Raw genomic sequence first — 72,089 nt, 5'->3', positions numbered from 1 at the left:
AAGATCTTGCCTTGCTGGTCCCATGTAAGGCTCGTACCTATATTTTTCAGTCCTTCATTCTGCTTTTGATTGGCTAGATTTGAACATATCCTCCACCTTTGGTTGGGATACAGTATCTTCTTCTATTTGAAGTTTTGTGTTGTACATATTATAAACATCATTCCAAGTAGTCGCTGGGAACTCTCACAAACTCTCCTTCAATCTTCTCATGGCTTCTGAGCTTCTCTCATTCAGGTTGCTCGCAAATGCTATAGCTGCCAAATTATCAGGTACGCGAGGTAACAATATCCTTTCTCGCTAGAAGTGATCCACGAATTTTCTAAGCAATTATGTACTTCTTGTTTTACCTTGAAGATATCTTCCATTTTTTTTTCTACTTTTTGAGATCCCGATTATTCTTTAATAAATGAATCTGCTATCTCAGCAAAGAGTCAATTGAATGTTTAGGTAAAAGAGAATACCACGTTAGTCCACCATTTGTAAGGGTTTCACCAATACTGATTCAATTTCCTACTAGGTCAAGTCATTTCCTTTGACTCTTGTGGTAACTACGGTAACATGATCTCATGGTCGGAAATCTCGTCGTACCTAGGAATATCGTGCATCTTAAACTTTTTTGATATCGTTAATGGTGTTGCATTTGATTTTTATGGTTGTTGTGAATATTTGTCTATATTCACTCCTTTGATTATGGGTGGTACTCCCGATATTTGCTTATTTTGTTCCTTGAGTTATTTCTCCATGGTTAGAACAAGATTTGTAAATTAGAATTAATTGGTGTAGATGAACCACCTGCTCCAGAACTATTTGAAATTTCTCCGCTTCCAAAGTTTTCAATCCCTAAATTGGGATTTTCCACAATTCTATTAACTAGTGGCGGAGCCTGGATAACACTTGGTAATCCCCCTGTCAAAGCACGTAAAGTGTCACCGATTTGTAGTACATTATTTCAAGTCATCTTGTAAACTTGATTGTTCTTCATTTTTTTGCCTAGCATTATGGTTAGCAGATCTGATTGGTGAGTTTTCTCGTGAACATTGTGGAGAATGTGTGGGTGAGTTGCGCAGCGCAGACCCTCCTAGTCCATCCCCTTGTTGAGTAATTTAATCAGTTTTAGACATAATTGTTGCTAAAGACAGTATTTAAATATAAAGTGAAAAGATTATTGGATTGCCCGGCAACGTACCAATTTGTTTAACCAAAAAATAGTTTTTGTAGTTAAAGCAGATAAAAAAATAATTTGGGTTTCTAATAAAAAATTTTACTTCACTTTTCCTAATACAAAAGAATAACGATAATGGAAAATAAGACTGAGAGAATAAGGAAATATACTTTCACAACCCAAAATCCACTAGTCGTGCATGTCACGACCCTAGTGAGCGTAGTAGACTGTAAATTATGGATCGGGCTGCACGCCTCAGCGGTTACTATGATTTCTATTATTATGAGACACTAATGAGCCGAGTGCTGAGAGTGAGTACTGAGTGACGAGGGTTGAGTTACGAGTGACCGAGAGGCGGCCCGAGGGGCCGTATTTAGAGTAATTCCTTGCCCGAGAGGCCCGTTTATGACGATTTCACTAATTTCACTCTTCTTTTAAACAAGCCTCTATTGGAAATATTGCTAAGTATATGATTTCAAGTGTTTTAAACTGAAAATGTTGATTTATGACGAAATTGGTTTTTAAACTATAACATTGATCCGATATTCTGTTGAGTATTCAGTTATATGTTTTATTTGAACTGCTCGTCACTGCTTTCAGTCCTTATTTACTTTAGTTAATTACTAAGTTGGCGTACTCACGTTACTCCCTGCATCTTGTGTGCAGATCCAGGTGCCCGAGTGGCAGAGTGAGGGTCCTCAGCTGATTCAGAAGTTGCCGGAGATTTCAAGGTAGCTGCATGGCGTCTGCGGCCCTGTTATCTCCTTCTTATCTTGTTCTTTTTCCGCATTTTGCTAAACTTTCGTTGTATTAGATAGTCAGTTAGGTAGTAGAGGCTCTAGACTCATGACACCAGATATTTGGGGCTGTGTTGTCTTATGTTTTTTTATTGGATTTCGCATTATTTTAGCTGTTTTAAACACTTCTTATGAAAATCGGTATTTAACCCTATGTTGGAAAAATAGTTTTATGAAAGAAATTCGATGTGATTGAAGTTTGGGTTGGCTTGCCTAGTAATGTGATAGGCGCCATCAAAATCGGGTATTTGGGGTCGTGACAAGTTGGTATCAAAGCCTAGGTTACATAGGTCTTGCGAGTCATGAACCGGTTTAGTAGAGTCTCGCGGATCGGTACGGAGACGTCTGTATTTATCCTTGAGGGGATGCAGAACCTTTAGGAAATTCTTCATACTCTTGAAATTCTTGTTGTGCAAACTTGTTGATCCGAATACTAAACTTCTGTTATTCCATTCTCTCACAGATGGTGAGGACACGTGCTACCGGGCAGGGTGGACGACCACCAATTCCACCAGTTGGGGCCACCAAAGGCCGAGGACATGGTCGAGGCCGTGGTAAGGGCAGAGCAGCTAGGGCAGCACCTGCAGATCCACCAGCTGCCTCAGTTTAGGATCGGGTCCCGGTTGTAGATGCTACAGCAGCACCAGCTCAGGCACCAGCTGTGCCCATTATGATTCCACCTTCAGGAGGCTTTAGCTCAGATCTTATCAGTGTGTACCGGTTTGGCTCAGGCGGTTTCAATTACTACGGTCGTAGCTACTTCTCAGGCTGGGGGAGGTACCCAGACTCCCGTTGCTCGCATACCTGAGCAGGCTGTGCAGGGACTCCAGACACTGGGGGCACCTCCAGCCCAGCCGTTTGCACCAGCTCAGGAGTTTGTAGTTCCAATTATGCCGGACGACGAGCAGTGTCGACTTGAGAGGTTTGGTAGACTCCAGCCTCGGACCTTTAACGGTGTAGTGGGCGAGGATGCCCAGAGTTTCTTGGATAAGTTCCATAGGATGCATCATACAGTGGGGATCCTAGAGACCAGTGGTGTAGCTTTTACCACCTTTCAATTTTTCGAGGCTGCCTTCACTTGGTGGGAGGCATATGAGAGGCATAGGCCTGTTGGTGTAGATCCCCTTACTTGGCAGCAGTTCTCTGTTCTCTTTCTAGAGAAGTATGTGCCACAGTCTCGCCAAGAGGAGTTGCGCAGGTAGTTTGAGCAATTGCGTTAGGGAGAGATAACTATGACGCAGTATGAGATGCGGTTCTCCAAGTTAGCCCGTCATGTAGTTTGGTTGGTTCCTACAGATCGAGAGAGGATTATGAGGTTTGTTGATGGTCTCACATACCAGCTTCGGATTCTCATGACTAGGGAGAGGGTAACAGGTGCTACTTTCGAGGAGGTTGTTGACATCGCATGTGAGATTGAGTCGGTTCGCCTCCAGGAGCGAGAGGAGAGGGAGGCCAAGAGGCCTTGGGAATCTGGTAGCTTTAATGGTGCTCCTTCGAGGGGTCAGTTCTAGTATGGTAGAGGACATCCCTTCAAACAGGCTCATTCAGCTCGCCCAGGGTATCGTGGGGCATCATCGGGTCATGGTTCCCTCAGTTCTCATCAGGGCCACTCATCACTCAGTGCCCTCCCAGCCCAGAGTTTGTCCTGTGCTCCATCAGGTCCTTCTACTGGTCACTCCAGTGCCTGGGGTTCCCTTCAGTCCCCATCTCCAGCACCGGGGAGTTGTTATGCGTGTTGAGAGTTTAGGCATATGAGGAGGCAGTGTCCTCGTCTTCATGATGGTCAGTCTCAGCAGAGGGATCAACCCTCGACTTCTTCTCCAGTTGCTTCACTACCTGCCCAGCCAGCTAGGGGTGGAGTCAATCACCCAGGGGTTGCCGTAGAGGGGGAGGTCGGTCGGGTGGTGGTCAGGCCCATTTCTATGCTCTTTCGGGTAGATCAGATGCTACTACCTTAGATGCCGTGATTTCAGATATTGTTTCAGTCTGCCACAGATATGCCTCTGTATTATTTGACCCCTGTTCCACCTTTTCTTATGTGTCATCATACTTTGCCTGTTATCTGGATACGCCCCGGGAGTCTTTTGTTTCACCTGTTCATGTATCTACTCCAGTTGGCGATACTGTTGTCGTAGACCGTGTGTACCAGTCATGCGTGGTGACTATTGGGGGTTTGGAGACCCGAGTGGATCTTTTATTATTGTGTATGGTGGATTTCGATATCATTTTAGGCATGGACTGGTTATCTCCGATTCGTGCTATTCTGGACTGTCATGCCAAGACAGTCACATTGGCTATACCGGGTGTGCCAAAGATCAAGTGGCGAGGTGTGAGTGATCATGTTCCCAGTAGAGTGATCTCATTCTTGAAACCCCAGCGTATGGTTGGGAAGGGATATCTTTCGTATCTTGCCTCAGCAGCGTGTTCCCGGTATTTTTTTTTGGGCTGACCAATGCCCCGGCAGCGTTTATGCATTTGATGAACAGTGTGTTCTGGCCTTATCTTGACTCGTTTGTCATAGTCTTCATTGATGATATTCTGGTGTATTCGTGTAGTCAGGAGGAACACGCAGAGCATTTGAGAGTTGTGTTGCAGAGATTGAGTGAGGAGAAGCTTTATGCAAAATTCTCCAAGTGTGAGTTTTGGCTCAATTCAGTGGCTTTCTTGGGACACGTGGTGTCCAGTGAGGGTATTCAGGTTGATCCGAAGAAGATAGAGGTGGTACAGATTTGGCCCAGACCGTCCTCAGCCACAGAGATTCGCAGCTTTCTTGGTTTGGCAGGTTATTATCGCCGTTTTGTTCAGGGATTCTCATCTATCGCATCGCCCTTGACCAAGTTGACTTAGAAGGGTGCTTCATTTGTATGGTCGGACGAGTGTGAGGAGAGCTTTCAGGAGCTCAAGACAGCTTTGACCACAACTCCAGTGTTAGTTTTACCATCAGTTTCAGGTTCATATACCGTATATTGTGATGCATCGAGAGTTGGTATTGGTTGTGTTTTGATGTAGGAGGGTAGAGTTATTGGTTATGCTTCTCGTCAGTTGAAGCCCCATGAGAAGAACTACACGGTTCATGACTTGGAGTTGGCTACCATAGTGTGTACGTTGAAGATTTGGAGACATTACTTGTATGGTGTCTCTTGTGAGGTGTTTACTGATCATCATAGCCTCCAGCACTTGTTCAAACAGAAGGATCTTAATTTGAGGCAGCAGAGGTGGTTGGAGTTGCTTAAGGATTATGATATCACTATATTGTACCATCCGGTAAAGGCCAATGTGGTGGCCTATGCTTTGAGCCGAAAGACGATGAGTATGGGGAGTTTGGCATATATTCCAGTTGGGGAGAGACCTCTTGTAGTTGAGGTGTAGGCCTTGGCCAATCGGTTCGTGAGATTAGATGTTTCGGAGCCTAGTCGAGTATTAGCTTGTGTGGTTTCTCGATCTTCCTTATACGATTGCATCAGAGAGCACTAGTATGATGGTCCGCATTTGCTTGTCCTTTAGGACAGAGTTCAGCATGATGATGCCAGAGATGTGACCATTGGTGATGATGGCGTGTTGAGGATGCGGGGCCGGATTTGTGTGCCCAATGTGGATAGGCTTCGGGAGTTGATTTTGGAGGGGGCCCATAGTTCGCGGTATTCCATTCATTCGGGTGTCGCGAAGATGTATCAGGATTTGAGGTAGCACTATTGGTGGAGAAGAATGAAGAAAGATATTGTGGGATTTGTAGCTCGGTGTCCCAATTGTCAGCAGGTGAACTATGAGCATCAGAGACCGGGTGGCTTGCTTCAGCAGATGGTTATTCCTGAGTGGAAGTGGGAGAGGATCACTATAGACTCTGTAGTTGAACTTCCACAGACTTTGAAGAAGTTAGATGCTATTTGGGTGATCGTGGATCAGCTGACCAAGTCTGCGCACTTCATTCTGGTGTGTACTACCTATTCTTCAGAGCGGTTGGCAGGGATCTATATCCGAGAGATTGTCCGTTTGCATGGTGTCCAAGTTTCCATCATTTCAGATAGGGGCACTCAGTTTACCTCATAGTTTTGGAGGTCTGTGCAGCGAGAGTTGGGTACAAAGGTTGAGTTGAGCACAGCTTTTCACCCTCAGACGGATAGGCAGTTTGAGCGTACTATTCAGATATTGGAGGACATGTTGCGTGCTTGTGTCATTGATTTCGGAGGGTTATGGGATCAGTTTCTACTGCTTGCAGAGTTTGCTTACAACAACAGCTACCAGTCGAGTATTCGGATGGCTCTATATGAGGCTTTGTATGGGAGGCGGTGTAAATCTCCAGTTGGTTGGTTTGAGCCCGGTGAGGCTAGGCTATTGGGGATAGATTTTGTACAGGATGCTTTGGAGAAAGTGAAGGTGATTCAGGAGAGGCTTCGTACAGCGCAGTCGAGGCAAAAGAGCTATGCTGATAGGAAGGTTCGAGATGTGTCCTACATGGTTGGAGAGAAGGTTCTATTGAAGGTTTCACCCATGAAGGGTGTTATGAGGTTTGGGAAGAAAGGGAAATTGAGTCCTCGATTCATTAGACCTTTTGAGGTGCTTCGGAGGATTAGGGAGGTGGCTTATGAGCTTGCTTTGCCACCCAGCTTGTCGAGTGTGCATCCGGTATTTCATGTTTCCATGCTCCGGAAATACATTGGGGATCCGTCTCATGTTTTGGATTTCAGCACGGTTCAGTTGGATGATGATTTGACTTATGATGTGGAGCCAGTAGCTATTTTGGGTCGTCAGGTTCGAAAGTTGAGGTCAAAGGATATAGCTTCAGTGAAAGTGCAATGGAGAGGTCGGCCCGTGGAGGAGGCTAATTGGGAGACCGAGCGGGAGATGCAGAGCAGAGATCCTCACCTATTTGAGGCTTCAGGTATGTTTCTTGACTCATTCGAGGACGAACGTTTATTTAAGTTGGGGAGGATGTGACGACCCGGCCAGTCGTCTCATGAGTTACCGCTCCGTTTCCCCTATTTCTGCTTCTTTATGCTTTGTTTATCCGTTTTACGTGGTATCGGGTTGGTCGAATCGAATTCAGAAAGGATTTGGTAAGGTTTGAGACACTTAGTCTCTTTAAGGAAGCTTAAGTTGGAAAAGTCAACCGGATGTTGACTTATGTGTTAGAGGGCTCGGAAGTGAATTCTAAGGGTTCGGTTAGCTTCGGGAGGTGATTTGTGACTTAGGAGTGTGATCGGAATGGGTTTTGGAGGTTCGGAGTAGGTTTAGACTTGAATTGGCGAAGTTGAGATTTTGGCGATTTCTAGTTGGTAGGCGAGATTTTGATATATGGGTCAGAATGGAATTCCGAGAGTTGCATTAGTTCCGTTGGGTCATTTGGGATGTGTGTGCAAATTTTCAGGTCATTCAGACGTGGTTTGGTTGGGTTTTGATCAAAAGCGGAAATTGGAAGATTTTAGAAAGTTTGACTTGAATCCGATGTGTTTTGGGTGAATTGATGTTGTTTGAAGTGATTTGATGATCGGAAAAAGTTTGGATCAGGTATTAGGATATGTTTGTGCTTTTGGTTGAGGTCTCGAGGCCCTCGGGGTGATTTCGGATGGTTAACAGAGAAGTTGGATTTTTGTTGCAGCTGCTGAATTTGCTGCTTCTGATATTTTCGCACATGTGGATTGGGGACCGCAGGTGCGGCGCCACACGTGCGGGAGAGGAACCACAGAAGCGGATTTTGAGGATTTTCCAGGAACCACAGATGCGGTGTGGGACTGCACCTACGGAGTCGCAGGTGCAGAAGGCTGAGCGCAGAAGTGGCAGTGGGCTTTTAAGTGAAGGACCGCAGAAGCGGTGGTTTTGGCCGCATATGCAGTACCGCAGAGGCAGATAAAGGATCACAACTGCGAAAATCCCTGGCCAGAAGGTATATATTGTCTTCTTCGCGAAATTTTGCCAAGTTCATTATTTTTGAAGACGGGAAAGAGGCTAAGGCATAGGATTTCAAGAGGAATCAAAGGATATCAGTTGGGTAAGTTCCCTAAGCTTAATTACTTGGGTTTAAGATCATTTTTCCATTGTTTAATCATGGTTTTAGTGGAGATTAAGGAAGAAAAATTGGGGATTAGGGCTTGAGATTAAGAGACCTTTAAATGGGGATTTGAGGGGTCATTTGGACTCCGATTTCAGTGTTCTTGATATGTTCGTGGGAGAATAAGGATTCCGTTGATGTAAAAATTATCGAATTCCTAGACGTGGGACCGGGGGTCGGGTTTTGGTAATTTCAGGGTTCTTGGTATTATTTGATTGTTTTCACTTGGGCTTCGTTCCCTTGGAATATTTTGACGTCCTCGTTCTGATTTTGGTTAGATTCGACGCGAGTGGAGGCCGATTCTAGGGGCAAAGACGTCGCAGAGTAGTATTTTCACCGATTTAAGGTAAGTAACCATTGTAAATCTGGAAATGAAGGTACAAACCCCGGTATTTGACTTGTTTTGATAAATGCGGTGACGCACATGCTAGGTGACGAGCGTGTGGGCGTGCACCGGTAGGGATTGAGCCTTGGTCCGTCCCGTAGCAACTATTAAGCCGCGTATTTGATTTGAAAATATTATATTATTCCGTATTTTGGATATTTATACTGTATTATGAGTTGTATGCCATGTTTGGGGCCTTGTGCCGACCTGTAGAAACCCTTAGGGGTGTTTTGACTATTTTTCCGCGCTTTACTTGCTAAAAACATATCCTCAGTCATGTTTTACCTGTTTAAATGTTTAAAACTGGTTTTATCTTTCCACTTCTAATTGTGAGGACTATTTGGGCTGAGTTCCCTAATTTCTATTGTCGTGCCCGAGAGGCTGTGAGGTTAATGACTAAGAGAGGTTGAGAACCTAATAGTGAGGATATGATATGTATACATTATGGATCGGGCTGCACGCCGCAGCGATACTTATATGGATCGGGCTGCATGCCGTAGCGATATATATATTGGATTAGGCTGCGCACCACAACGATATGACGTTTGGGCTGTAGGAGCCCCTCTGGAGTTTGCACACCCCCAGTGAGCGTAGCCGATTGTAAATTATGGATCGGGCTGCACGCCGCAGCGGTTACTATGATTTTTATTATTATGAGACACTAATGAGCCGAGTGCTGAGAATGAGTACTAAGTGACGAGGGTTGAGTCACGAGTGACTGAGAGGCAGCCCGAGGAGCCTTATTCTAAGTAATTCCTTGCCCGAGAGGCCCGTTTATGACGATTTTACTAATTTCACTCTTCTTTTAAACAAGCCTCTATTGGAAATATTGCTAAGTATATGATTTCAAGTGTTTTAAACTGAAAATGTTGATTTATGACAAAATTGGTTTTTAAACTGTAACATTGATCCGATATTCTGTTGAGTATTCAATTATATGTTTTATTCGAATTGCTCGTCACTGCTTTCAGTCCTTATTTACTTTAGTTACTTATAGAGTTGGCGTACTCACGTTACTCCCTGCACCTTCTATGCAGATCCCGGTGCCCGAGTGGCAGAGTGAGGGTCCTCGGCTGATTCAAAGGTTGCCAGAGATTTCAAGGTAGCTCATGGCGTCTGCAGCCTTGTTATCTCCTTCTTATCTTGTTCTTTTTCCACATTTTGTTAGACATTCGTTGTATCAGACAGTCAGTTAGGTAGTAGAGGCTCAAGACTCGTGACACCAGATATTTGGGGTTGTGTTGTCTTATGTTTTTTTATTGGATTACGCATTATCTTAGCTATTTTAAACACTTCTTATGAAAACCGATATTTAATCCTATGTTGGAAAAATGGTTTTATGAAAGAAATTCGATGTGATTGATGGTTTGGATTGGCTTGCCTAGTAATGTGATAGGCTCCATCACGACCGGGTATTTGGGGTCGTGACATGGCATCTAACCTAACCCGCTAGGTAAGCCAAACAATAATTACACAATTCCAATGAAGATAAATAAGAACTCACTAAGTGAAATAACTGAACTTTTTTACATTAGCCCAATGATTGGTAGTACAAATCACGAGCTACTAAAACTAGATTTATAAAGCTGGTATGAAATAATACATATGTTTGGAATATACACAAATAGGATTTAAAACGAAAAACTACCAAGGAGAGGTGAAAGCTATGCCGGCAGGCAGGTACATCTTCAATGCCAGCTCCCACCATATACAGCAGCATCAGTTCCAAGATCTGCACGCAAGGTGCAGAACTGTAGTATGAGTATAACTGACCCCATGTACTCAATAAGTAACAAACCTAACCTCGGGTTGAAAGTAGTGACGAGCTCGGAAGATGATCAGAGTTCAACACCAATAGACAATAACAATTCATAACAATACAGCGAAGACATTAAAGTATATAATTTAAGAGATATTATGCTCAGCTCGTTCACAGTTACGGAAAAGTAGATATGTTTTTCAAGTACAACAGTCCAAGTCCAAATCTTACCCCTAAAATTCAATATATATGAGTTTATCAAAAGAACTGTGTTTTTCAAATAGCAGAAAAGACTTTTCATTTACCAACTAGCATGAGGAAAGTACATCTCTATGCCTACATGTCAATATACATATCATGTCATCAAATGCCATATATCGCTTGGCATAAGAAAAATACATCTCCATGCCTACATGTCAAATATACAAATCAAGTCATCAGATGTCATATTACCGTCTAGCATGAGGAAACAACATATTTATGCCTACATGTCAAAAATACACATCAACTCAATATCATTACAGTGAAACCATCAAGAACAACCACACTTAGCACGCTCGCGGTTCCTGGCACAAAGCCCTCACTATCACACATAACACTTAGCACTATACGGGTACCTGGCATAAATGCCCGTCACCAAAGCACGTATATATAACATTGTGCATGCGCCCACTACTGCCATACCAGACTCTGGAGAGGCGGATCCTACCCAAGTGCTAATCATCATCACGTAGCCCAATCGTTGGACCTAGGGCACGCGTAGCCTCAAAATCAGTAACATTTTGCCAAATGTGGGCCTTGGCTTATGCTCTACCTCAATATCAATATAATCGTGGCGCCTTGCAACCCGATCCAACATAGCTCTATGACTCACATCAGTCATCAATCCGCTCAAGTCTCCATATGCCAACATCTCATAGAAAACATAATCTAATTATATAACACGGAATACCACAATATGCCCCAAATACAGCTCAAACTCGTGTCACGTACAAGGACACCAATAAAATGTGAGACGGCATATCAAAATTGCACCTAGACATAGAGATAACATGCCGATGTGACTATTATGACTTAACAATATGACTATGGCTAAGATAAATAGATCAAAATGGCAAAGATAACCCTATCATAACTCAAACAATTAAGCAGATAACTTAGACATGATTTCTAGCATGAAAAATAACCCACGTAGTCGTACGAATGGAGAAAACATGATATCAATAAAGCATGATAGCAAAACAAGGCATATAATAGTTTAAAGACTACCTGGATCACGAATACCTCGGCGCGCGCACACACATCCTTCACCTAGCACGTGCGCCACCCATAACACATCTCAAATATCTTAGGTATCAGGGATAAATACCCTCAATTCCAATTTTAGAAATGTTACTTACCTCGAACAAGCCAAATCAAATATCGAGCAAGCCAAACAATAGTGCGAATCAACCTCCGAACTGCTCGAAACTAGGGAAAAGCAACTCAAAAACATCAAATAATGCCATAGGAAACAAACCAAGCCATAAAGGTCGGATCTTTAATCCAAACTATAAGTCAACCAAAAGGTCAGCCCGATAGCACCCCAAAACCCGACAAAACTTACAAATTCTGAGAACCCATTCAAATAAAAGTCCAATCATACCAATTTCACTCAAATATGACTCTGAGTCGTTGTTCAAAGTCCAATTATTCATTTTAGGAAAGTTTTGGCAAAAACTCCCAATTTCTCTTTTAGAATCATCAATCAAATGCCAAAATCGAAGATAAAATCACGTAATATAATCAATACCGAGTCAAAAATACTTACCCAAAATCCATGTGGTGAAAATCCCCTCCAAAATCGCCCAAATCCGAGCTCTATAACACAAAATGTGATAAAATGAGCTCAAAGTACGAAATAGAGTACTTATATGCACTACCCAGTGGGACCCTATGCGATCGTGGTTCCATCCTCGCAATCGCGATGCACAAAATCAAACTGCCACAATTTACACTATGCATTCACGAAACTTCCGTTGCGAATGCGATTATCAAACCTGCCAGACCTTCGCGAACATAGACAAACCTACGCGAACGTGAAAAAGAACCTATCATAACTGCCCAGCCTAGCTTAATGTTACGTGGACGCGTAGTCCCAGAGGCGAACACGAAGAAGACCAGATCCTAACACTACATGTCGTGGCTTCGTCTTCGCAATCACGAAGAAGAAATGAAGCATCAAAAACCAATGGAAACCATCAATAACTAACATGGCCCAAAAAGGTCTGAAACCCGTTCGAAACTCACCCGAACCTATCGAGACCCTGTACGGACATGACAACAAGTCCCAAAACACAATACGAACCTACTCAAGGCCTCAATTACACATAATAACATCAAAACCTCGAATCGCACCTCAATTCAAAATTAATGAAATTTTGAACTTTCAACTTCCAAAACTCGAGCCGAACCATATCAAATCAACTCGGAATGACCTCAAATTTTGCACACAATTTCCAAATGACATAAAAACCCTATTACAACCACCAAAACAATAATCCAAACTAGATATCATCAAAGTCAACTCCCAATCAAACTTATGAACATTCCAAACCTTCAAATTGCCAACTTTCACCAAATAGTACCAAAACCTTCTAGAAATATCCAAATGCAAATTCGGGCATACGCCTAAGTCCAAAATCACCATACGGTCCTAATGGGACAATAAAAACTCCGATCCGAGATCAAATGCACAAAAGTCAAACTTGATCAACTCTTTCAACTTAAAGCTTCCTATTTAAGAATCATTCTCCCAAATCAATTCTGAACAACTCGAAGACCAAAACCGACCATACATATAAGCCATAATACATCATATGAATCTACTCAAGACCTCAAACAACCAAACGGAATGCCAATGCTCAAAATGATTGGTCGAGTAGTTAGATTCTCCCCCACTTAAACATGTGTTCGTCCTCGAACGTGCCAAAAGTCGTAACACAACCATCAAATCACTAATCAACTCACCATTAACATGCCCATGGGTTATCCCATGTCACCCCAAACTATGTAAGTTTGAAAACACAACCCAACCAAAGATTCTCTCCTCAACTTATGTCCATGAACCTCATAATCAATTCTCCAACATCCGGAATCCATCATAAGACTTGAATCTCGCTTCTATATACTGTATAAGTCTGAACAAGTTGTATCAATCCATATCCACATTCCAAAACATAATCGCGTGATATACCACATAACTCAAATACTCATAGCAATAGCTTTCGATTGCAATAGCTAATCAATGACAAATTCGGTACTGGTAACAAACCTCATATGAACTGAAACCTTATTCTGAACCTTCGTACACTGCAAATGAAGAAAGAAATATATAGATACTCATAACCACTCATCAGATCAACAAGTCATAGAGCTTTCTCGCGCGATAAGAACCATTGCAAAACTCTAAGCTGACTAATGACGTTATTCACCTAGACATACCTTAACAAATCCGATAGCACTCATTCCAGGTCCAAAATCCCATCTCATCCAGTACAAACGACTCAACTGACATGCCACACCAATACTACCTAGACCACATACCATGCAAACCAAACAAGCAACAACTCGAATGCTCCCAATAATGGAAAGAAAATCAATGAGAGAACCCTTTTGCGAGCTCAACCGCTACCACCACAAGGCGAAAAGTTATGAAACCATCTCATAGAGAGGGAAAAATCACATGGAGTAGCACAAGGATCATATCCCAACATAACTTCGCTGCGATGCGTGATCCAATCCAAACATCGGTCTACATGGAATACTCTGCCATAATGCCCACAATCAATAACCATGAACATATCAACAACAAACATGGGAAGTGTGTGACCATAACTATGGAGAAATGGATAGCACAATATACCACAAACAGAAAGACCATAACCAAGGCACAATCAACCATTCAACACCCCAAGAGCTATCTCGCTTGAATTCCATCACTAGGCCAAAACAGAACCGCGTCATGCGTGTAAGTAATCAACAATCTCACAATACATCGTCAGATAGAAGAGTAACACATGGAACATATCATACACGAATAAGATCAACTCTAACCGAATGACACACCCCTCAACAGTAGTTGTGCTGAGTAACCAAATTTCGGCCTGATGTAGAAGACACATTCTCATTAGGCCTGGCCTCCAAATCAATATGATCCTCCCAATATAGGTAGATAACCTTTGAAGAGTCCGTAGTAACCTATCCATAACATATACAATCAGCCATCAACCTCTTAACATACCTTCACTGTCCGCAACCAAGGAACAATCCGTCTATGAGAACCCCCTAGTCTTCAAATCTCTAGAATACAAGAATCATCATATCCGATCCAAATTCCAACACTCGAATGACTAACACATCCCTCATACACGATCACCAAATAAGAAATACCTCTATAATTCTTCCATGCTGCATAGAAAAATCTGAACATTAATAGTCGATCAACCAGGCGAGTACCGTAATAGCAATGATGCATCCACAAGTCAAAACATAGTGCCCCTTCTGAAATGTGCACCCTTCTCGGGTGATACCAGATAGTGCTAGCTTTCTTCTAAATATCTGAAACTGTCCATGTTGTCCAGAACCCATGACCTTCCCTTCAAGACCGAACCGCAACCTTGTACATGCAAACCTCAATCTTATATGACACACCTCATCTATCATGCCATCATATGAAAATACGAGAATCCTATTATCAGCTTTGAATCATAGGTAGGATAGACACCCCCTCAACTAGAAACCTTCCACTTGATCCTGCATCTAAGAGAAAATCACAACATCCAACATAATCATCATTCCTGTCAAAAACATCCCCCCCAAACAGTGGTCGAAATCATCAAGTACTCTTCGAAACCCATTTGCACATAACCAAGCCATCAGAACTGAACCTCTCTAACTCAACCAAGTCACACAGATCGTCAATCCCAAGAGCATTGTCACAACACACCTACTAAACCTCGCTATACCAAAAGAACCAAAATAACCGATCATTTCTATTACCATGTTGATCCACACCACTACCACACTGACCTATTTCTTCGAGTTCCTTTAGAATTGCCTTCAAGTTAACACTTTTCTTTGCTAGTACACTACGACCCTTAACCCAACGCTCACCACAAGGGATCCTAGCATAAAACCACATCGCCCTAAAGCCCATAATCCACTATATTCCCTCTTAAGCACCCAAAAGTACCATAATCGAGATAACCACTCTAAAGAGACCTTCTCTGGATCTGAAGTTATTTCTTTTAACCTCTCAAATGATGAAATGTTGAATCAATAATGATATAGAAATACTCCAAGTCTCAACACAATCCAATGCAAATCTCAGATCTTAGCCATATACAGATTTGAAAAACCCTCAAATACCACATATGAATCTTGAACTTATTGGAACCTTCTATAAATTCATCCACTATGCTCTATTCTCAAATGCATTGCCAATACAAGTCGAACGACCATTGATCCATTAGAAAATGATTGGGTATGTTATTTGTGTTGGATGTAATGTGTTAAGGAAAAGGAGTCACTCGGTTGGAACCTTCTATAAATTCATCCAATATGCTCTCATCCACTGGATGCATAATGTATTACACACCAATACCTAAAGAAGAAACCCCATCTTAACGCAACCGAGTGACTCCTTTTCCTTAACACATTACATCCAACACGAATAACATACCCAATCATTCCAGGATTTCCATACAATTATAAAGTGTAATACATCATGCATCCAGAGATTTCCTTGCTCAAGTCATCCTCAAAACCAGCCTCTGCAAGTCATAATTGTCCTCAAATATGCCTCAGACGGAAACTAATACAACATACAACCATGCAAGTTGATCATTGGTAGCAGGCTCCCGCACTTGGCTTGAAGCCATAGAACATAAAATTCGATAACACACAATACCCTTACTCCATATCCTCCATGATCTCGTACTGTAATTCAACTGAATCTTACACAAACTCATGTAGCACAAATCATAAAATAGCTCAAATCACCCGCTAAGCGCATATCCATCCTCGTGACGGTCGTGCAAACTACTTTAAGTGATCCAAACTCAAATTGCAACACATACACACCCCGCTGGTAGAAAGGAAACTCTTCACAGAAACATAATAGGGGTTACTCAATCTTAGAACATCCCGAAGGAGATAACCCACCTACTTAGCCTCCAGTGGAATCCCTCTATGACCCCATCATGGTCGTGACCACTATGCAATCGCTAAATCCTCTCGAGTTTGAACTCGTCAACAAGACATAAGAATCTACTTCATTCCACAAATGAACAACATAAAGGATCCCTCAAAAACACTTAAACTCAAGATTGTACGACACATAAACACATAAATCAATCATCCATCATTCTTTCACAGCCCAAGAAAAATTCTTTTCATCACATCGAACTATCTAAGCACATTCCTCAGTCACGTGATACTCCTCATATAGCTATCCAACCCGCTCACTTAGCCATCAATCCCACTCCTAGGGATGTTACTGGACATATAAGTCCAAAAGCACATACTTGCATAACTGAAACCACCGAGCCCATGCTGCGGTTTGAACCTGGCCTCAAGTCCTCCATTTTGTCCTATCTCTGCAACACAGAGAATACATATCGCACCTCATCCGTGACAAGCCGTCTATGCACAACTCATATTAGACACTCAACATAACATAAGAGTGAGTGGAAGGACTTTAAAGAGATACACTTCAAGCTGAATCAATGTTGCAAGATAAGGGAAAGAAAGATGGGAAATTTTCCTAAATGCCCTGTAGCCTCTCGAAGATAGGTATGGACGTTATCATACCGATCCGCAAGACTCTACTAGACACTTTCTCATGACTCATTATGAACCTAGAGCTCTGATACTAGCTTGTGACAATCCAAAATCCACTAGCTGTGATGGCACCTAACCAAACCCGCTAGGTAAGCCAAACAACAATTACACAATTCCAAGGAAGGAAAATAAGAACTTATTAAGTGAAATAACTAAACTTCTATGCATTAGCCCAAGAATTAGTAGTACAAGTCACGAGCCACCAATACTAGATTTATAAAGCTGTTATGAAATAATATAACATCTATTTGGAATATATATAAACAGAATTTCAAATCCAAAACTACCAAGGACAAGTGGTAGCTATATTCAAAAGGCATGTACATCTTCAATGTTAGCTCCCGCCATACGCAACAGCATCAACTCTAAGATCTACATGCAAGGTGCATAAGTGTAGTATGAGTACAACCGACTCCATGTACTCAACAAGTAACAAATCCAACCTTAGATTGAAAGCAGCGACGAGCTTGGAAGATGGTTAGAGTCCAAAACCAATAGCCAATAACAATTCATAGCAATATAATGAAGACAGTAAAAATATATAACTTAAGAGATGCTCGTTCATAGTTACGAGAAAGTAGACACATTTTTCAAGTATAACAGTTCAAGTCCAAATCTTACCACTAAAAATCAATAACATGAGTTTATCAAAAGAACCATATTTTTCCAATATCATATAAGCCTTTTTATTTACCAACTAGCACGAGGAAAGTACATCTCTATGCCTATATGTCATGTACATGTCAAGTCATCAAATGTCATATACCGTCTAGCATAAGAAAAATACATCTCCATGCCTACATGTCAAATATACAAGTCAAGTCATCAAATGTCATATTACTGTCTAGCATGAGGAAAATATATCTCTATACTAACATGTCAAATATACATGTCAGCTCAATATCATCACAGTGAAGCCATCAAGAACAACCACACTTAGCACGCTCACGGTGCCTGGCACAAGGCCCTCACCATCATATATAGTAACTTAGCACTTTACGGGTGCCTAGCATAAATTCCCGTCACCAAAGCACGTATATATAGCACTATGCGTATGCCCATTGCTGGTATGTCAGACTCCGAAGGGGCGGATCCTGCCCAAGCGCTAATCATAATCACATAACTCAATCGTGGGTCTTGTTGCACTCGTAGCCTCAAAATTAGTAACACTTAGCCCAATGTGCAACCCGATCCAGCATGACTCACAACGTGGCTCTACGACCCACATCAATCATCAATCTGCTCAAGTCTCCATATGCCAACATCTCACTAAAAACATAATCCAATTATATAACAAGGAATATCACAATATGCCCCAAATACAGCTCAAACTCGTATCACATATAAGGACACCAATAACATGTGAGACGGCATATCGAAAGTGCACAAAGACAGAGATATAACATGTGAATGTAGCTATCATGACTAAACAGTATGACTACGGTTAAGGCAAATAGCTCAATATCGCAAAGATAGCCCTATCACGTCTCAAAGAATAAAGCAGATAGCCTAGACATGATTTCTAGCATGAATAATAGCCCACGTAGTCATACAAATGGAGAAAATATGTTATCAACAAAGCATGATAGCAAAATAAGGCATATAATAGTCTAAGAACTACTCGGATCATTAATTCCCCGGTGCACGCACACACAACCATCACCTAGCACGTGTGTCACCCCAACACATCTCAAATATCATGGTTTTCAAGGATAAATACCCTTAATTCTATGTTTAGACGTGTTACTTACCTCGAAAAAGCCATACTAAATACCGAGCAAGCCAAATAATACTCTAGAAATGCCATCCCAGGTAAATCAACCTTTGAACGGCTCGAAACTAGCCAAAAGCAAATCAAAAACATCAAATAATATCATAGGAAACAAACTCATGCAATAAAGGTCGAATCTTTAATCAAATACTCAAAGTCAACCAAAAAATCAACCCGAGTCCGTACCCAGAAACCCGGAAAAATCACAAATTTCGACAAACTTGTTCGAATACGAGTCCAACCTTACTTATTTCACTCAAATCCGACTCCGAATTGATGTTCAAAATACAATTATTTACTTTAGAAAAGTTTATACAAAACCCGCTAATTTCCTTTTAGAATCATCAATCAAATGGCAAGATCGAAGATAGAATCATGTAATATAATTAAAATCGAGTAAAAAATACTGATCCCAATCCATGTGGGAAAAATTCCCTCCAAAATGGACCAAATCCAAGCTCTATAACTCAAAATGTGATAAAATAAGCTCAAGGTCTGAAATAAAGTACTTATATGCACTGTCCAGTGGTACCTTACGCGATCGCGGTTGTACCCTCGCAATCGCGATGCACAAAATTACACTTTCATATTATATGCTATGCGTTCGCGGCACTTCCCTCACGAACGCGATGAACACACCTTCCAAACCATCACGAACACGGACAAACTAGCACGAGCGTGAAGAAGAACCCATCATGACTGCCCAACCTAGCTCACCGCTACGCGAACGTGTGGTGCCAGACGCGAGCACAAATAAGACCAGCTCCTAAAACTACATGATCGCGGCTTCATCCTCATGATCGCCAAGAACAAATGAAGCATTAGAAACCAACAATAATCGACATGGCCCAAATTGGTCCAAAATCCATCTGAAACTCATCTGAGCCCCTCGGGACCCTGCCCAAACATGGAAACAAGTCCCAAAATATAACAAGGACTTACTCGAAGCCTCAAATTACACATAACAATATCAAAACCATGAATCACACCTCAATGCCAACTTAATGAACCTTTGAACTTTCAACTTCCAAAACTCGTGCAGAAATATATAAAATCAACTCGGAATGAACTCAAATTTTGCACATAAGTTCCAAATGATATAACGAATATATTCCAACTCCCAAAACAACAATCTTAATCCGAAATCATCAAAGTCAACTCTCAGTCAAACTTATGAATATTCCAAATCTTCAAATTGCCAACTTTTACCAAATAATGCCAAAACCTTCTAAAAACATCTAAATAAAAATCCGAGCATACGCCTAAGTCCAAAGTCACCCTTCGAACCTAACGGAACCATCAAAACTCCTATCCGAGGTAATATACATAAAAGTCCAGCTTGGTCTACTCTTCCAACATAAAGCTTCCTGTTTAAGAATCATTCTCCCAAATCAGTTCTGAACAACTGGAAGACCAAAAATGACCATACACACAAGCCGTAATACATCATATGAATCTACTCAAGACCTCAAACACCGAACGGAATGCCAATGCTCAAAACAACCATTCAGATCGTTACATAGAAATCTTATTGATAATTGATGCTTTCTTCCAATAAGAAGGTCTCGCTCCCAAGGTTTGGGGCGCTTTGTCAAGCTTCGAACTTGGGGAGGCGTGGCTGGCACTCGATGCCGCACTGGCCTGAGCGAACCACTCTTTAACTCATGATCATTCGACCAAAACTAAAACATACATAGGTCGAGTTAGCTGATCTTATTCCTTTCGTAGCTATCATGGGCCTACATGGCCACAACTCGTAATGTATAACTATAAGTAGAAAACACTATATCACTGAACCATTTTTCTTAAAACATGAATACATATGGGCTGTCAAGGCCTCTGACATACTGTACAAAATAAACCTATGTCTGCAAAGCTTCTAAGATTATTTGACATCAAATTGGATAGGGTACCGGCCTACCCATAAGTCTGTATCAAAATTCTGACACGATGACTCATAGAATTGGCTGCACTCCGAATGAGGTGGAGCCTTAGCGATCCTTCGTTGAATGCCAATCCCGTCTACTATGAAGGCTCGTCAAACTGATTATCTATACCTGCAGTCATAAATGCAGTGTCCCCAACAATAGAATGTCAGTACAAATAAGAACCTGGGGGAGAGACTAGGAAGGAACAAGATTTTTCCAATGGTAGAGAACAACAAGAATATTGTCAATTGATGGTATCAATTTGCAGTTTTCTCGATGGGGATAAAGTAAATTTATATAAGGGTACAATTCATAACCGTTTGCCCTGTTAAATTCCTGCATGTTACTAGTATTTATTACATTAATTACCCGTTACATGAGGTGATTTGTAACAGTTGAAGTGATAATAGCCAATCGCGCATAATCAAGGATTCAACTAATTTCTTTTCATATTCGTAGCTATTAATGATCTTTCCATATATGTGGCTTCCAATGTCCCTAATTATCAACCCTATACATGTTTTCTCTTTTTCAGCTAACATGCACGATATCTTAGCAGACGATCCTGTGGGTATGACTCATATCTTCTTTGCACATCATTCTTCTTTATTGCTTCGATTCCCAAGCCACCTATCATCATAATATTGGTCACGTGGTGAGTTTATTTTTCACCAATACAAATTTGAAGAGATACCACATGCTACAACCCAACTAAGCATATGGAATTGATACGGGACTACTGATTTTAATATATGTCTAAAATGTGATTCTTGAAAGCCTCATGCTGATGTGGCACAAAGAATGATTTTCACTAAGAGTATAGCATGAAAGTTTCTTCTTCTTCTTCTTCTCTTTTTTTGTGCCTCGATCCAACTCCAAATAATGGAGCCAAAAGTGTGATGACTCTGCTATTGGGAGCTCTTATGTCTGAAGCTGACATTTAATGGAATTGAGAGATGAGGCCGTGATGGGATTAGACAGATGATTTATGTGCAGTTTATTGGTTTTTTTTTTGTGTGTGTTATGCTTAGGGTTTTTTCCATGAGAGTATTATGGGAGATGATGACCATCGATTTAATGAAAAGAAATTTTTATTAAAGTGAATGGAGAGTGCAAACGACGAATATGGTAGAGATCGGGTGACTATCTACTATTGAGGTCAATAAAGTAATTATAGTGATTGAAAATATGGAAACAATTACTTCATTTTTTTCACGTTCATAATGCCATCTTCTCTTATTTTAGCCTAGAGATACCCTAGTAATAGGTAGAAACAACTATTCCATTTCTCCACTTGAGTTTCTTTGCAATAAAACAAATTCTCACTAGTCTTTTCTCAATTATTCACAATAAATTTTTGATAATTTTCAGTTTTTACTCTAAAATACTAATGAGAAAAGCATAAAATTTCATTATTCACAATTTAAGTACTAAAGTTCAGTTTGGCTCTAAATAGGTGTCGAGAAAAACAATAGTTTTGTTTCTACAACTAGATGGTTGGTAATCCCGAAGAATTAAGAGGGGAAAAAAGAGAGAAGAAAGTGGAATGGGTGTAATCACATGTGTTCATTTAATTTGATATTTTGCAACATTAGTCGCGGGTAAATATCATGCGCTTTACTTATATTTTATGTCTAATAAGTAGAGGCGGATAAGGGATTCAAAGTTTATGGGTTTAACTTTAAGGTTTTTAATATTAAACTCATTATATTTTTAAAGATATGAGTTCAGATATACTATTTGTTCTAACTTTAATGAATTTTTACACATAAATTTATACTGCGCATTAAAAGTTATGGATTCAATCAGCTCTTTTACCTTTAACTTGCATCCGTGCCTACTAATGGAAAATATGGTCCGGAAGCTTCCTCTCTCCCGGCAAGCAAGACGAGCAACATTTTAGTTGAGGTATTTAAGTGAAAAAAATATGATAGGTTTAGGGCTGTTTATGTATTTGACAATTTAAAATTATTTAATTTGTACATGATCAACACATACTTTTGTAAGAATTGATTTGCTAAATATCAAGTTGGCATTATTCACAAAAATATTCTCGTCACCTGTATCATCATAGATAAGGCGTATTGTGCTATGTGCAACAGCATTTGTACATTGCGCAGGAAAGTTTTAAGTTTTGCATTGTCAATTCCCAAATTGATCCTATCCAAATTCAGCTAGACTAGCTTAAACCACAATGCTTTCTGCACCAAGAGCACCAGCACCGGCGGTGGCGGCGCCCGCACGTTTCAAATTCCCAAACGTATGTGGGAATCCTGTTAATCTTCTTCTGCTGCACAGAAATGTTGGTAGTAGTTGCAAAAGGGTGGTGGTTTCAACTAAAGCTGCTTACAGTCGTATGCCAATGGACACACCAGGGGCTTACCAGCTTATAGATAAGGAGAGTGGAGATAAATTCATAGTATGGGGAGGTACTGAAGATGACGACTCTTCCATCCCTTCCAAGGAAGTTCTCTCATGGAAACCTCTAGCTTCTACTTCTCCTGACAACAACCACCCTCCTCCAACTCAGAGTAGCAGTAATGAAGGTAAAATGAAACTTGTGATTTTAAACATGTCATAACTTGGCGTAAAATGAAAAGTTTAAGTTAAATTGTTTTTAATTTTTTTCCATAACAAACTAAAAAAGGAAATATGGTCACACTAAGTAACATTTTGGCCTTTTTGTTTAAAATTGTTTTAGATGTCTTAGTTTATTACTAATGCAGAACTTTGTATACTGTGTTAAATGTTAATTGAAGCAAGTTTTCAGGTGTGTTAGCTTTTGTACTATCCAAAATGGGCTGTTCAACGTGAAAGAAGAAAGGAATCTTTTTGTCGAAAATAAAATATATGGAGGAATTTTGGTGAATATTGATGCTAATTGGATATCAGGATTGTTTTTTTGGTGAAATGTTTTATGTACTAGCCAAGATTGGCAATCTAGTATTGATAGAGCAAGGGAAAAAAGTAAAAGACGATATTGTTTGTTTCAGTCTGATTACTACCAATGGGCAATTTTGTGCGTCTATGATGTTGGATCTGGAGCTTACACTTTTTTTTGGTGTATTAGGTTTTTAATTTCCAAAGTGAGCGATACAGTATAGAGGAAAGGAATGTGTAGCGCTATTTACAGAGTATATGCAACAATCTTCCTTTGCTTACTATGATTATCTATCCTCCTGTAGAGTGAAGTACTGAGTTCACTGTGCTTAAGATTGCAACTTATGCTGTCTTTTATTTATCGATTGAGAAGAAAACATATGTGCCATATTTTATTAGGTACTTGCCAAGCCAAATTATCAGATGGTTTACATTCATCTGCTGATTATAACACGAGCTTTGAGGGATTAAAACTGCCATAACGTTCAGGATGTGTATTACTTTATGTTTCTAATCAGATATATATTGGTCCCTCTTATAAATCTCCAAATGTGTTGTATGGAAATTCTTTCCTATGCTTTTCCTTTATTTTTGAAGTTCTTTCTTACGGCTCTGCAGCTTCGACTAGGGGATTGACAGGGAATTTCGGCAGACTGAAATTTCGAAGAATGAGAGATCTAGTAAGAAAAAGCTACACAAAAAACAAAGAACGCGATGTTGTTGATCACGACAAACACAATATTGCAGATGCCTCTTCCCGATCATCATTCAGTTCATATAATGAACCTGATCAGTTAAAAGAGCAACAAACGCTTAGTCTTCCTAGAGGCCGTGCCAAAATTCAGCAGCTAGAAGACAGAAAGAATTTCCAAAAATTAATCAGAGTGGAAGATGAAGATAGAGATATAGTTATCGAAAATGTTAGCAAACATTTCGCAGGCTATAGCAGTGATTCTCATGCAAAATCTGCAAGAGTAGTTCATCCTGGATCAAAAGCTTCGGCTTCTCCCTTACGTGGATGGGGTGGGGGATCAAGTCATTACAGTCTTAAGAGGGAAGAAATTTTTAGAGAAAGGCGAAACTTGGATGATGAAAACAATTTCTTTAGTAGAAAATCCTTTCAAGAGTTGGGATGCTGTGACTATATGATAGAATCCTTAGGGAATCAGCACTTTGTGCGCCCTTCACATATTCAGGTAGATAATTTACTTTATTTTGAGCATGGAATGGTCAATAGTCCAGGTTACCTCATTGCTTTGCTGCAATTCTAATGCATAATAGCGGCTAACATGCCAACAGTCTCATGGATATGGTAGTTTGAATTGCATCATCAATATATCTGTCTGGGTATCTTTACCTCTGCTTCAATTGGCTAGTACGTGTCCTCTGAATAGCCTGCTTTTAAAATATTTCTTCTGGATGTTTTCAAGTTATTCTTGATTTCCTATTATGATTCCTTTGACGCTTCATTTCCCTCAAAATACGGCCCAGCAATGCCTGCTTTATTTTCGTGCCGGCAATTTCTTATCTGTCTTTAGATGGCTATCCCTAGTCCCCATGTATTATTTTGAGAAATCTCTATTTATGCTTCTTACAAGCAGTAATTATAGACTACTTGCAGGCCATGACATTTGGACCCATCATTGCTGGAAAGAGCTGCATAATATCTGATCAAAGTGGATCTGGAAAGACTTTGGCATATCTACTACCACTTATTCAATGTCTTAGGCAAGAAGAACTTCAAGGACTTAGCAAACCATCATCTCAAAGTCCTCGGGTTGTAGTACTGGCACCAACAGCTGAATTGGCTTCTCAGGTCTGTCAAATTTCCTCTTCCATTAAAGGAACATTTGCCACTTATTCCCCCAACTGTTCGGCAACCACACACTGGAAAAGGAAGAAAAAAATGAGAGAGAGAGAGAAGCATTAGTCGATTACCAGCTCATAACTTTATGGCTGCGACATCAACTTCACCTAAATTGGTGTGACAAGTGCGTTAGAATATATTTTACACTAATTTCCTAGCCAAAGGCCCAATGCTATATTCTCATAATTTTCATGGCACGTCTTCAATGTAAAACATTTACTGCGCTTCTACCATCTCTAAGGGAAAAATTCAATTAGCCATTACGGTTTTTTAATAATGAATCGGTTGGGTGATGGTAGTAGAGTAAGCTTTTGGGGACATACATAGTGTGGAGGTAACACTTTGTGTATCACTTTTCCTAACATATACAAGATTTCATGCCAAAAGAAGATGTCGATTCAAAGCATACGGAGGATACAAGGTGGAGATACGCATTGCGATTTGAAGTTTAGGAGGAACTTGCAAGACTAGGAGTTCATTGAATTCCAGGGATAGATGGAGTTGCTCAACAAGCAGAATACTTGTCACGACCCAAAATCCCTCCAAAGGTCGTGATGGCGCTTAACCTGCTTGCTGGGCAAGCCAACACTCAACAACAACAATATAATTCAACTATTAAGCCTTTAACTGATTCATGATATAAATAACAAGGCGGAATAAGTTCAGATATCAATATCAAAAATACCTGAATCCTAGACAGGGTCTAAACGCGACCACAATTGTCGCACAAATCCCAAGAACTGGTGTCACCAAATCATCACAAGCATCTAACAAGAGTATATAGTCTCAACTGAACAATGTCTGTTCGGAAAATGAAAATACACAGACATCTATAAAAAAGTAGGGAAGGGGGACTCCATATGCTGCAGATCGAATCAAGTAAAACAGCTCACCACGAAGTCTCCAACAAAATACTCCTACTTAGCTCAATGGTACACTAGGGGTGGCAAGCGGGCGGGTCGGTTTGGATGTGGGCGGGTCGAAAACGGGTAATGCAAAAAACGAATAAAATATCCGCCCCGAACCATATTTAATACGAATAGAAAATGGGTTAACCAGCGGATAATATAGATATAGATATTATCCGCGACTTCTTAAATATGATCACTTTTGAGAGAATTCCTAGTCTCCCAAACTTGAGAACCCCCAATTTGAGTCTTTGCAAATGTAAAAGTTAAATCCATTAGTTATTCATTTTGTAAATGATAATATGGATCTTATCCATATTTGACCCATTTTTAAAAAATTCATTATCCAACCAATTTTTAGTGGATAACATGAATGAATAAATGTTTTTTTTATCCATTATGCCACCACTAGGTACTCCACTAGGTACTGCTCATACCAGCTTCAGAACCCACAGAAAATGTGCAGAAGTATAGTATGAGTACAAAACTATGATACTCTATAAGTATCAAGTCTAGCCTCGAAGAAGTAGTGACAGTCGACACTGGCACTTACTAATAGCTTAATGAGCATATGAAAACATAATTAGAACATGAAATAAAGCATGATACAATCAATTAAGCTCACCAGTAGAAATATGACAACCTCGAATTTAAATATGCTTTTCAAACAAGAGAAAGAATACAATATCAATTACTCAATCCTTTTCATAATCATGATATGAGTCAGTCAACATTCATAGATAAATAAGAGCCACTACATGAGTCGAGGCTACTTCAACTTTCATAACAATTCAATGTACTTATTTAACATTTTAAGTCTGATCGTGGCATCAACAAGAGCAAGAAGCCAAAAGCCAATAAATCATAAATCAAGTAAGGCAATTGTTTGACTACGACTAAATAAAAAGCCCATACGGTGAAAGTAGCCCATCATATCCAATCAACAAGTTATAACTCTAGCATGGCTTCTAATCATGATTAAAGTTCATCATGTAATCATAGAATCAAAAAAACATTAATAAACAATTCATAAGGTCCGAATAAGGCCTAACATAAGCCTAACTCTGTCCGGCTAAGGTCATAACCTAACTACCAATATACGCTCATCACCTCGAATATAAGTGGCACGACACATATAGCAAATAGATCACCTATAGGGACAATTCCCTCTTACAAGTATAGACAAGAGATACCTCTTCCCGGTAACACCTTCAACCTTCCAAAATATATTTTCCCTTCAAATCCACCTCCAAACGGCTCGAATCTAGTCAAATATTACTGAAACGAGTCAAATAATGCTATTAAAAATCAATCCCAATCATTAAAGCTTTAATCATTAATCAAATTCCAAAAAATCAACAAAAGTTAACCTGGACCCACATGGTCAAAACCCGAGTCTAAGGATAGATCCTGACTACCCATAACCCCAAGTCCAAATATACAAGTAAATTCCAAATCCGAGTCCAAATCGACCCATAAATCCCCAAAATACATCCTCTTATGTTCATATAAAAACCCTAATTTACATTTTAAATCCTTGTTATTAGGGGTTAAAATCCATGGGGAATCATTATGTAATCAAATTTGGGTAGGAATTACTTACCCTCAAAGTAGTAGTGAAACTCTCCTGAAAAATCGCCTCTTTTCGAGCTCCAATACTCAAAATAATGAAAAAAGAGCTAAACCTCGAAATACATCATGTTGTCAGGCAATTTGCATTTGCGGCCCAAAATATTGCATCTGCGAGACAGCTTTCGCGACCACACTCGCATTTGGGAGCTGTCCATGCTCCTTCTTCGCTTTTGTGCTAGGTCACACGCATCTGCGCCTACAACAAGAAACTCGCAGGTACGACCACCTCTGGCCTGATCAACATGCGCACCTGCGACATCTCTCCCCTGGGCGCGACTCCGCAGGTGCTACAAGCAGCTCGCTTCTGCGGCGTCGCCCGCCTTGCCAACATGCGCATTTGCTCACAATGCGCCACAGGTGTGACCAACACACCTGTGCACCTTTCATCGTAGGTGCGGTGCATCAGACACTAGCAACTTCCAAACAACACCAAAATGATCCGAAACCATCCCGAAACACACCTGAGCCCCCATCTAATCATACCAACACCAATTATGCACAATAGTCGCCAACTCCAAATGAATCGAATAATTCTTCTCATGGGGCTTTAGCTACCGTGACACATAAGCACATCACCCTACCATCCTGCATCAACACCGTGCCAAGACCAACGCATGAAGCATCACAATAAACTGTGTATGACCCTGAACCTGTGGGCAACACTAATACTGGAGTTGTAGTCAATGCAGTCTTGAACTTCTGAAAGCTCTCCTCACACTTATTAGACCATCTAAAAGGAATATCTTTCTGAGTCAACTTGGTCAATGGGGTTGCAGTAGATGAAAATCCCTCCACAAAACGACGATAGTAGCCCGCCAAATCCAAGGAACTCCTAATCTCTGTAGCTGAAGCTCTAGGCCAACCTTGAACCGCCTCAATTTTCTTTGGATCCACCTTGGTACCCTCACTAGACACCACGGGCTATATGCTGTGCAGAATGAGTCGGCCTGCTATGATGGCCTCTACCAAACTGACCCCTACCTCCAGATGAGATACCACTGAAGCTACCAGAACAACGAGGTCTCTTATCTCTCACCATAGCCTCTCTTCCATGGCTACGAATACGTCGAGCTATCTCCACGTCCTGGTGAAAAGTAGTCTGAATCCCTGATTCTCGAGCCATTGCAATCCTGATGCCATAATTCAAACACTCAATAAATCATCTCACCTTCTCTGCCTCGGTGGAGATCAAGATAGGAGCATGACGAGACAACTCTGTGAATCACTCCTCATACTCAGTCACAGTCTTGCGATCGTGCTGAAGATGCTCAAACTTACCTCTCAACTCATCCCTCCTAGTGCATGGGATGTACGGTTGGTTTTTTAGAAGATGGAGCAGCAAAATATTAAAAATATTGATTGAAAATATCTCTCAATAATTTTATTACGCATAACAAGGCTTTAAATAGCTAACTTTAAAACAGAATCTGCAGAATAAATATTCAAGTTCAAAAACCTGAATTATCTCAACTAACTTATCCAATTAAATTTAAATTTAAACTAGGACTCCTCCTACGACTAAAGTACTTTTTATTATAGTAAATCAAGTATCAGCAGTAACAAATGCAAAATCCAACACTCCTTGCTTTTGTTGCTGCAATCTATAAAGGTTAATCCTCCTCAATTTCTTCTTTGGTAATTTGTGCTTGTGAATTTTTTCAAGTGTTTTTTAACTTGCATCCTCCTGCAATGTGACCCGTTCTTTTTTTTTTTTTGGTTTTGTGCATAAAAAACAATCTTAGTCACCTTGTCTTATCTGAAATCTCTTTTGAAAGTATTTGATTCTGGACAATGATAGGATTTTCAGGAATTGCTCGTAAGAATTGTTCTTCCACTACAACATTCAACAAATTATAGGTTTTAAGATATGATTTTATTTTCACTGAGCAAATCCGATAGTTTTCGCCGGTGAAAGTTCGTGGAGCATTCAAAGAGAGACTGTTGCTTGCCATGTTTGAAAATAGGTTTAAAAATTGATATTGGTTAAAAATGATTTGAAAATGGTTTTTTGGAAGAACTCACAAATCCCGTAAGACCAATGAAGCTCTTGATATCACTGTTGGTTTTTAAAAGATGGGACAACAAAAATATTAAAAATATTGATTGAAAATGTCTCTCAATAATTTTATTAAGCATAACAAGGCTTTAAATAGCCAACTTAAAAACAGAATCTGCATAAAATCTGCAGAATAAATATTCAAGTTCAAAAATCTAAACTATCTCAACTAACTTATTAAAGTCAAAACTTGGTCAACTCTTACAATTTAAGCTTCCAAAATTGGAACTAAGTGTTCCAATTCACTCGCAGGCCATTCTTGATAGAAAAAAACTATCTCCACAAGTCATAAAAGAACAAACAAACATAGAAGAAGCATTAAATAGGGGAACATGGTTCTAGTACTCAAAATAATCGGCCGGTCGTTACAATACTTCACAGATTAGCCATGATGGTTGAAGATGGGGAAGGGAATAAGGGCGATTTTTCTGTTAAGTCCTACTATGGTGTGCTTCGGGCTAGAGAGGAAGCAACTCTTCCTCCTTGTTTGGTGTGGATCCCTAGAGTACCGAGAAATGTGTTCTTTTTTTCGCATGGCTAACGACGAGGGGGTGATTCTAACGGCTGAGAACCTGAGGAAGAAGGGAGTTACACGTGTAAGTTCTCAGGAGAAGATGTAGATCACCTTCTCTTACATTGTCATGTTGCATCTCGTTTGTGGGAGAAGTGTTGGGTTGGGTTGGAGTTCAGTGGGTGATGCCAGACATGGTTAATAAAGTAATATTTATTTGGAAATTCAAAGCACAGAGAAGAAGACACATGGCATGGGATGTTGCTCTACTTGCACTCATGTGGATCATTTCAAGAGAGAAAGGATCGGGAAGACTCTAGCTTCAGGGTATGGTTGACACCAAAAATTTGCCCTGAAGCTCCAGATAATGAGGAGTATGTAGGGAAAGGATATGGGAGGGAAGAGAGCGAGAGATGGGTGGGTAGAATATGGAAAGAAATGGTAGGTGGAGAAGTTTGGTGTCAGAATTGATAGGGGAGTCCTCGATAACGGCTAAAAGAGGAGTTAACATAGGCGTATTCAAATTTGGGGATGGAAAATGGAAGAAGAAGGGGGCAAAAAGACATTCATACCCTTGGATTAATGAGTTAATATGGAGGCCAAACTTGAACCGGTTTACTAAAAGATTTGGACCGGTCAAACGAAAAGAAATGACTAGTCAAACCGGTTTGTACTAGGTTTATCGACCCCATGTGGAGGCCTAGAGAGATTTGCGAGTCTCTGTACTGTAGAATGGTGTCTTCCCACTTCGGATCTCCCCGAAGCCTCGAAAATTGATCGCGAGCCTCTCTCTAAAAAGATTATGCTGATGGAGGATGAGAAGCAGAAAGACCTAATGAGAGGTCCCAGGTTTTTCGGCAATGGAGCTGTCTAGAATATCAATGCCAACGACTTTCTCTTGAAAGGAAATTGGGGCAGTGTGGGTCGGAACTTCCAGAACATGGTTGTGGGTTCCTCTTTGGGTGCAAACAATGGAAAATCATAGGTGTCACAAGGGGTTCTTGGTGCTAGGAAGACTCCAACGTGATCGCCGACACTAGAATCTGTCTCAATCTTTTAAGGTGGGGGTCGAAATTCTGAGGAATGGGCTATAGGTCCTTTGTGCTCAAAATCTGGAAGTTACGGTGACAAACCTGGTAAAAGGACTTTACGGTGACAAACCATCGCCATGCAAACCCTATCTCCAAGAATCACAAGATGGCTGGGGCCTGTCTTGCCCATATAGCAGTGTCAACATATCTTGGAGCTCCGCATTCTCCTTCCATCTCCCACCCTGTAAGTGATGTTGCCATTGAAGGCTTCCCAATTCTTCATGATGGTCCTCCACATGCCGCACCGAAAGGTGTTGTGATTGCCTTGGTCCTCCAACCCCCTCCCCTGGAATCGTACTTTTCTATTATGACCTCCCTCCATAGAGCATGCTCTTCTAACCGAATCTCCACAGCCACTTCCCCAACAAAGCTCTGTTGAATACCCTAAGATCTTTTACTCCAAGTCCACCCCATTTCTTAGGGGAAGTGACTGTCTGCCAATTCACTAGATGAAATTTTCTAGTTCCATCCGCTACATCCCAAAGAAAATTCCTTTGAAGCCGCTCCAGTTTTTCTGTGATGCTCACAAAGCTTGCAACAAGGACAAGTAATAGGTGAGCATACTCGATAAAGTGCTTTTAATAAGCACTTCCTTACCGCCTTTTGACAAGTACCGTTTCTGCTAGCCTGCTAATCTTTTTTCAACCCTTTCGATTACTGGATTCCAAACTGTAGTATCCTTATGCGAAACGCCCAATGAGAGACCCAGGTAAGTAGTGGGAAGGGAGCCCACCTTACATCTGAGAACATAAGACAAAGCATCAATATTAGCAACCTCACCCACCTGGAAAATCTCACACTTGCCGAGGTTGATTTTGAGTCCTGATACTATCTGAAACCACTGCAAGACTTGCTTCAGGTAGGCCAACTGATCCATATCGGCATCACAGAAAACCAGGGTGTCATCCGCAAAGAGCAAATGAGAGACTCTTCGAGCACTGAGCACCCCGATCGGAGCTGAGAATCCTCTCAAGAAGCCACCGCCCGTCGCACGATCCATCATTTTACTCAGAGCATCCATCACTAGAATGAATAGCATGGGGGATAGGGGGTCACCTTGCCTGAGACCCCTAGAGCTGCCAAAGAAACCACACGGGCTACCATTAACCAGGACAGAGAATCTGACTGAGGAAATGCAGAACTTGATCTATCCCCTCCATCTTGCCCCAAACCCCATCCGCATCATAATGAAATCCAGGAACTCTCAATTGACATGGTCGAAAGACTTCTCAAGGTCCAACTTGCATAGTAAGCCGGGTTCTCTATTTTTCCTTCTGGAGTCTACAAGTTCATTTGCTACCAAAGCAGCATCTAGGATCTGTCTACCTTCCACAAACGCATTCTTGGAGGACGAAAAAGACACGTCAAGAACCTTCTTGAGCCTGTTGGAAAGCACTTTAGAAATAATCTTGTAAATGCTCCCCACGAGACTAATAGGCCTGTAGTCTCGGATACAAGATGCACCTTCTTTCTTAGGCACAATAATAATAAAAGAAGCATTGATACTTCTCTCGAAAACACCATTCACATGGAAGTATTCAATGGCTTCCATCAACTTTCCCTTGATGGTGTCCCAACAGAGTTGGAAGAAGGCCAAGGAGAAACCATCAGGCCCGGGGGCCTTATCACCAGCACAACTCGACATAGTCTCGTGTACCTCCTCCTCCTCGAAAGCCCTTTCTAGCCACTCACTGTCTCCCTCCCCTATGTGGTTGAACTCTATTCCCCCCAAAGTCGGCCTCCAACTAACTTCCTCTTTGTTATGTTCTCATAAAACCCCACTATCGCCCCTTTTACCTCCTTCTCTCCCTCAATCCTCACGCCATCCACAACTAAGGACTCAATGAAGTTTCTCCTTCGATTTGCACCCGCCACCCTGTGGAAAAACTTGGTGTTCGAATCCCCCTCTTTTAACCAGAGCGCCCTCGATTTTTGCCGCCAACTAGTCTCTTGAGCTATTGCTAACTCGACTATTTCCCTCTTAACCTCCCCCATCTCGCTTTCTCAGATTCATCTAACTCCCTCGCCCCTTACCCTCTCTCTAATTCCCCCAATTCATGCATAAGCTCCCTCATTTTAACCTCTACCCTCCCAAAAACCTTCTTATTCCACCTAATAATATCTCCCTTGAGCAATTTAAGTTTCTTCGAAAGACGAAATGAAGGTGTCCCTGATACCCTGTAGCTTGTCCACCATTCTTTCACCTTGTCACCAAATCCTGGCACTTTCAACCACATGTTCTCGAATTGGAAGGGAGCACGCACTCCTCTCCCTCTGCATCCATCTAGCAAGATAGGCAAGTGATCCGAAGTCTTGATGAAGAATCTCAACTAGGTGTGAATTTAGGGGGCAACAATTCAAATTCATTGGCTATGGAAATTTATGTGACTCCTTTTCCAGATTCTACGATGATAAGGCTTAATGGTGGTGTTGTTACGAGTGAATATGAGACAGTGTTGGAAGAAGGGGAGTCGAATACAAATTATTTTGGTAATGTATCTTTTAGGGGTGGGGGTGGGGTGGGGGTGGGGGTTATGGTAGTAGAGTAAGCTTTTGGGGATAAAAATGGTGTGGAGGTAACACTTCGAGTATCACTTTTCCTAAGATATCATGCCAAAGGAAGATGTCAATTCAAAGCATAAGGAGGATACAAAGGGGAGAAACGCATTGGGGGGTTTGAGGTCTAGGAGAAACTTGCGAGACTAGGGGTTCGTAGAATTACAGGGATTGATGGAGTTGCTCTATAAGCAGAATACTTCACAGATTAGCCATGATGGTTGGAGAAGGGGGGAGGGAATAGGGGTTTTCTTTCTGTTAAAGTCCTACTACGGTGTACATCTGGGTAGAGAGGAAGCAACTTTTTCTTATTGTTCGGTGTGGATCCCTAGAGTACCGAGAAAGGTATTTTTCTTGATTGCAAGGCTAGCTACGAGGGGAGTGATTCTAATGGCTGAGAACACGAAGAATAGGAGAGTTACATGTGTCAGTTGGTGCTTCATGTGTAAGTTCTCGGGAGAGGATGTAGATCACCTTCTCTTACATTGCCATGTTGCATCTCGCTTGTGGGGAGAAGTGTTGAGTTGGTTTGGAGTTCAGCGGGGTGATGCCTGGATCCACTGGCACGGTTAAAGAAGTAATGATCAGCTAAAAATTTAGAGGGTGAAGAAGAAGGCGCATGACATGGGATGTCGCTTCACTAGCACTCGTGTGGATCATTTGGAGAGAGAGACATAGGAGCGCTTTTGATGGGGTAGAGAAGGGCTTTGTACATTTGAGGAATAACCTCTTTTCTCTTATTATGTTTTGGTGTACCCATGAGATTCCTTTAAGGATAGAAGATTGGGTGGCTCTTGTAGAGAATCAAATTATGTTGTGAGATTCTCTGTTTTTGCTATACTTCTTGTATACGGGCATTTATGCTCTTTATTAATGATATTTTATTACTTTATCAAAAAGATAATGCATCGGTTTATTGTTTCTGGTTAGCACCTGAATCTCGAAATGTCTGAAAGCTATTGGTGAAACACTTATACAGGTACTGAACTTTATTCCTTCCTTAGTTTCAGATAGACCATTCTAATGATTTAGCCTTGATTCTTTCACCACTGGCATTGTTTCACCTTTTTCTTCTTTCTCATTCTTTTTAATAGGTAAATTTTAACTCTTTCAGCCGCACTTACTGGGTTAAAATAACAGTACTTGACAGAGTTGTTTGTACATCTAGAGTATGTGTTTGATTGTAAGTCTATGCTTTGAAGAGAAATCACATGAGATTATCAAAAATTACAAAATTTATAATACTCACCATGGTTTATCACCCCAATTATTTTCTCCTGCCAGTTCAAATTGATAAGATCTCAATGTAGAATTTTACATTTGAATTTTTTTTTTGATGATTTTGACATCAGATTTCCTCTTTTCCCAAAATGTGAAGCTGGCAATTTCAGAAGATGTTTTGTCTCAACCAGCTAGTACTCTGTTTGGCTTGGCTCTTACTTATTTTTTGTGCGATGAAAGGATCTTCTGTCTGTAGTTTGACATTCTTTGGTTTCACTGAATCTCTCTTCCAAAGTTGAATTACTTGTTTGCATGCTTGTTCTTTCACTTTCCTCCATAGTTAAAGTCTTTCTTTTTCTAGTTCAAGGCCTCATCACACATTCTGTTGCATCGACTGTGGTGAAACTTGGATTGTGTTTTTTGATATGTAAGAACTTTCATTCTTAGCTGTATTTCACTCGTCAAAAAGAAAAGAAGAAAAACTTACTCTTCTCCTGCAACTTTTGCAGGTCTTAAGCACCTGCCGCTCATTTTCGAAATCTGGTGTTCCTTTCCATTCTATGGTTGTTACTGGTGGTTTTCGCCAGAGAACTCAATTGGAGAACCTAAGACAGGAGTTAGACATTCTTATAGCAACTCCTGGCCGGTTTATGTTTCTTATCAAAGAGGGCTACTTGCAGTTAACTAATCTCAAGTGGTATTAGCATTTTCCTTGAATAGTTAAAACTGTTAAACTAGCCTCAAGTAGTATTACATTTCTTTTAGTAGTTAAAACTTTTTTTCAGTTTCTTGCATTTTAAGGTCTTTTCTATATCTGTCCAGTTCTCACTTTTTAGGGGGGGGGGGAGGTGTATTAGCATTGTGGATATATTTATAGCCCGTTTGGCCAAGCTGCAAAAATCAGCTTATTTTGAGAAGTGCTTTTTTTCAAAAGTGTTTTTCTTAAAAGTACTTTTGGTGAGAAGCAGTTTGTGTTTGGCTAATTAGATTGAAAAACACTTCTGAGCAGCAATTAGTGTTTGACCAAGCTTTAAAAAACTGCTTCTAAGTGTATTTTGCTCAAAAGTGTTTCTCAAAAAAGTACTTTCGGAGAGAAGCTACTTTTTTCTACTTCTCCAAAACTGCTTCTGCTTTTCCTCAAAAGCACTTTTTTTCCTTCCAAAAGCTTGGCCAAACACCTGAATTTTGGCCAAAAAAAAGCATTTTTCGCCAAAAAGAAGCTTGGCCAAACAGGCTATTACTCTCGTGTTTGTTAGGCAACGTCTGATGAACTTTGGATTGAAAGTAGTTGTCTTAAATCACAAAAAACCGTAGAATCACGATTCACCAATGGCTAGCACATGTGAGTGTTGTATCTTTTGTAGTAGTTGTATATTATCCTTCAGTTAATTCGATATTTATTCTGGAAGTTTCATATTGCAATGGAGATGCTAAGTAAGAATGCAGTCTTTCACATCAATACTTATGCTATGCGCTACTAGATAAAGTAAGAAAAAGAATAACATGTGATAGACCAAAACGAATACATAGGAATGTGAAAAATTCCTTTTTCAAGGCTCCCCACTTGATCTTGGGTTGACCATACACCGCTCTCTCTTCTTCTTTCTCTTAATCTCCAGGTCCATTACTAAGAGCCTATGTTGTGTCGATAGACACTCACTCGGGATAACCTTGCAATTAGTGTACATGCCTCTATCATACTTCCTGCAGAGAAGGTAATCAATCTGAGTCTTGGCCACCATACTCCGGAAAGTGACCTAGTGGTCTTCCCTCTTCTGAAAACATGTGTTAGCTATCACCAAATCAAAAGCTTTAGCGAACTCCAACAATGAAATTCCTGCCTCGTTCGTACCTCCAAAGTTGAACCCGTCATGCACATCATCATAGCCCCTAGCAGTCCTAATATGGCAAAAATCACCTCCTATGAAAAGCTTCTCGGTAAGCGGGACATCTCGAACCACCTCGTCCAAATTCTCCCAGAAGTGCCTCTTGACCTCCTCGTCCAAGCTCGCTTGAGGCGCATATGCACTAATCACGTTTAAAGTGAACCCACCAACCACTAGCTTAATAGTCATCAGCCTATTGTTCACTCTCCTAACATCTATCACTAGCTCCCTGAGATCCCTATCAACTAAAATACCAACCCCGTTCTTGCCCCTAGCACCTCTTGGATACCACAATTTTAACCCGTTAACTTTCCGTGCCCTAGTACCCTCCCATCTAGTCTCCTTGACACACACTATATTAATTTTTCTTTTCTTGAGAATCTTCCCTAACTCTAAAGACTTCCCGTCAATGTCCCTATATTCCAGGACCCAATCATCAACCTAGCGGTTCCCTTATCACCTTTGCCCTTCCCCCCCCCCCCCAACCCAAAGGACATGACCTCACTCTACCATCACTCGCCCTGACCACAATATTCTAAGGTATACTGTTAGATAGTTATGTAAATAATATGAATTAGTCCTAGTCCCACAGAATAAGAGTATGATATGTATTGTATAAATATGGCTCATTGTATTATACTTAAGCAGAATATCATTAATAGATTTTTCTCCCGTGCATTCTCACATGGTATCAGAGCATTAGTGAGAAACTTATCGTTGTGCATCATTCCAACGACTTTCGAAAAGAAAGACCTCGTCGATGTGCAATTTTCCGGCGGCTTAAGAGGTTGTCCGTAACAAATCACTTTCCGTTGGTGTTGTGCAAAAACCAATACCACCACAAGACTCCTCAGGCTCGGGCGACCCACCAGAAAACACCTTCCCACGTGCCGGAAAAGGGAGAAATTTTCTAGCGAGATCTGACCCTGTTCCGGCCAGATTTTGAAAAAGTTTCTATATAGTATGATCGCCTAGTAATTCCTAGCCTATCCATACCTTTTTCTTTTTATTTCGATCACTTTGAGATTTTTTCGACAACTACACTGAGTTTTTGGCGGCTACAATGATTTTTCCGACGAAGCTTTTTTTGGAAAGATTACTCAGGAGGTTATTCTGAGAGTCTGTTCATTCAAGTTTCATCAAATTCCGACAACTTTTTTATATTCCGGCGAGGGAACAATGTTTCCTAAAATAAAAAGTGTTTTCAATTGGCATTCATGGTTAACGATACAATTTTTAATGAAGAATTTGAGAAATTGGTTGTAGAAAAATGGGATCCAATACTATGAATAGTTGGATGGTTTCTCTACCGGATTATATTGAGTTCCTTCCATACAAAGCTTCTAAACATACATCTTCAGAGATAGCTTCCGTTGTTCAAACATGTGATAGCGTGACTTGTGTCTCCCAATCTTCATCCTCCCGTGCATTCAATCATAATAATTAAATAGAATATCAATAATAGATTTTTCTCCCGTGCATTCTCATAGATTCTAAGCTAGTACTACTACAACATGCACAAGGTAACTAAAAGAATATAATATGCAGCTTAAGGCACTAGTAGAAAGCAACTACAGAAAAGCAAGTAATTGATGCAAGTGAATGCGTTGTAAACAACAAAGACAAAGAACGATACAAGAGAAAGAGATACAAAATAAAATCAAAATATATAATGACAAAAAGATACTGAATAAATCAAAATATATAAAGACAAAGGAAGATAGAACCTGGAATGTATTCGAAGATGTCTAGCCGATGCCTCCGCCCACACTGAACTTTGTTTCAGTGGGGCTTGCTACTGAAGCCTGCTGTAGCACCTCCTGGATTATGGTCAAGGGAGTCGATGCGTTGCTGTAGAACCAGATCCCAGCCTCCCACATCAATACAAGTCCGAATACATCATACAAACTTATTGGGAACTTCAAAACATGAACCAAAATGATATTACTAGAAGCGAGGGGTAAAATTGCTTCTTAAGCCTTTTGACCTTTCGGATAGCAAGATAATGTTCCAACTCTTTCCCGAGCATTTCGGGGTCCAAACCACCCATACCCACAAGTCGTAAAACATAAAAGGAACGGAAAGTTCCAAATCAAGAGTCTGGAGGAAAAAACTCAAAATGACCAGTTGGGTCGTTACAGATTTGAATCCTGGTCTCGTGGTTCAATTAGCTTCATTAACTGCTGGAAAACACACTTAGGTTACATGTCTTTTTTCTGGATTGAGATACTTCTTTACGAGAAACTGAGAATATTATATATCAGTTGCTTATACAGTTTTAACACTTCATGTTTATCTTTGTTCAGTGCTGTGCTGGATGAGGTTGATATCCTTTTTAGTGATGAGGATTTTGAGACTGCATTTCAATGTTTGATTGACTCTTCACCAATCACCACACAGTATCTATTTGTGACTGCAACTTTGCCCATGGACATATACAACAAGCTGGTAGAAAGTTTTCCTGATTGTGAACTAGTAAGTGGTCCTGGTATGCACCGTACAAGCCCTGGCTTGGAAGAGGTATTTCTTATTTCACTCCTGTCAAACCAGTACAAATTTACCTAGCGGAAAATTGTTGCCTTATTTTCTTGTCAAATCTGTTCCCTAATATTTTGCATAAGCTTGCTAATAAGAGCAACCTTAAAAAGGTTGATTGTTTCCGGCCAGAATTAAATCCCCGGGATTCCTAGGAAAAATTGAAACAGATGTTATTGTTAAAGCTGTAGGATATATCTAATTGTAATTTCTGCTTAGATTGCCTTGGTCAAAGTACATTATTTCCAGGGTTTCCTCTTGCCTTTATGAAATGAGATCTTGATCTCAGTGTAAGTGATTAACCTCATATGCTAGCAGAGAGAACTAGCCCTGTTATTACTGTTTATGAAAAAGAGACGAGATTTTTGACGTGATCAATTATTTTAGCAATATTTCGTTATCAAGAACAGTTTAGGATAAACCAACGATTGTCTTCTCAAAGTAATAGATTCTTATTCTAGTTAGACTTTTATCAGTGGGATGAAAGAACCATCCATTTTTTCCCATTTTCCCTATCCGATCGGGAGAAAATTTGACCAAAATAGCCTTCTTTACTTTATTATTTTATGGAATGGGGAAAGTGGGGTGGGGGTTGTGTTATGAGAAATTGGCTTATGATTGAATCTCAGAGGTCCCATCGATGAACAAATGGAAGTAGCTACTTGGAATAAAAGTTTAGGTGGTTTGCATTGCAGCACTCTATGCCGATACAAAAGGCAAAAATGAAAAAGAGATAAATTAAACAGGAGTGAAATTGGATGATTCTTTGGTTATTATGCAGTTCTTCTAATGATTGTCTTCATTGTCCTGGATGATAAAGAATTATTTGCTCTTTTTCATTATTCTGATTGTGTGGATATGTATAGGTCTTGAAATAGTTTGTGGTAATCCAAAATATATGTAAACACAAGTTTCGTGCCTGAAAATAATCAAGGCAAGAAAAATGTTGCAAATTATAATATTCGATTTCAAGATGCAATGAAGGTTGCAATCTCTATTCTCTCTCGTCTCTTCTGATTCTTCTCAAGAAGAATATTAGATATATTGAGTTCGACTTTGATTGCGATTCAAGGGCTTGAAAAGTTTGATTTCGAATCTTCGTCTTGAATTTGTGTTTGACTTATTCGCCACAAACACTTGGATGGTTCTCATAAACAATGAATTTAGAATCCACACTACGAACAAAACAATCTTCAGCTCAGACGCTCTTCAAGTCTTGATTTATTTTTCACTTGATCTTGGATGCTTGAGTCCTTTGTTGAGGACAACATCCCTTCGTTCAAGGGAAATCCGTAATTCTAATACCTGTTGCTTTTGATATGTTAGATTTATCATCTCTCCTACTCATATTCTTATCTTTGTCTTTGCTTTACCTTCTGATAGTTTTTCCGCAACTAAAACTATATCATTTTCTTTGTTCACTCTAGTCTATGGTAACAATTTAATAATTGCAACCTGCGTTCTATGGAGCTATTGTTTCTCGGTCCATATCCTAGTAATATTGAAAATTTTCACAATTTTTTTCCATACTAGGAGGAAAAGAATATCATTATGAGAGTGTATCAGTAGAAAATGAAACTGTTTAGATAGAAATGTTTAGACGTGGCTTCTAAGGCTTTGGTCTAGTGGTAAGAGTGCAACACGTGTCATGTTGTGTGATAAGACGCACATTACAAGTTCAAACCATGCTGCAGACAAAAGCCTGGTACATGAGCGGAGAAGGGTAGAGGGGTGGACCCATTATCCACCGAGTTTCGAACCATGTCAAAAAAAATAAAAAGAAATTTCTGTATGTGATAATTACAAAAAGTTCAAATGGAAACAAGAAAACTATGCTGGTACTCTAAATCTAAGTTGCTCCGACACAACGATTTAGGTGCCGCATCCGTGTCGACACGACACTAGTATGTGTGTGGGTATGGGATCCGTACCGGATTTGGTCAAACAATTTGGGTATTTTGACCATGACGGACGGAAAAATTTGAGACAAGATACAATTTGATTCCCGAAATCAAAACCGAAACCGGGAAAGAAAATAGCTTACCATAACTAGGAAATCAATCCTTTACTTATCTACAACTTGAGACTAAAAAAGAAATCCACACTTTACAAACTATACATTAGTATTCCTCAAAACTTCTCATAATTTAGAGATATTTTTATATTTTTATTTTCTTGAATTATTTTTAGCCGGATCCTCGAATCTTAGAATTTACATCTTGAAGGATCCGACCTCTAGATTCGCACCCGTGTCCGAGCAACTTAGTGATAGATACACGCTGGAAAATCAGTAGCTTTCTTGAAGAGAGGTAGCATATAGTCTACCTTATGCTACCAGCATCCTAAGTACATGACAATGTGGGAGATTTTCTATTCTATCTATTTTATGCTAAAGCATTATTTACCATTTGACAACCACAATATACAAGTTAATTTTAGCCGTTTCAACTATACAACTCCCATGCTTAATGATATAGTATGTGATAGCATGAATGTACAAGACTCCTTCCTAAGGTCATTGTTTGAGGTGAAGTTCTAGTTTGATGGTTACATGTAGTCTCCACTCTCATTCCTCTGTAGGTGGACAAGATTTACAAATATATTTCCGTCCTTCCAATCAGGGGCACTCTAATGGATCTGCCATCCAGTCAATCCTAGCTATTTGGTAGACATTTTAGCAGTCAGACTCATCTAACAGACTACACGTTAAGTCTTTATTTTGTGTCTTGTCCTTCTTGCATCATAGAGCCTCAACTCTTGCTTCGTTATACTGAAATAGCCTCACTACCTTCTATTCAAAAGGTGAGAGGCGTCTTCCATGGATACACATAAAAACACCAATCTGGGCATAGAGTCATTTCATGTCTTTTTTTATATTATAAGAAGAGTCGTGTCATGTCTCCATAACTATGGCACTGATGCTCTGTTTTTCGCACTACCAGTTCCTTGTAGATTGCAGTGGAGATGAAACAGCTGAAAAGAGTCCGGACACAGCTTTTATCAATAAAAAGAATGCTCTACTTCATCTGGTGGAGGATAGCCCAGTTCCAAAAACAATTGTCTTCTGCAACAAGGTGAATAAGATTTAGTTTCTTCTGCAAGTATATTTATTACTCTTGGTTTGCATGTATGAAAGTTCTCATTCCTGCATGCATATGCAGATTGATTGCTGCAGAAAAGTTGAGAATGCATTAAAGCGCTTTGACAGGAAAGGATTCTCCATAAAAATTTTACCCTTCCATGCTGCACTGGACCAAGGAAGGAGACTTGCAAACATGGAGGAGTTTCGCCGCTCAAAGATGGAGAACGTTTGTTTGTTCTTGGTGTGCACCGACCGGTACTGTAGCAAACTCCTTTTTAGATTTTTTCATATAGTTATTCATGTGTCAGTTAGATGACGTGCTTCAGTTGTTTTCCTCACTAATCAACAAGAAAAAGGGACAAAAGATCTGAATTAATGTCTTCTAAACAATGTTGTAGAGCATCCCGAGGTATCGACTTTGAAGGTGTAGACCATGTGGTCCTCTTTGATTATCCTCGAGACCCTAGCGAATATGTACGTCGTGTTGGAAGAACTGCCAGGGGTGCTGGTGGAAAAGGAAAGGCATTCATATTTGCCGTTGGGAAGCAAGTTTCTCTTGCTCGAAGGATAATGGAAAGAAACAAGAAAGGCCACCCAGTCCATGATGTGCCGTCAATATTAACTTAGCATCCTGCAAAAGGGCGCATGGAACCTGGAAAACAGGACACTATGATGCTGGTGCGCTTAGAAGGCCATTGAGAAGAAGCAAAAGAATTAAGAAACCATCACAGGGGCTCACATATTATACTTGGGATCCAGGTTAAGGGCTTGGCTCTGTCAAAAGATTGTAGAGGTTGGGGTTAGTTAATAACACAGTGCCATTATAGTGGAGTAGGCAAGAAGTTTGTTGAGCAAGTTTTGATTCTCATCCCTGTTCTTCTAAGTCTTCTCATCACCATTCTGCTTTCCTTATTGTACTTTTTATCAGTTTCCTTTGTAATTTTCTTTGAGTTATCAATAAAATCTGTTTTCCTTTGTGTTCCATTAAATTTGAGCTGCAGTTCATTCCATTTGGAGTTTTCATCGTTCCGGACTCCATGGATTTGAATTATCTCCAATTTTATCCAATGGTAAACACTCGAATCTCTAGCAATCTTGGCTTGCTACTGAAGATGCAAGAAAATTACCCGATTATGTCTAAGCAACTGTGCGGCATCCAGCTCTATCTTTCCTGCATGTCCAGCCGTGCAGGCTAGGATGCAGGAGGCCATAGTGGACGATACAACTGCCAGTGATGTGAAGGAGTGTATTGGAGAGCTTGACTGTGGATTGGTTGAAGGATATTCAAGCCCTGTGGGCAAGATATTCTTTGACAGCACCTAGAGTACTGCGATCGAGTCGCTTCGCCATTGCACAACAATGCCTTCACCGGTGGATATTGCTGGTGCGACACTTTGGCTGAGGAGCTTGTTTTTTTGATATCCAGAATCCACAAGGTGGTACTCTGCGACAAAGGCTATCTCAGATTAAAGCCAAGTGTTATGAAAGTTCTTACCAGACTGACACCCAGTGGCTTAAGCTGTTCATTTGTAAGGAGTTATCTCTATTTCTCCCAGTTACTTGATCTGCCTGGTGACAATGGAGTCTTCCAATTTTCAGTACTTTGTTGCTGCAAATTTGGGGGCTGGTGGTTGCAATTCGATGCAATGTCGAACAGGGAAAGGTTTGCAAAATTTCGTGGTCCTAGTAGAGCTATTCGCTTCTACATGCTTTTGGCTTACATAAATGGAAGTGGGTGGTTACGGGACAGGTAAATGGTTCCTTGTTTCATGGTGCCAAAATATGATAAGTTCAGCTGCTGCCAACTACCAATTCTAGAAGTCCACCATTGTTGAAGCCACCAACCCATTCTAGAAGTCACCATTGTTGAAGCCTCCATTGTTGAATGAAGAATTCAACCACCAACCACCTTCTTTAAGGCTATAAATAGAGCCTTATGTTTTACACAGAAAAATCAATCCAGAGAGATTGAAATACAATCCAGGAAGAGATTGTGAGAACAAAAAGAGAGTTTGGTGAGGTTTTTTTGTAGAGAGAAATTCTTGGTGTAAATTCCCTGTAATTCTATTCTTGTGAAATAGAGTTGTTTTTCCTCCCAAATAATCTTCATATTGATCCGAGAATTACAACAAGTGGTATCAGAGCCCTCGATTCTGTGTTCATCGAGAAATATCGGAACACTGAAAATTTCAACCCGGATTTACGTTTTTCGAAAACGTGATCTTCGGTGTGTTTTGATCATTTCATTAGATTCCTTGCGTCGATACGAATTCAACGCAATTTTCCGGAGGCCAAACAAAGCTAAAACGAAGAAGTTATGGCAATTTTTTTTCTTCTGCCCAAGGAAGAAGATGATGAATAGTAACTGCCCAGTCAGCGTCACGTCATCATCCAGTCAGCATCTAGTCAGCACCACGTCAGCATCTAGTCAGCACCACGTCAGCATCTAGTCAGTGCCACGCCAGCGCCCAGTCATCATAATTTTTAGAAATGTATGAAATAACCCCTGAAGTTACTGAAATTATAAATCTGCCCCACAAGTTCAGTATATTTTCGATTTAACCCCAAAAGTTTGGTGTAAATTTTGAAAATTTTCTGGAGGCCCTATTTTGACCCAAGAAGAGTCAATCCTACCATTTTTCACCATTCCGGACGTGTTGGTGAGTTCCGTTTGGTGAGATTCTGCTCCAAAATTTTGACCAAGCCATTTTAAAGACATAATGGAAGAGTCATCATCATCTGGAGCTATGATAAAGCTTACTGCCACAAATTACACATTGTGGAGACCTCGAATGGAAGATCTCCTCAGTTGTAAAGATTTGTTTGATCCCATAGAAGCAAAGGGTAGGAACCCCGATTCCACCAAAGAAGCAGAGTGGAAGAAATTAAACAGAAAAACTATCGGTCAAATTCGACAATGGATTGACGATAGCGTTTTTCATCATGTTGCACAAGAGACAGATGCGTATGCCCTCTGGGTGAAGTTAGAAGGGATGTATCAAGCCAAGACCGCTAGGAACAAAGCCTTGTTGATGAGGCGTTTGGTAAATTTGAAGTTAAAGCACGGAACTTCAGTTGCCGAGCATACCAGTGAGTTTCAGAGCTTGATAAATCAATTATCGTCTGTTGACATGCCGCTCGGGGATGAGATGCAAGCCCTACTACTTCTTAGTTCTCTTCCTGATAGTTGGGAGACGCTGGTAGTCTCTCTCAGTAATTCAGCTCCTAGTGGAAATCTGACCATGTCTATGGTTAAAGATGCCTTATTTAATGAAGAAGCCAGAAGAAAGGACATCGATCATGGTGAGTCGCATGCCCTTATTACAGAAAGAGGGAGACAACAAGAAAGAAGTCAAGATAAGAGGAGAGGCAGAAGCAAGAGTAGGGGAAAATCCACGGATGGTAGGAAGTCATCATATGCGTGCTACCACTGTGGAATAAAGGGCCATTTAAAGAAGAACTGCAGAAAATTGCATAAGGAGAAGGAGCAGTTGAAGCAAAAGGATAAGATGCATTAGTCACTACCCACGGAGAGGTAGCCATTTGTTCCATCCAAGAAGAGACATGCCTTCACGTCTCAAGTCAAGAAGAAAACGAATGGGTGGTAGATACTGCAGCATCATACCACGCCACATCCCGAAAAGATTTCTTCACAACATACAAAGCAGGAGACTTTGGAGTAGTGAAGATGGGGAACACTTCTTCCTGTGAGATAGTTGGAATTGGTGATATCAAAATACAAACAAATATCGGGAGTACAATGATATTGAAGGATGTCCGTCATGTGCCAGATCTTCGTCTAAACCTAATATCAGGTATAGCTCTTGACAAACAGGGCTATGAAAGTTATTTCGGAAAAGGCACATGGAAATTGCTGAAAGGGGTTATGATTCTCGCTCGAGGACATATTTGTGGCAACTTATATAAAACTCATGTGAAGGTATGTTCAGACAGCCTCAATGTTATGGAAAAAGAGGCGTCTCAAAACCTGTGGCACCAGAGACTCGGTCACATGAGTGAAAAGGGGATATCAATTCTAACGAAAAAGCAGCTTATCAGAATGGACAAGAATGCTGCTTTAGACCCTTGTAATCATTGCTTATTCGGAAAGCAACATAGAGTCTCTTTTACATTTTCTTCAACCAGAAAATCAGAGTTACTCAGTCTGGTACACTCTGATATTTGTGGTCCCATGGAGGAGAAGTCACTTGGCGGCAATAGGTATTTTCTGACTTTCATTGATGATGCTTCTCGAAAGGTGTGGGTGTACTTCTTAAAGACAAAGGACCAGGCTTTTGATTATTTCAAGATATTTCATGCCATGGTAGAGCGTGAAACGGGAAAGAAATTAAAATGCCTTCGCTCAGATAATGGAGGCGAGTATACTTCCAAGGAGTTCGATTCCTATTGCAAGAGACAAGGGATTCGACATGAAAAGACGGTCCCACGCACCCCACAACACAATGGAGTAGCCGAAAGAATGAACCGGACAATTATGGAAAGAGTCAGAAGTATGATCAGTATGGCAAAGCTGCCTAAGCCATTCTGGGGAGAAGCTGTTCGCGCCGCCTGCTACCTAATCAACCGGTCACCATCATCCCCGTTGAATTTTGAGGTTCCAGAGAAAATATGGTCTGGTAAGAATCCCTCATATTCTCACTTAAGGGTATTCGGTTGTTTAGCACATGCACATGTATCCAAGGAGCTCAGGAAGAAGCTTGATGGTAGAACTATACCATGTATCTTCATAGGCTATGGAGATGAAGAATTTGGGTATAGATTATGGGATCCAATACAGAAGACGGTGATCAGAAGTAGGGATGTTGTATTCCACGAAAACCAGACAATTGAAGACATTGAAAAGCCCACAATGTCTTATGAAAGAGGTTCCAGTGCCCAAAAAGTTGGTCCAGATCCACTACCATTGCAGTTTGACACAAATAGCATGGGGGAGCATGAAGCAGTACCAGAAGCAGAACAGGAGGATGTTTGGCAGGGGGAGGCACAAACCCCTCAGGAAACTACAGAACCATCACAGGGGAACGATGATGGTACACATCCTGAAGCTAATAATCAACAACCTCGTCGATCTGAATGAGGTCAGATTCCATCAACTCGATACCCAGAAACCGAGTATATTCTACTTTCTGAAGATGGAGAACCAAAGAGTTTCCATGAAGCTATATCTCATAAGGATAAAGAAAAATGGCTGCAAGCAATGACCGAAGAGATGAACTCTTTACAGAAAAACAACACTTATGAGATTGTGAAACTTCCACAAGGAAAGAAGGTACTGAAGAGTAAATGGGTATTCAAGCTGAAGAAAGATGGCAGCGGAAAGGTGGTGAAGCACAAAGCCCGGTTAGTAGTCAAAGGATTCCTACAGAAAAAGGGAATTGACTTTGATGAAATATTTTCACCAGTTGTAAAATTGACTTCAATCCGCATCATCCTTGGATTGGTAGCCAGTTTGAATTTGGAGCTTGAACAAATGGATGTCAAGACAACATTTCTTCATGGTGATCTAAATGAAGAAATCTATATGGAGCAGCCGGAAGGTTTTGAGGTTTCAGGAAAAGAAAACCTCGTCTATAAGCTTACGAAAAGTTTATATGGCCTAAAGCAAGCACCGAGGCAGTGGTACAAAAAGTTTGACTCATTTATGGTAAGTCAAGGATATAAAATGACTGCTGCAGATCAGTGTGTTTACATTCAGAGATTTTCGGATAGCAATTTTGTTGTACTTCTACTTTATGTAGACGACATGTTGATCGTCGGACAAGATGCAACAAAAATTAGACAGTTGAAGAAAGAACTCTCTAAGTCCTTTGAAATGAAAGACTTAGGTCCAGCTCAACATATTTTGGGATTGCAGATAACTCGAGATAGGAGAAACAAGAAGTTATGGCTATCTCAAGAAAATTACATTGAACGGGTGATCAAACGGTTCAATATGAGTAATGCCAAACCGGTAGGTGCCCCTTTGGCAAATCACTTCAAGTTGAGCAAGAGTTTGTGCCCCTCATCCAAGAAAGAGATTGAGGAGATGTCTACAATTCCATATTCTTCAGCAGTTGGAAGTCTGATGTATGTTATGGTTTGCACGAGGCCAGATATCGCACATGCTGTAGGTGTGGTAAGTCGTTTTCTTTCTAACCCTGGAAAGAAACATTGGGAGGCAGTTAAGTGGATTTTCAGGTATCTTAAAGGTACTTCAAAATCAAGTCTGTGCTTTGGGGGAGCTGATCCAGTCTTGGAAGGCTATACAGATTCAGATATGGCCGGAGATCCTGATGGAAGAAAATCAACCTCAGGATATGTTTATACTTTTGCAGGGGGAGCTGTGTCATGGCAGTCAAGATTGCAGAAGTGTGTTGCACTATCCACAACTGAAGCAGAGTATATTGCTGTAGCGGAAGCTGGAAAAGAAATGTTGTGGCTAAAGCGGTTTCTCCAAGAACTAGGGATAAATCAAACAGAGTATAAGATACATTGTGATAGTCAAAGTGCAATTGATTTAAGCAAAAACTCAATGTATCATTCTCGGACAAAGCACATCGACATTCGCTATCACTGGATACGCGAGGTGATGAATCAACAACTGTTGAAACTAGTGAAGATCCATACGAAGGAGAATCCAGCAGACATGTTAACAAAGGTGGTCACTCAAGAAAAGTTAGAGCTGTGCAGAGACATAGTTGGAATAACTTTCAAATAGTAGCTGCGTTGGAATGCAGCTGAAGGGGGAGAATTGATAAGTTCAGCTGCTGCCAACTACCAATTCTAGAAGCCCACCATTGTTGAAGCCACCAACCCATTCTAGAAGCCACCATTGTTGAAGCCTCCATTGTTGAATGAAGAATTCAACCACCAACCACCTTCTTTAAGGCTATAAATAGAGCCTTATGTTTTACACAGAAAAATCAATCCAGAGAGATTGAAATACAATCCAGGAAGAGATTGTGAGAACAAAAAGAGAGTTTGGTGAGGTTTTTTTGTAGAGAGAAATTCTTGGTGTAAATTCTCTGTAATTCTATTCTTGTGAAATAGAGTTGTTTTTCCTCTCAAATAATCTTCATATTGATCCGAGAATCACAACAAAATATCCCATGGGTTTTACAATATTTTAGGCTATCCCATATCTGTCGATTACTCCGTTTATTCCTGCGAAGTCATTTCTGATTTTTCATGGTTATCAAGTGTATGTGGTGCCAATTCCATCCTCCAATTATCATGTTCTTTCAGGACGTTATAAGAGTTTGTACAACATTTACTGCAAGGTGCTAAAGAAGAAGCTTAATATGGATAAAGTTCAGATTTGCAGAAAGGAGATGCACTTGCAAGCTAAATACGGTTTCATGGCTCATCGGAGATACAAAGAAGGTGATTGGAAACACTCTTCTTTTGTTCTTCAGATGGTGGAGCGGGCTCGTTGGGTTGTTACCTGGCAGTGTGGGACAACGAGCAGGGACCAATCATCTGTTGGCCACCGCTGGATCTATTCAGCCACCATGCAAATTTCATGCTCACTCTGAAGATTATCCTTATTCTTGCAAACCTGATTGTGGAACTGATGGACATGTCGTTGGGTTCTTATTTGATGAACCGAGATGATTGATGCTTTTGGGAATTAATAAAGGGTCCTTTTCAATTGCAAGGTGCACAGGGAGCGTGACAGTGAAGTGTTTAATACTACCGATGGACCAATGGCTTCCAGACTATTCTGCGAATAATGTTACTTCTCTGAAGTTAGATCAACAACAGTTATTTGATATTTCAAGAGAATTGTATGCACCTGTTCTTGCAAAGTGGACAACAGAGAGATGTTCCAATGGTTTGAACATGGAAGGTTCAATAAAAAGGTGAGCAGAATGTTCTTGTTCTTTATTTAGAAAGCGATATTTGTGATGTGTCTATCTTGACTATTTATCAAAGGATTTCTGAGGTGAAAGCCACTGCTGGGAATACCTATTTGGGTGGGGAAGATTTTAATAATAGGCTCGTGAATAATTTTGTGGCTGAGTTAAGGAGGAAGCATGTAGATGTTTGGTGTCCGGAGTCGTTGACATGTATGGGTTAGTTTCCCTCATTGAAAACTTGCAACCTTCCGTTGAGTTTTCTAGCGCAAGAGAATGATATTTGGATGTTTTATAAGGTTTCCGGAGATTTGAGATTCTATGATCAATGTCGGGGGCATTATCCTCGAATATCGACTTTAGCACGGAAAGAAACTTCGTGATGAAATGGTCTCGATAGGTAAGATTTATTGTAAGGGCCAAACGGTCAAACAAACCGTGCTCGTATAGATTGCTCGAGCCCTAGCACAAAGCATGTACGCATGTATAACTATTTTATACAAGAATAAAAAGAAGTCTCTCCCTTGCAGATAAATATTTTGTCCATACCGGATATGGTCAAACAATTTGGGTCCTTTGACCCCGACGGGCGAAAAATTTCGAGACGAGATGCAATTTGATTCCCGAAATCAGAACCAAAATTAGGGTAAATTTGAAAAAATTACCTTATCTAAGAAATCAATTATTTACTTATCTACAACTTGAGAATAAAAAAGAAATTCACACTTTACAAGCTATACGTATTCCATAAAATTTCTTATATTTTTATATTTTTATTATTTTGAATTATTTTTAGCCGGATGCCCGCGCTCGTATCCGTATTAGGATCGTATTTTCGAATATTAGAATTTACATCTTGAAGGATCCGACCTCTAGATCCGCACCCACGTCCGAGCAACTTAGATCTTGATTCATTCAGTAATCTTACCCTTTGTACTGTGTACAAACTCTAGTTTTGTTTCTGCATTGCGATACCAAGGGAAGGATACTTAGGAACTTGAGTCAGTTTCCTTTGACTAAAGCTTATGATGCGGTTGAAGAGATGCTTTTTGGTAATGAGGTCCTAACACTGCTTGAGCATGTTAACTGGTGTGGCTGTTTGGTTGAAGTGATCAGTTTCTTTGAAAGTCTCGCTGCTACTGCGCAACTGCTCTTGCCTGTTCAAGTTCTCAAAAGAGTTCTGTCAAATGTTCTTTTTCGCATATATATAGAATTGGGGCTTAGAGTGGCAATATGCCATCTACGAAAAGATAAAATGGCATGGCATGACAACACATAAATAGAATTTGTAATTTTTTAGCCTTCTTTAACGTTTGGCAAAGGCAGCCCTAAAAAATTGACACTATATAACCAAATCCTAAAAAATCCTAGTTCCTTATTTATTCTCTCTCCCCGTATCTCTTCTTCTCTCTCCCCTATTTCTTCTTTTCTCTCCCCCTAATCTTCTTAAAGGGTACTGCACCATAATAGACTGGATCAAGTAAAACGAAAAATAGCATTAGTAGACGCACAAAAAAACCCCATCAACCAACTGATCTCTCTCAAACAAACCAATCAGCAATTCAAATTACTAAAATATATATTTGTGAAAAATCGTTAGGTATGAATATATTGGATACCTGTGACTCGATTGATGAAATAATATCTTTCCCACAAAAACATATTTATTTTTACCGACGCACAAAATTTTTTTTGTTGCGAATGATTGAAAAGCTTGTTGAATATACCATAAGATCCTTAAACGATGAAATACACACAGCCAGGGAAGAGAATTTTTTTAGCCTCAAGTTCAAAAAGTACAGCAAGACTACTTCATTGGGGTTTTTAGTCAATGACCTTAATACTACTATTATGACATGAATTACAGATGGAAATATGACATGAATTACAGATGGAAATATGACATGAATTACAGATGGAAATAGGCTCTACTCGAGACATTCCCTCTTCTTCTCTTTCTTTTTTAAGAGGCAGATGCCAATTTTTTTTCCTCTTTTTTTAATTGTGGGGAAAAAAATATGTGTTTGAGATGGTGTACATCTATATATATATCACCATGTATACCTATGTGTATATTATATTATATATCGTGATATACATTATTAAATATTGGCACTATAAGGTTAAATCATCCAATTTGATTTTAAGAGGGCGAAATTTGTTTTGAATAAACTTCAATTTTGTTCTTGATCAAAGAAGGAAAATAAATTTTGATATAACATGTTTAGAGCAAGTTGTGACAATAAATAATTTTTTGATATACATTTTGATATACAAAGAAGGAAAATAAATTCTTGATACACACAAAGAAGGAAAATAAACTTGTGATATCTATTTTGGTGTACACATATTTTATGTGTTATACACCGTGATATATAAATAATATAATTATTTTTATTGTGATATACATTGATATAGAGATAACAGTAAATTTTAAATAACTATATTTATAATTTATATTTTAGATAAACAAAGAATGAAAATAAAAATTTTAATATACGTTTTGATATACACAAAAAAGTAAAAATAAAGTGTATATACACGTTTTTGTTGCGATATACATTTATTGGCTAACTGATGCAAATATTTATAAGTAGGGTTTTTTCTGCTAATTATGTGGGTACATTGTCATGCCATGCTAAAACTCCGAATGAAAAAGAGGTCAGAGAGAGACGAAAAGGGGCTTGGGCCGAACAGAACTTGTGGATAACTAATGGATGATGCTAATGGACTTAGAAAACCATTGAGAAGGAGCATTTTCTTATAGAGGAATTTTCAGAAATGACTATTGTTTAGTGGCTATTAACTTCCTATAGCTATCATATACATAATCACTTTCCGTAGCTACCTTTCAGTTGTTATGGTAATGTATATGATGTATTCGAGCTACTGTATTCATGAATACAGTAGCAATAATCGGCTAAAAAATAGGGCAGTCCAGCTGTTAGCCGCTATATCCCATTTATTCATGAATACAACGTAATAATAGGTCTCTCCAGTTATTTAATAACAGAAAGCTGCTAATTAATTATAACACGCTCCTAATATAACTCACCTAAATCAATTATAAGACACAACATTATCAATCCAATTAATGAGAAGATTTATCATACGCTAAACACCAAAAATAGAGCATTCTTTAGAGTTTTGGTCCCTCTTTTTTTATGATACACTTCGAGTTTTTCTTTTTTTCCTGACATTGTTCAAGGTTCATAATAAACCTAGTGCTTGTATTTGATTTTTTATATATGAATACATCATGTATTTATGTCGGATACAACCTGTAGTAACCTACTGCCTGCATATTTTATAATAAAGCTAGTGCTTGTATTATGTTGTATCAAACAGTTGTATTCAATGTATTCAAGTTTATTTTTGTATTCACAATATTTTATTTATTCCTAATACATGGTATTACTGCTTTATTGAGTATATTTTATTGGTTGTATTCATTGATTTTCTATTTGTATTGAGAGTATTTTACTGTATTTCACTATATTGTTGTTTTAAATACAGATGAATACAGTTAGGTTAAAAATACAGATGAATACAGTTAGATTGAATGCATAACTAATTGATGAATAACATCAAAATGATAGAACTAACAATGTATTTAAAAATGTTGTTGTATGAACTCAATACATATAAATACATCTAAATACAACAGTCAAAAATTATTGTACAAAATAAAAATCACTGTATGCCGTATCGAATACATATAAATACAAGAAGAGAAAACCACATTACTGTCACGACCCAAACCGATGGGCCGTGACGGGTGCCTGAGTCCTACCTGTCAAACACCCCTAAGCATGCGTTTAAGATATGAACCTGAATAACATCTGCTGAATTACGAAAATAACATACATGTAGGAAACCTATCAACAAGACATATGTACGTATACATGCAGAATACAATGAGCGAGCCGGCAAGGCTGCTATAGACAACTATACATCCAAAATTGAAAGTCGACAAGGCCACATACAACCCAACTAGACATATTATCTACTGACCTCTAATAGAAACATAACTTTACAAAGACCGGACTGAGCCACGTCATACCCCCACCCCCCATATATATATATATACAAACGTATCGTACCAAAATCAAAAGCAGCTCCGGATCAAGTGGAGCACGCTAACTCTCGCTGATCAGGGATCCTAAGAAGGGGGACCATCAACTTGCCTACCTGCACCTGCGGGCATGAAACGCAGGCCCCGTAAAATAGGGCATTAGTACAAAAAATGTACTGAGTATGTAAGGCATGAAAATTAGTGCGTAAAAGACATAGATGAAACATGGAATAAAGAAACACATCTTTAAATCTGAATAACTTTGTAAGTTCTGAAATGTTAATAATGTCATGCACGTGCGTATAAATATCGTGTCATACATAGGTATGGTGTACATAATATCATCAAGCCACTGAGGGCATCCCATCATATCATCTCGGCCACTGTGGGCAACATCATCAACATATACCAGCTGATTAGGTGGTGATGCGTATATAACGCCGTAACCTTTTCTCATATCCCATATACATATATTTACATATATATGCGTATATAACGCCATCTGGTCATGAGTCAATGCACATGTATAAATGGGTGAAATACATGAAAAATACGTAAAAATCTCAATATTCTTCCGGATAAACTTTTTTAACTGCGTATTATTCTGAGACCCATGAACAGAAGATAATAATAATTCACATGGGGAATCAAGAATATAGACACCCCCAGTATTTCTATGAATAGAGTAATTTATGAAAACTGTGCGTTTGCTCGTTTCTTCAGTATAATTTGGATCATGCCAAAAGAAAGAAGGGACAACCTTAACATACCTGGAGTAAGGAAAACTCCATATGATATTCCGTAGGAAAACCCTCATTTATTGAACTTAGAACTAAAAAGATAAATCGGGATAAGCTTCTGCTTTTTGAATTCTTTGAACGAAATCTGCTTCCGCTTCTTTGAAATCACTTGAACGAAATTGCTTCTGGCTTTACGAAGTTTTTTTGGAATGATAATTAGGCTTCTAATGTTTCCTTTGCCCTAAGATTCATGGGTGTTAGTTATATATTTGAATAGCTTTTTCCATTTTGAAAGGAAAGTACATAAGGTTTCTTATTAGAGACTTATTAAGTCTTATGACTTTGTCTCTTACACATAATTAAGGCCTTGTTCTTAGATGACCACATAAGGAAATGTGACTCTTAGTCACTTCTTTCTTATGTGGTCAGCTGCCACATTTTGGGTGGTGATAATTATAAATTTTTATCCACTTATTAGTTAACTAGGTAATCTCTCGTTATCCGGTAATTAATCAATTACCCGCATAATATAAAAATTGCCACAAATTGCTTAAAATTCTATTTATTTTTAATATACTTTATATATATATTTTATACATTATACTACCATGGTCATATGGTACCTTGCATGGTACTAGTTCATAATTATCGGGTATTATCGCTCGACCCGTATTTTATCCCAAATTGGTCACTTTCAACGAAACTCGTTTTCTTTATTTTGTGAATCCTTTATCCTTTAGGACACTTATTTATCGCTTGTTATAAATAATGTAAATACGTTAACATCAAAATGAGATCATCCCCGAGTCTACGTCAATTAACTGAAGACGAAACTTTTAACGTACGAAAATGCGAGATGTAACATCCTTCCTCCCTTAGAAACATGCGTCCTCGAATGTTTAACATTTCGGGATCTATATAACCTTGGCAGAGTCGCCCTTGGTAAACAATACTACAACCAACTCTTCCTATAGAAACTTAATAATTCAACGCCGCATAGGACCACGACCATCAATAACGACAATGGCCTCACATGACCAATGACAATAACTATCACTAGAATCCATACACATACCTTAAGGTTATGACGTCTTAGTTGGATCCTTCTCTTGAGAAGGAAATAAATAGGAATATCTAGACTTCATGTCTTCCTCGGCCTCCTAAGTCACTTCTTCCACATTGTTATTTTTCCAAGTACTTTCACCGAAGCTACATCTTTAGTTCTCGATCCCCGAATCTGTCCGTCTAATATAGCGATGGGAGTTTTTTCATATGATAGCTGCTTTGTGACCTGAACGTTGTCAACTAACACAATTCTGGAAGGATCTCCGATACATTTACGGAGCATAGACACATGAAAGACTGGATGTACAAACTCCAAGTCCGAAGGCATGTCTAATTCATATACTACCTAGCTTACTTTGCGTATGATCCTTTATGGTCCCATGTACCGAGGGATAAGTTTTCCTTTCTTTCCGAACCTCATAACAGCTTTCATCGGTGATACCTTTTTGGAATACCCAATCGTTCACCCGAAATTCCATGTCTCGTGGTCGATTATCCGCATAAGCCTTCTGACGGTCTTGAGCTGCCAATAGACTTTCATGTATAAGCTTAATTTTCTCGATTGCCTGCTGTACCAATTCTGGTCCTACTAACATAGTTTCCCAAACATCAAACCACCCTATAGGCGACCTACACTTTCGTCCGTAAAGAGCTTCGTATGGAGCCATCTGAATACTAGAATGGTAGCTATTATTATATGTGAACTCAATAGGCGGCAGATGATCATCCCAGCTACCTTTGAAGTTTATCACACAAGCTCGTAACATATCCTCCGGTGTTTGAATAGTACGCTCATCCTGTCCCTCTGTCTGGGGATGAAATGTTGTACTAAGACTTACTTGAGTCACCAATCCTTTTTGGAAGGACCTCCAGAAGTTAGCTGTAAATTGCGCTCCTCTATCCGAGATAGTAGATATAGGGACACCATGCAATTGTTCTATTTTCTTGATATAAAGCCTTGCATAATCCTCTGAGGAATATGTAGTCCTAACAGGCAGAAAATATGCTGACTTTGTAAGCCTATAAACAATCACCCATATTGAATCGAACTTACGTTGGGTACGAGGTAAGACTGCGATGAAATCCATATTGATTACTTCCCATTTTCGAGTCGGAATCTCCATAGCCTATAATAATCCACCGGGTTTTTGATGCTCAATCTTATCCTGCTAATAGTTAGGACACTGAGCAACGAACTCCGCTATATCCTTTTTCATTCCTTCCCACCAATATACTCCCCTAATATCATGATACATCTTTGTTGCTCCTGGATGGATAGAATAACGAGAATATTGAGATTCTCACTTAACCTGCTGACGCAACCCTGCAACATTATGGACACATAATCGTTCTCGATATCTAAGGACCCCATCTTCTGTAATCTCAAACGGTGTCTTCTCTTTCTGAGGGGTGGTATCCCTATAATGAACTAACATAGGATCCTCGTACTGGTGTTCCTTTACTTTAGTTACTAAAGAGGATGTTGCCGTATCCTGAATAGTAATTCCAATATCACCTGAGTCTAGTAATCGAACTCCAAGACTAGCTCGCTGGTGAACCTCATGGGCTATTCTCCCCTTCTTTTTTCTGGCTGTAAATATGACAGGCTACCCATTGATCTACGGCTGAGGGCGTCGGCTACTACGTTCGCTTCCCCCGGATGGCATGAAATATCAACGTCATAATCTTTAAGTAGCTACAACCATATTCTTTGACGTAAATTCAATTCTTTTTTTTTCTTGAAGATATACTGGAGGCTCTTATGATCCGCATAGATACCAATATGAATTCCATACAAGTAGTGCCTCTACATCTTTAGTGCATGAATCACCAAGGCTAACTTTAAATCGTAGGTCGGGTAGTTCTTCTCGTGCTTACTTAGTTGTCCAGAAGCATAAGCTACAACCTTACTAAGCTACATCAACACATGATCCAATCCAACGCTTGAAGCGTCACAATAGATAACATAACCATCGGTCTTTTCTAGGAGCGGTAGAACTGGTGCTGAAGTTAATCTGTCCTTCAATGCCCGGAAACTCCGTTCGCAAGGATTGGTCCATTGAAACTTAGTTCCCTTCTGATTTAACTTACATGGGTATCCTAATTTTTTACAATTCAGGAAATTCCCCTCTTTGTAGGCCCAAACTTCATCCTTTATCCATCACAATTATGCCCTTATCCCACTATTAGGGCAGTATTTCATCTATTCTAAACGTTACTAGTCGTAGACTCCTTTAAGTTCTTTCAGGCTATACTGAGCCTTCTGTAACTTAGAGAAATCATTAGCTTTCTTATGAACTTATTCCCAAGGACTTATCCATTCTCGTTACCTTTTTCACTCATCTTTTCTTATCATTTCTCCTGTCTTCCTAAAACCTTGTCGCTCTACCATACTTTAGCTTGCGACCTACACATATCAATTTATACTTATTTGCAACCTTTATTTAACTTGTTGAACCATAGATTTCCTTATGTTATTCTGGAACATCAAGCGAGACACCACATACCACTTTGGTCAAAGGTGCTTAGAAGAGAAGAAAATTTTGTTACAATTTTCTTGTAATTGTCGCGCCCCCTTTTTTCTTCCATGAAGAGGAGTCCGGGTTTCGACATTCCATGGGGTGTAATGACTCATTTCCTTTTGGGAATTGGGTATTTGAAGAGTCGCCACCTAACGGATTATGGTGCGTTAGGGCACCTAGAGTGATTAACTCATGTAACTAGTTTGCATTACCAGAGATTAGGGTAAGGGCTCGAAGTAACCTCGAGGGGAAGGTGTTAGGCACCCCTATTGGTCCACAACTGTGGGTCCCGACCGAACTTATATTTACAAATTAGTCCATACAAATAGCTGAATCAAATAAGTTGCAAGTAAAACACGTTGGATAATTCAAGTAGTAAGATAAGGTTTAAACAAGTTGTAGAAGATAAAAGTTTTGAATAGAGAAAGGATTAGGTAAAGAGGGGTCCTAGGTTGTTTGTCTTATAGGGTCACCCCACACAATGTCCGGTAAACACTCCTCGACGAGGGGCTATACGTGACATTAATACGTAGTCATCATATCCCATATCTACCCTTCCCATCCCCTATTGGTCATGCAAAGCGAGTGTTTGGTCACTGACTTCTATTGCGTGCTGCTACTCGTCCCTTCTTAATAGTCCTGAAGGGAATTAGGACCTCTACCTATAGGTGGTTCTAGACGTACCCCTAAGGCTTTAAAGGCAAATATCTAAGGCGACAACCAAAAAGCATTTAGGACTTCTAAATAATGGGAGCAATTAAGAGGCTCACAATTCCTCCTTAAACAAACATATATGCAGCACGACTCAAACACAAGTAAGGTCTTTATTAATCAAAGTCCTAAAACAGGATTTCTAAGTTATTATGCAGAAATAGATCACTTTCAGATCCAGAAGTTATAACCTAGTATTTGCCTAGAGACTCCTCTTTAAAAGCTTATCAGAATCAGAAAAGTTGAACGACAAAAACAGTTTCAGGGAAATGCATATTTTGAAAATGCCCTAAGGCTTGCCTATATGCAGTATACTTTGTCTATATTAATGTAGAAATGAACAGGTTTTCAAAATAGACCCTTGTGATACCTATAAGCAGGATATCTAATGAGATTAAAACAATTTTGAAAGAGCTAGTTTCAGGTAATGTCATTGCTTAATAAGACCAGTTTTAAGAAGATGAACTAGGCGTAATGACATTGTTTTATCAGGCTAATTAGATTATCAGACATAATTGCAAATAGAAATCCCTATAGGCATGGTATCTAGGCGTATTACTGGTTTTAGTCAATTTGCAGTAACATATGAAAGACATGTTAGAACTAAATCAGAATTAGATCCTATAGGCATGGTATCTATACTTGAATTGATTTAAGACATGATTGTTTGAAAACCTATGATCATGACTTCGAAAATGCAGAACCTTAAGAACATAATTTCTACTTGATGCAAACGACATTGGAAGTGGAAACCTATAGGCATGATGTCTATTATGCAAACGAAATCAGATTCAACAAGAGTAAAACCCTATGAACATGTTTTCTATAGAGTAAAGCAGACAGCTTTGAAAGTAAAGCCCTAAGAGCAGGATTTCTACCCATATTACCCACAAAGTACACATCTACCCACCCTTTTTACTAAATACCCCAAATATCTGCTTACAAATTATTACAGGCCAATAACTGAATTACATAAGTGAAATGGAAAATCAAGAAGCTATTCTATAGAGAGCCTGCAATCAGGCCCAAGTTTCCCAAAGTCTCCAATAGTCTTACAAGCCTCATTTCCATAGACAAATTAGAGTCTAGGTGCATCAAAGTTCCCTAAGGGTCTCAAGGACCCCGAGCAATGCTTACACCTAGACTTAGTAACCAAGCATTGAACCAGTGCAGTGTGGAAAGGCCAGCCTCAGTATGCCAGAGTTCAGAGGGTTCTCAAGAGGATCCCAAGGCAGTACACATATTAGAGGGGGATGAACTTATTAACTAAGAGTAAAGTGGAAGTGCAGGACCCAGGTTGAAAGAAGTCTGTTTTGAAAGCAACTAGTAAAGTAATAGAGGTTGTTTGAAAGAGTTGGAGTGGTAAACAAAATCAAGCACTACATAGAATCCAAATGAACTCAGAAGTCACACAGGGGTCAAAGGGTTTGGGGATACACAGACATTTGACTGCAGACACATAACCCCAGCAAGGGGTCTTAGGACTGGTTCAAACATGCTTAGAGATAGTTGACACTGGCATAATCACAAACCAGTCATGAGGAGCATAAACACACAGAGGGGGATAAGGATTTGGGTTCCCAAAAATGGTAAGTACACAGTAGGTAAAACATTTGTCCAGGCATGCTTTGAATCATATAAGGGAATACATTGATTTAAAGGGAGAGAGTCATACTAGCATGCTGATAATATAACCTAACTACAGACTTCATAACGGAACCACAAGTAAAAGCAAGCTAGAAATAAAAGAAACTGAAATAAGAAGAGAATCATGTTGTTGTTGAGGCTTTAAATTAAACTAGGACATACCAGTGAAAATAGAAGTAAGTAGAATGAAAGAACCAAAGAGCACAGAGGATTAGCCTTGTCTTGCAGCCGGCTGATAGTAGCAAATAGCACAAGAGAGGGGGAAGAACAAGGATTTTTAAAAAGAGAGGTGTTTTTGAAAAACCAAGTGTTTCCACTGTTTGTAAAAGACTTAGAGTATTTATAGTTGAAAGTAGGTAGTCGAATAAGGTAAAAATCATAGCAGTATGCTAATTTAAGAACTCAGAATCAATTAGAGAATCAAGGAAGCTCTCCCTTAAGTTAAGGGAATCAAGATCAAATGGAAAGATGCAATACCATATAAGGCAGGAAGAAGAATTAGTGCATGATTAAATAAGGAATGAGTCAAGGTTCAGTAGGCATAAAGTAGTCAATTTGGACCAAATTCAGAAAGACCCAATTAAGGAAAGACTAAGTAAAACAAAGTACCATAGTAAATAAGGTAATGAAATCAGTCAATTTAAACATACGAGTAGAATTCTAGGGCTTTGAAAGAAATATTTTCAATTACCATCAATTAAGGAGAATCAGAATCAATCATGGGGAGTCATGATTCTGTCTTCTCAACATATAAATAGAGACAAATGAACAGGAGTAGCAAACAAACAAGGTCAGCTATATAGACAGAAAGAAATAAGAGATGAGAAAACACAATAATATAGAGGTGATATAAGTAGGCTAAAGAATCAGCAGAACATATGCAAGGCAAGGCGAGAGATTAACAAGAATCAGGTAAACAGGCTAACACACAGAACCAAGGCAAAGAAAATCATGCTAACACACAGAACTAAGGCAAAGCAAATCATGCTAACACACAGAAACAAAGTAAAGAAAAATCTTTAAAAATTAGGGCTTTTAAGAAAGTAAAATGGTTTAAGAAAATGAGGATCTTTCAGAAGAAGTTCAAAAATAGGCAAATCATAGAAGGAAATAGGCTTAAAGCATGAAAATAACATAGATCTGAGAGATTCAGAAGAGGGTTAGGGTTTCAAAAGGAAACCCAAATAGAAATCGAAAGAACCTGTTGTAACTTCACAAATCGTAACACATATGGTGTGATTTTGCCCAAAATCACACTAGAGAAACCTCGAACAACAGAATCGGAAACCCTAGGTCCAAATCGACATGGCCCAGGGCCCTTGAAGGCCTTAGAGATGATGAGCAAGGTGATGAGAGACCCATTGGAGGCTTGGGGTTGAAGGAGGTAGCCGGAGATGATCGGAGAAGGAGGGGATTGACAGAGTTTTAGGGTTAGGTTTGAGAGAGGAGAAAAGATGAGAGCATCTGAAGGTGGTGCCTTTGGAAAAATGACTTAGGGTTAGGGGTCGTTTGGAAATTAAAAAGGAAATGAGGAATAAGGGCCGTTGATCTTTTAGATCAACGGCCAGGATTTATGACGGCTTGGTGATTGGGTGTGAAATTGGGCTGGAGAGGGGTCCGATTTAGGCTATAATTGAAAGCCAGATTTGGCTATAATTTAAATAGCCAATTTTCCCCCTATTTAATTTATAAAAATAATAGGAAATTTCTAAAAAATAATTTAAAGTGCCAAAATGATTTAAAATACATAATTGACATTTTAAAAATATAGGGACCAATTTTATGCATATAAAATATAATTATACCTTAAAATGGGCTAATATTGCAATTATATACAATTTAGCTTAAAACAAATACTAAATATAATTATAAAAATGCATAAAAATTATACTAGCTATATTTTGGCATGAGTATAGAAATTAAATAAATAAATTATCAAAACAATAATTTTGTAAATAATTATTGGGGATTTTATGGATAAAAGGGGAGAAAATAAATCAATTTAAACCCTTAAAATTATGGAAAAAATAATAAAAGCCTTGTGCATGCTTTTATATGCATATATATGCTATTTTGAAGGTATTTATGCATATTTAAAATATATAGGGAAAAATTGGGTATCAACAGTAATAACCTGCCAAACGGAGAAGCTACGAACCTTCATCGGTGTTATGGGTCTAGGTGAAGTCTTCACTGACTTAGTCTCTTGTGTATCCACCCAGATGTCTTTACCCAAAATAAAATGCCCAAGGAAAGCTACAGAGTTCAACCAAAATTCACATTTAGAGAATTTTGCATAGAGCTTCCCTTTTTTAAGACTCTGGGTACAATACGCAAGTGATCTGTATGCTCAGCCTCTGAACGAGAATACACCAATATATCATCGATAAATACAATTACGAACAGATCTAAAAAAAAAGCTTGAACACATGGTTCATCAAGTCCATGAATACTGTTGGGGCATTGGTCAGACCGAACGACATAACCCGAAACTCAAAGTGCCCATATCTAGTCCTGAATGCTGTATTCGGAATATCTTCATCCTTAACCCTTACCTGATGGTACTCGGACTCAGGTCTATCTTTGAAAAACACTTGGCACCTTGCAACTGATCAAATAAATCATCAATTCTCAATGGGTACTTATTCTTGATCGTCACCTTATTTAACTGCCTATAATAATTCGTAAGGAATCATATTTCTTTCTCACAAACAACACAGGTGCTCCCCACGGTAACGCACTAGGCCTTATAAAGCCTTTTTCAAGTAAGTCCTTTAATTATTCTTTTAACACTCTCAGCTTTGCGGGGCCATTCTAGAGGGAGGAATAGATATTGGGTGAGTGTCGCGCCCCCCTTTTTCCTTCGCGGAATCGGGTTTATGACATTTTGGTTGGGACAACTCTTTCCTTTTGGGAAGGGGGGTTTGCATTTTTGAAGAGTCGCCACCTAACGATTTAAGGTGCGTTAGGGCACCTATAGGGTTCATTTATAACTACGTTTGGTAACCAAAGACAGTGTAAAGGCTTGAAATTATCCTAAGGGGAAGGTGTTAGGCACCCCTCAGGATCCACTAGTCTGGTTCCCGGCCAAACAGTTTTTGTGAATTTGTACAATTAACAAATAAACAGGTATGGCTCAAATAGTAGGGAATTTTAGTTTAAATACACAGATGTTTGAAAAAAAATTAATGAAAAAGCAAGAGTTTAAAGGAATTACAATCTAAGCACATTTGTGAATGTAAAGGGGGAGTGTCCTAGGTTTATCTATAATACGGATCACATCAATGCAATACCTGGTATGAATCTCCTCAAAGAGGGGCTACATGTGGTATTAGTGCACCGGTCATCATATTCATATCTATCCTTTCCCACCCCGTGAAGGTAAATAAAGCGAAGGTTGGTCTCGACCCCTATTGCATGCTGTTACCCGTCCCTCCCTATCAGTCCCGAAGGAATTTAGGACTCCTATCCTATAAAAAGGGGGGGGGGGGTTCTAGGCAGACCCTCAGGTTTAAAGGCAAAATACTAGGCGACAAATAAGAACACATAAGACTACATTTATGGGGGAAAGCACAGGAAACAGATAGAAGGCTCAAATATACCTCCACAAGTAATGCACATAAACGACATGACTCATATACAATTAAGGTCTAAATTCAGATCATATGCATGGTATCTAATTGACAACAGCAGAATCAGATTTATTACATGACTCAGAAAAGAAGTCTGAATCAGGCTTGCCTACTGATTTTAACAATTGACAGTTAAGCAGCATACACAAAGAAGCAGGTTCCCAGTTCTGACAAATTTAGCACCTAAGGCTTGCCTAGGTGTAAAACAATATTCCAGTTATCAGGGTTACTTAGAGAAGACTGTTTGAATTGCATTACTAAACATGCTGTTCTAAATGTTCAGAATTTCGGAATTATTACTAGCTAGGCTAATCTATTTTTATCCATAATTAAACTAGAGATAACTAAGCGGATGTGAATGTAATTCTAAGGCATGATATCTGATGCACAAAAATGCAGAATGATGTATGCAGGACCTGAGCAGGATTTTTTCTAAATGCATAAGTATCACGTACTTTCAGAATATGCAGAAGATATGGAAATGATTTGTTTATCAGCGTTGTTCTTATCCTAAGGCAGGATCTCTACGTGTACATGGCAGCACATAACATAATAGTAAAGTGCTAGTTATTAACAGATTTTAACACATGATTTTTGTAAAGATGCACATGCTGAAACAATAAACATGGGGACCTAAGAGCATGAATTCTAATGCATGTATGAATCCTAAGCATGGTTTCTATTGCACAATTAGGAATATAAACCTAATAACATGTTTTCTACCCTTAACAACTATAGCATGCATATTTACCCAATCCCTTTTCACTAGCCAAACCCAATACTTGTTTACAACAGGTTATTACAGACCAACATTGAAATGAATCACATAAATAGAAATGAGAAGTTACACTATAGAGAGCCTGATTAGGACTTCCTCCCTGAGTTATGTAATAGATCACTTCAAGTACCAAGATTGTTCCATAGCCTTTTTCATATTTGGGTGTGTCAGAGTTCCCTAAAGACCTCAAGGGATCCCGGGCAGTGCTCACACCCAGATTTTATAGACAAGACAGAGTAAGTGCAGTGTGGAAAGGCCAACTTTTGTGTGTCCAAGTTCAGAGGGAGCTTAAGGGTCCCAAGGCAAGGCTTACACAAAAGGGGCAGAACCTAGTGGTCTAAGAGTACATGTGACATAGATTTAAAAGAGTTAGAGTTGGAAATAGTTTTGACAAAGATTAGTTTGAAATAAGTTTTGGAAAAAAAGCAATAGAAGAGTTTGCCTTACTGAAAACCAGTTTGGAGAAGACAAGAACAGTCAGCAACTCAAGAGCCAATCAACATACATAGTTCAAACACAAACAGGGAAAGGAGGAATTGAGGACAAGTAGTTCATATGTGAAAGCATATTTGCACACAGGTTAACACCAGAAAAGTATTACAGAACTTAAATAGTCACAACAATAGTCTATCCCAAAGTGTTCATGCCAGGAGTTTAACAGTATTAGATCAGATGGTGCTAAATAGAGTTACTCATTAGTTTTAGGGGGAAGGGTTTAGGATCACATAGTGACGGGTGTTACAAACACATGCTTACAATGTATTGGGGGTTAGGGGGTTAGGGCAGAATAGTGGTAGAAAAATGTAAGAAAGCTGTAGACATGCTGACCGAGTATCAAGCAAGACAAGTGATACCCGAACATGCTGATTACACACTTGAACAAGAGAGGGCAAAAATTAAGCATACTGAATAAAGCAGTAAACAAGAAGGGCAATTAAATACATAAGCCATTAAATTAGTGCAGAAGGAGACATGGATTAACAGATATGGAGCACATAGAGTTGAATTTTAGAATTGAACTAGGAACATACTAGTTAAGGAAGCAAAAATGCAGAAAGTAAGGCAAGTAGAGTTCCATAGTCTAGCCTTGGCTTTCAGCCGGCTAGACAAGCAGTTAGCACAAGTAGCAGAGAGATAAGAGAGAATTTTTATGTGTGTGTATTTTTTGAACTAATTGTTCGTGTCTTAATACTGTAGAAGAGAGTCATTTATATAGTAGTTTGAAAACTGGTTAAAATAGGCTAAGAATCAATTCTTCAGTAATTATAGAACTCAATATAAAAATCGGTTCGAATCTCCCTTTGATTAAGGGAGTCAGTGTAAATAGTAAAGAGTAGGTGACAAGTAAGGAAAGATCATACACGGCTAGAGTATAACAAATAAGGAAAGATTTCAAAATAGTACCAGTATAGAATATGTAATTAAGGCTAGGTTCAGAAAGTTTTCAAACTTAGGAAACAATCAGTAAGAATTAAGTAGCAATGCAGACAAGGCAAGGGAAAGATAATTAAGGCAAGCAACTAATCAAATTAAGTAGAAAGGTAGGAGTCGAGGGGTCCAAAGGAAAATGTTCAAATCACACCAAGTAATAAGGAATTCAGAATCAATCAAAGAGAAAGTCATGCAAAAGAGTCAGCATGTTTAACATATAAATAGAGAAAGACAATCACAAGAAATCACAAGAACTCAAAAGAAACATGAGAATCAGTAAGTCATACATAGAAAACAAACGAAGAACCCTAATATTTAAGGTTTTTGACATAGGCTAGTTAAGGTCAAGGAAGAACTAAACGAAATCAGTCAAAGCACATAGACGCAGGGAATTAATCACTTAAAACCAGAAAGCATTTCGAAGAAAAAAAAGGATTTTCAGAAACCCTAGTTTAGGAAGATGACAAGCCACTCAAAAATCAAGAGATTTTCCATAAAAAAAAGTAAAAATAAGTTCGATCTTTCTCAAATCTGTACAGATCTAAGAAAGAGTTGTCGGATAAAGATATGATGGCTAATTTTGACCGAGCAAAATGGTTTGAAGAGGTTTAGGCCGCACCCTGGTTTTTGAGTTGCCTACATATCCCTAGTTCTGTAAGAATCATGCCGTATGTAGTTCAGGATCCATCGATGGAGTATACTGATGAAGCCATTTCAATAACGGACGCAATACCTAGGGTTGGGTGAGTGAACGGTTTACGGGAATGGTTAGATTCGATATAGCTTGAGGAAACTGGAGTGGGATCGTTCCTACCGAGATAGCCGTTGCTCGCCGGCTTACCTACAAATAGAAGCAATACAAGCGTATATTGTGCATAAATTTGAACAAGATGCAAATTCTTGTCGGACCATGAATGTTGTCTTTGGACGGTTAGGAATGGCGTCCTCAGACCATGATGTCCTGGGCCATGAAGCGTATGATAAGGGATTCGCATGCCATGAAATGATATTCTCGGTCTATGAGGGTGGTGCCTCCGAACCATGACACCTTTGAATAATGATATGCAAAAGATTGAAAGAGATTCTGTACAGATCTAAGAAAGAGTTGTCGGATAAAGATATGATGGCTAATTTTGACCGAGCGAAATGGTTTGAAGAGGTTTAGGCCGCACCCTGGTTTTTGAGTTGCCTACATATCCCTAGTTCTGTAAGAATCATGCCGTATGTAGTTCAGGATCCATCGATGGAGTATACTGATGAAGCCATTTCAATAACGAACGCAATACCTAGGGTTGGGTGAGTGAACGGTTTACGGGAATGGTTAGATTCGATATAGCTTGAGGAAACTGGAGTGGGATCATTCCTACCGAGATAGCCGTTGCTCGCCGGCTTACCTACAAATAGAAGCAATACAAGCGTATACTGTGCATAAATTTGAACAAGATGCAAATTCCTGTCGGACCATGAATGTTGTCTTTGGACGGTTAGGAATGACGTCCTCAGACCATGATGTCCTGGGCCATGAAGCGTATGATAAGGGATTCGCATGCCATGAAATGATATTCTTGGTCTATGAGGGTGGTGCCTCCGAACCATGACACCTTTGAATAATGATATGCAAAAGATTGAAAGAGATCCTTAGGCCATGACATGGTGTTCTTGGGCTATGAAGATGATGCCTCCGAACGATGACGCCTTTGGATGAGTTGGTGATATTTCAGCCCATAAAGGTTGCAATAGTATGATGCGGATAAGACAGAGCTCAGTCTTGCGAATTAAAGGTCAGATCTTAACCCATAAGAGAAGTGAGATAAATAGTGCTTGGGATAGCGCTTAGTTTTGAAGAAAAAAATGGAGCCAGAGCTTAGCCTCAAAAGGCAGAATGGTAGCCTTATGCAAATTGGAAGGCAAAATAGTAGCCTTATGCAATGTAGATGTTGATGGAGGTAGAGCTTAACCTCAGAAGGCAGAATGGTAGCCTTATGCAGATTGGAAGGCAGAATAGTAGCCTTATGCAATGCAGATGCAAATGGAGGTAGAGCTTAACCTCGGAAGGCAGAATGGTAGCCTTATGCAGATTGGAAGGCAGAATGGTAGCCTTATGCAAATTAGAAGGAAGAATAGTAGCCTTATGTAATGTAGATGCAGATAGTGTTTAGTCTCGGAAAGCAGAATGGTAGCCTTATGCAAATTGGAAGGCAGAATAGTAGCCTTATGCAATGCAGATGCAAATGGAGACAACGTTTAGTCTCGGAAGGCAGAATGGTAGCGTTATGCAAATTTGAAGGTAGAATAGTAGCCTTATGCAATGCAGATGTAGATGGAGACAACGTTTAGTCTTGGAATAAAGAATGGTAGCCTTATGCAAGAAATAAAATAACAAATAACAGTGGAGTTTTCTTAGCTGATAGCAGATTGTGGCATTGTGATTATTGGGAACATTGTGACATATGGAACATCACTGGTGTGTGCTGATAGAAATGTTGGTAAGTGTAACGGTTCTGAGAATCGTATTTTGAACAATGTTTTTCCCGTGGGCGTACAGTACGTCTAATGATTTCACAATCCTAGTGCCTGCATCCAAAGAAAAATCGTGAGTTTTGTAAGGGGAGGTTAGTTCGTATCCCCGTTGGCCTTTGCTTGACTCATTCAGCTTTGATCTGGTGATACCGTTTGTATTATTAGGGTAGCGTTGCTAAACAAAGTAGTTTCAATAATAACATGCATGATTTTGTAAAAGTATGACATAAATTAAAAATAGCATTTTAGATGAACCGACGACTGTGACGTAGTTCAGGACATTGCAACCTCTCCTGCTATGGAATTTTGAGGGTCCTCCTCAAAAATCTGCCCCAGTTTGATGGGTTGACGTTTCTGACTGTTGCTCATGTGGTGATCTGTTGAAATTACTACCCTCAAAATATTCTGCCCTAGTTTCCAATTGCGGGGGAAATGAAATTTTTTATTAAATTGTGACCGAACCCGTAGGGCTGCCTACATATCCTATCTTAAACGGGAATCAGGTAAGGCGTAGTTCAATTTACATCATATAAGGAAAGCATAAAGATTACACATAGTAACGCTTGACTGCATCTGAATTGATTGACTTTGGACAGACTTCTCCGTCCATTTCTGCAAGTATGAGGGCTCCTCCTGTTAAAACCCGGTGAACCATGTATGGACCCGGCCAGTTGGGAGAGAACTTCCATTTAGCTTCATCTTGATATGAAAATTTTTTCTTTAACACCAGCTGCCTCGGTGCAAACTGTCTTGGCTTGCCTCTTTTGTTGAAGGCTCTGGACATTCTGTGCTGATAGAGTTGACCATGGCAGACCGCATTCCTTCTCTTTCCATCTATAAGGGCTAGCTGCTCATAACAACTTTTTACCCACTCTACATCGTCAAGCTCAGCTTCTTGTATGATCCTTAGGGAATGAATTTCTAACTCAGCAGGAATGACAACCTCTGTAACGTAAACCAGCATATAGGGGGTTGCCCCGATTGATGTGTGGATTGTGGTACGATACCCCAGAAGAGCAAATAATAACTTCTCGTGCCACTGTCTGTGATTCTTTATCATTTTCCTCAATATCTTCTTGATATTCTTGTTGGCGGCTTCTACAGCTCCATTCATCTGAGGCCTGTAGGCTGTGGAATTCTTGTGTTTGATCTTGAAAGTTTCGCACATAGCTTTCATCAAGTCGCTCTTGAGGTTGGAGCCATTATCAGTAATGATTAACTCTGGAATCCCGAATCGACACACAATGCAGTCGTGGGCAAAGTCTGCCACAACTTTCTTAGTCACTACTTTGTAAGATGCTGCTTCGACCCATTTGGTGAAATAGTCTATGGCTACCAGGATAAACCTGTGTCCGTTGGAAGTAGCAGGCTCGATTAGTCCAATAACGTCCATTCCCCAGGCGGCGAACGGCCACGGTGAGCTTGTTGTGTGAAGCTCGCTTGGAGGTACCTTTATCATGTCTGCATATATCAGACAACGGTGGCATTTTCGGACATACTGGATGCAATCTGTCTCCATAGTCATCCAAAAGTAGCCAGCCTGGAGTATCTTCTTTGCTAGGACAAAACTGTTCATATGTGGATCGTAGGTCCTAACATGAATTTCCTCTAGTATCCTGGATGCTTCCTTTGTGTCGACACATCTTAATAATCCTAAATCGGGAGTCCTCCTATACAGGATTCCTCTGCTGTGAAAGATGTTGTTGTAAAATCTCCGAAATGTACGTTTTTGAGTAGGATTAGCAAGCTCTGGGTACTGTTTTTTTGCCAAATATTCCTTGATATCATGAAACCAAGGCTTTCCGTCAGCTTCCTCTTCGACATGGGCACAATAAGCTTTCTAATTATGGATTTTTACTGGAATAGGATCAATGAAATTCTTGTCTGGATGTTGTATCATAGATGATAGGGTAGCCAATGCATCAGTGAACTCATTCTGGACTCTAGGAACATACTGGAATTCCGTCTTCGTGAACCTCTTTCTCAATTCCTGTACATGATGCAGATACAGAAGTATCTTGGAGTTCTTGGTTGCCCATTCTCCTCGTACCTGATGTAAAAGTAAGTCTGAATCTCCAATCACTAGAAACTCTTGAACGTTCATGTCAATGGCCATTTTGAGTTCTAAGATGCAGGCTTCATACTCAGCCATATTGT

The 72,089-nt window shown here is 39.6% G+C and overlaps 1 protein-coding gene across 1 annotated transcript; it reads left to right on the top strand.

Moving 5' to 3' along the window:
• Positions 1-22,709: 22,709 nt before the first annotated feature.
• Positions 22,710-43,944, top strand: LOC104217536 (DEAD-box ATP-dependent RNA helicase 50). Its single transcript, XM_009767815.2, has 8 exons — positions 22,710-23,276; positions 24,229-24,806; positions 25,232-25,426; positions 35,962-36,149; positions 39,645-39,858; positions 42,816-42,947; positions 43,035-43,210; positions 43,354-43,944. Exons 1-8 carry the CDS (start codon positions 22,925-22,927, stop codon positions 43,580-43,582), a joined length of 2,064 nt encoding a protein of 687 aa, XP_009766117.1. The 5' UTR covers positions 22,710-22,924; the 3' UTR covers positions 43,583-43,944.
• Positions 43,945-72,089: the final 28,145 nt, after the last annotated feature.

Source organism: Nicotiana sylvestris, chromosome 2 (genome assembly GCF_000393655.2).
Source record: "Nicotiana sylvestris chromosome 2, ASM39365v2, whole genome shotgun sequence".
In the NCBI taxonomy this organism is placed as follows: Eukaryota; Viridiplantae; Streptophyta; class Magnoliopsida; order Solanales; family Solanaceae; genus Nicotiana; species Nicotiana sylvestris.
This window is presented reverse-complemented; position numbering and strand designations above follow the sequence as displayed.

Excerpts from the sequence above, each read along its gene's own strand:
- LOC104217536 (XM_009767815.2), top strand. The coding sequence starts at position 22,925 with ATGCTTTCTGCACCAAGAGCACCAGCACCGGCGGTGGCGGCGCCCGCA. Across the intron at positions 25,427-35,961 it reads CAGCTGAATTGGCTTCTCAG|GTCTTAAGCACCTGCCGCTC; the intron begins GTCTGTCAAATT and ends CAACTTTTGCAG. Across the intron at positions 42,948-43,034 it reads CAATTGTCTTCTGCAACAAG|ATTGATTGCTGCAGAAAAGT; the intron begins GTGAATAAGATT and ends ATGCATATGCAG.